The sequence below is a fragment of the Heterocephalus glaber genome, unplaced genomic scaffold, assembly GCF_053883595.1.
Source record: "Heterocephalus glaber isolate CG9 unplaced genomic scaffold, H.glaber_assembly_v1.0 deba00001752, whole genome shotgun sequence".
Lineage (NCBI taxonomy): Eukaryota > Metazoa > Chordata > Mammalia > Rodentia > Bathyergidae > Heterocephalus > Heterocephalus glaber.
In genome coordinates this window covers 1-54,668 of record NW_028258452.1, presented here as the reverse complement: position 1 = coordinate 54,668, position 54,668 = coordinate 1, and the positions used below count along the sequence as shown (strand labels likewise).

Sequence of the window (54,668 nt, the reverse complement as noted above, 5' to 3'; positions counted from 1 at the left end):
GAACATCCTTGTTCTATGCACCTGGTGATTCCCCTAGATTTAAATTCCTGAAACGGACTTACTGGTTAAATAGGCAGATCCTTAAGGCTTTAGACACATGTCAAATTGCCTTTCAGGGAAGTTGTACCAAGGTTGTACCTTCTACCAGCGGTTAACCAAAACCAAGTATTTGGTGATCAATTACCATTTAAAAAATGTGTGTGTGTGTGTGTGTGTGTGTGTGTGTGTGTTTAATGCTATCTAGTTTCTATTGTCATCACTTGATTGACTTTGAACATGATTCAGCATAAGACTGCTTGTGTGCAGTCTGGGTGGTAAGCAAGGTGAATCCTACACCCCAGCCTCCTTTAGTGTGAAGACATGAGTGTAAACATCTCCCACACTGGCCACTCAGTGGGGAGGCTGGCAGGAAGGAGGAAAGCAGGTTCTAAAAGAGTTTCTTGGTGGAGGAGATCTTTGTCCATCTCAATAGATGGTGTGGTTCCCACAAAGCCTCCTCCCTCCCTGCTGATTTCCTGTGGGCCAGCCTGGGAAAGGGTGTGGTCACTGAGAGGCAGCAGTGTCTCTCCTCAGCGCAGCCGCAGCCGCAAGAGCCAAGATGTGGTGGGTGGTGGAGTCTCTGTAATGCTGTGAAAACAGCCAATGCCCAAGCCCCAACACATCCAGGGACACCCATGCAGACTGTCCCACATACTGTGACCTTTCCTGACTGGGTGGAGCGTTCTCAGCTGAGAGCCAGGGCTCTGTGTGGAAACTTTCAGAATCTTCTGCAGAGCCTTCCTGGGCATCTGCCCAGCAGCAGCAGAGACCCTGTGTATTAGGAAAACTGCAGCACGGTCTAGCGTCTTTCTGTTGGTCGGTGGCTTTCAAAGGACAATTGCATCATGCTGCGAGGCTACAGATGTAGAAATCACAGGTACCTAGGTGAAAGGAATCTTAAGAATGTGTGAGACTCAAGATAGGCCAACAATGGGGATTGAGGCAATTTGGTTATTATTTCATAACCACACCAATTGAAAAAAAACCCTAAAAAAAATGCAACCCACAGGAAAAAAGAAAGCACCATTATCTTTTGCTTTCTGGACAGCATAGACCTCTGTCACATTTTCTATAGTAGCCAAGTAAGAATTTCTGAGATGGTGCAATTAGACTAGGCCCCAGGCCCAAATCCAAAGGGAACCATTCCGTGAGAAGTTAAAGATGAAATTAGAAAAATTTCAATAGAAATTACAAAGAAGTGATATTGTTATTCAATGTCATTTAGATGTTTCTCTTTTTGTAATTATAAAATAATACATTTCCATTATCAATCATTCAATTTATGGACAACTACATAAAGTAAAAGCTTGTCTTCTCTTACTCCTTCAAACATTACTTCTACTTTCTAAAAGTTTGGTATATTTTCCAGAGCTTTGATAATGCAATTATTAATATTTATATAAGACTACAGTACATGACCCATGTATATGTTTATTAAGCTGCTAGCCTATAGGAAGTGTTCGATGATATTTATCCAAATACACAGTTTTTTTTGTTTGTTTGTTTGAAAACAGGAGAATGTTTATTCCAAAAACACATAAGGAAATAAAGGAAAACACAGGAAAATCATCTACCTACAACAGACGACTTATGTAACTGACTTCATGATCTTATTCCCAGAATCCCAAGGCTTGATATCTGTAAGACATTATCTGTCCTTCAGAGACTCCATTCTGCTCAGAAATAAATTACATCCATCTGTAAAAACGTTCTGCCTGCTGAAGCAAAAAGAGAGATAGACAGGAAGGAGAAAGGAATATCAGTTTACAATAACCTGATCCAAAAACAGCTGGGGACAGCACAGGGACATTCTGGACTGGAAGGACACATGGGCCCTTCTGGTGCTCTCCTGTAGGCAGAATCCATAAAAAATGGACAGGCCCTGGGAATCTGCAGTCATTCTGCGTTCAGTGACAGCTTCATTATTTTTTTTTTTTTTTTTTGGAGAAGGAAATATAAAGATCAGAGCAGGAATTAATGAAATTGAGACATACAAAAGGAAAAACAATAAAAAGGACCAATGAATCACAGCTGATTCTTTGAAATGATAAACACAATTGGTAAATACTTAGCCTAACTTACCAAAAGTGGAAAGAAAATATTTACATCAATGGAATTAAAAATGAAAAAGATAAAATTACCATAGTCACTGCAGAAATCTAGAGGATTACAAGAAACTTTTTGAAATCAAATATTCCAATATATTGGAGAATCTAGAAGAATTGGATAAATTAATGCACACATAAGAATTACAAAAAATTAACCAAGAAGATAGAAAAATCCTGAACAAACAATTAAAAGGTGATAAAATCGAGGCAGTAATAAAATCCATCCCACTTAACAAAAACCCAGCATTTTATCTCGACTTCCAGGAAGATCTACTGCCAATATTCAAACTCTTCCATGAGATTGAAAGGAAGAGAACATTGCCAATATCATTTCTTAAATCTAACATTTCTATGACATCAAAACAGACAAAATTACAGGCTAATATCCTTAATGAATGTAGTTGTGAAAATCATCACAAAGATACTTGTAGCTACTTTTTTTTTTTTTTTTGGTACCGGGGATCGAACTCAGGACCTTGCACTTGGGAGGCAGGCACAGTGCCACTGAGCTAAATCCTCAGCCTCACAAAGACACTTGCAAACAAAATACAACAAATCATTAAAAAGATCACTCAACATATGTAAATCAACAAATGTAAAATACCACGTAAACAGAAGGGCAAAAGTCACATAATCACTTCAATAGGAGCAGAAAAGGCCTCTGACAAAATCCAAACATCGCTTTGTGATAAAAAAAAAAAAAACCTTGATGAAAATATGTATACAAAGATCTTTACCTCGAACTGATAGAAGCCATTTATGACAAACCTACTGTCAATATTTTAGCACTTTAGTTTTCAGAGCTCTGAATTTTTCATATTTATTTCTTTACATTGCCTTATCATCCCTGTCTTGGAATTCTTGTTTACTGACTGTAACTGCCAAAGTTTTATTCATCTTTTGTCTTCTTGGTTTTTTGAGACAGGGTCACATTTTGTAGTTCAGGCTGTCAATGTACTGACCGTTGTCCAGGCTGGCCTCAAACTCTCAACCATCCTCCTGCCTCGGCCTCCTGAGTCTTGGGGTTACAGGCATGAACCACCATGCCCGGATGTTGTCGAGGTTTTTATAGCATTAAATAGTCTTGTGTAATTGTTTTGTCCCTTGGTTAATGTTTAATTTCAAAGTGAAGTTTTTATTTCATTCTACTTTGTTTAATTCAATATGTTTCATAGTAGCTGTGACATTTTTCCTTTTTTATTCACCTTTTGCTTTCTATTCTTATACTACTGTATTTTACTATAGAATCTGTGATTCTCTCTGACTTTATCTGGGTAGGCTAGGCCAGAAATGCACCCTTTCTTTCCATCACTCCACAAAATGTCAATCTCCTACTTGCAGAAACATGGATATGCTACTTTGTATATTAACCAAAGAAGGTGTGAAAGCGAAAGATTATCCTGGGCTCTCTGGGTGACAGACTGGAGATGTGACAGTATAAGCAGAGGTTAGAGTGATGCTCCTTGAAGAAAGGGAAGAATACATGAGGACTGCATGCAGCTGCTGAAACCTAGAAACCTCTGCCCCTGGAAAATGATAACCACAGAGAGAACTGATAGAGTAAAGGAGGCTGCAGGAGGATAAGCCACTGCCTGGGACTCATGGTAATTACTAGAGAAAACAGAAAACTTTGACCTTAAAAGATGCCGTATGTTCTACACACAATGGAAGGTAAAATAATGCTGTCTCAGAGTTCAAACTCTACAGGACACAGATGTTCCAAAAGACAGACTGGGGGCTGGCACAGAATCATGGAGAATGAGACAGTCAGCCACAAGAACAGAATTCCTGATGAAGACCAGGTTTGGTGTAGTCAAAACTGAGTCTCTCCCAGCTATCAGGGAAGTGAAGAAGAAGAGCGGCAAAGGAGACAGGTTGGATTGGGAAGACACATGAGAATGTACACAGCAGCAGCAGAAATTTAATAAGTGCTGGAACTGTTTGGATTTATGAGGTGCTCTCAAATATGCACCTCTATTATAATATGTATCTGACATGTATTTCCAAATAACTTCAATAGTAATACTATGATGTAGTATTTACTAATTTCCACAATAGAAGCATGGTTCTAAGCCTAATCCTCTCTGGTCCTGCCATATCCTTGGGGTTGGGAAGATTCAGAAGGACAGTATCCCTAGACACATCAAAGGATTTCCTTTGTTGAATCAATATCATCTCTTACACTTTGGGTATGAAAGTTCAAGTCAGTGACAGATGAATGAAGGCAATAGATTAAGCAATCCTGCAGTGCTGTGAATACTGGTGGGGTCCTGGAACACCATGGATGTCATCAATAGGTCGTAGAACCCTGCGGAGTGATAACTGGTATGATACCAACCAGGGTATCACACTGAGTGTTACGAAGGACAGTGATCTGGTGAACAGATAGTGTCTTATTTGCTTTTTTAGGGGGTGTATACATTTAATTTCTTATCTTTACTAATAATTCTCTGAGAACAGTCTCAGACTCTTACCTGATATCAGCAATTCTGCAAAGAGTTGAACCATGAAACTTAAAGAGAAGAAAAAACACCAGAAGAAGAAACCCTTAAAACGACCTGTGAAAACGTCAAGGATTACAAGAGGTATGTATTAGCATATTCTCGAGGAATAGGGAACCAGGAATTGCCTTCTAAAAACAGGGAAAAGAGTGGACTTCTAATTTGTGGTGGAGGAGCAGAGGAGAGAAAGATGAAGAAAAGAAGTGACCAAAACAGGGAAGGAGGGAGATATGTATGCCTTCACAAAGGCTCATGTAGTCTGAGAGTAAAGAGAAGGTTAGATGATCCAGGTCTTGTCACTGTGCCTTAGGCTTGGGGCTGCCGATTCAATCACTCTGGGTCACTCTCATCCTTCATCCAGACTATTTTTTTTTCTTTAAAAAATGCGTTTTCTGCCATTTGACTTCTTCCTAAGGGCACTGGGAGAGTAAACGAAATTTAAGTTTTCGTAGTACTTTTTCCTACTTTTTTCCTTTTGATGAAGAAACTGGTTCATAGAACTGAAGAAAACAGTTTTTAAAATAAGTTGAAATGGTGTGCAAAAATGACTATAAAGTCACAAATAATTATTTACTCAGGAGTAAAAAGCTAGTTTTGTTTCAGACTATGAAGATATGTCTCCAGAACTTTAAAATTAATTTTACTGGTATAGTGTAGGTATACATAATGATCATATTCATCATAGGACATTTGTACCTGTACATAATATATCTTGATTTTTTTTCCCCATTCCCCTCCCCTGCCTTCAACCCTTCTTCCCCTCCTTACTTACAAAGCTTTATTACCATTTTATCTTTCTTTTCTCGTATTTTTTCTTTTCCCTTTCTTCCTTTCCTCCTTCCACCTCACTAGTTTCTCTTTTGTGCAATTTCTTCCTATTTCACAATATTTATAATACATTTTGGTCCTTATTTACACTTTCAGTTTCTCACACTAGAGAGACAATGTGATATTTATACCTTTGTGTCCATTTCACTTAAGAGTATGCTCTCAAGGTGCATCCATTTACCTAGAAATGTTTTGAGTTTAACCTGCTTTATGGCTGAGTAGTATCCCATTATATAAAAATGCCCCATCTTTTTTATTCATTCATCAGTTGATGGGCATTTTGGTTGTTTCCAAAATTTAGGTATTACAAACTATAGCGCCACAAACATAGGTGCACATATATATGGCTGTGGTATGATACTTTTAGTTCTTTTGCAAAGATACCCAGAAAGGGAATAGCTGGGTCAAATGAGACCTCTAATCCTAGTTTTGTTTTATTTTTCTAATCCTAGTTGTTTGAGGAATCTCCACACCGATTTCCACAGTGGTTGCCAGTCTACATGCCCACTAACAGAGGAAAAGGGTTCCTTTTTCCCCACAGCCCTACCAACATTTGTTGTTGGTTCATTCCTTAATAATAGCCATTCTTCCAGGACTTCTTTGTGAAATGTAAGAAATACACATGCACACACATAAACATGCATGTACCGTTTAACCATGAATTATGAAATACGAGATAATATTTGGCTATTTATGGAAAAATTAGAAACTAACAGTTGTGTTACCTTGGAGATTAACAGTAAACAAATACCTATTATGAGGGAGGACCCTCATTCAGTGGTGGGAGGGGACAGATTGGAGCCACACCTAACATTCCAAAGAGTGGCTCACATTTTTGAGAACAGTCTGATACTTCAATAGATTTTCAGATTTCTTTATTTTCTGTTGGTCCTTTGTACAGAGGGGCCTGAAGAGTGTTCTTGTCTTTATTTCACTTTCAGTTACATGAGTATATATTCAAACATGTCAAGTGTAAGCCATGAAATATGCAAAGCACATACCCATACTTACTCATACACACACAAAATACAAAAATAAACCAAAGCATGATAAATACTATCATCTAACATAATTGTCCACTTACTGTATACCAAGTCTGATTATTTGCCTCTCAAAAACACCTTACAACCTGACTTCACTAGAAGATTCCAAGCTCTAATAACTACTACACATAGAATCAACTGCTAGCATGTTGATGAGCAAGTCAACAGGACAATTGCCCTCAATTGACTAATTCATAGGCTGAGAAAAATACCGTCATCATTAACACATCTTTCACAGAGACCCAGGGCTATCAACATCCTAGTCGACTGGAAAAGCAGAGTACATGGAGAGAGACAGAGGCTTCTATGGCCACAGAAATAGGATTTGTCACTTTTCATTTTCTTTGGTAGGAAATACAATCACAAGATCAAAGCTAACTACAAGGTAGCTCAATAACTAGAATACAGTGGTCTGTCCAACTTGAAAGGTTGAAGCAAGCAGTTTCTGCACCAATGAAACTTTGTGCAAATGTAATGATCTGTAACAAGTACTGACAAAATAAATACTGCTCTACATTTAAAATTTTACCAATAGGAGCCGTATTGTTTACCCTTGAGGATGGAGGTAAAGTGTATTCAGTGAACATGTAAATAGTAGACTCATTATATGTTTTACAATAGATACACATAAACACCAAACTAGAACTGTATCGTTTTTATTTCATTTCTCAGGAAAGTTGGATTCACAAGATGTTCTGCAGGTTAGAGCCAAGGTACTGGCCCATACTCAAGGCCACAAAGTGGTGGATAGTTCTTCCTCAACCTCAGGGGACTTCTCCTATGAAGACAAATTCTTGGATGCAGGTATGGAAGCGGGGAGTACAGAAGGGGAGCTAGGGTCTAGGAATATCTCAGAATTGAGTTGAATAGTTCTGAACATCAGTTGATTCAAGGGTTCTCAGCCAGAAAGAAACTGAAAATAATCAGCAGTGGCAGCAATAAATGTCAAAGGGAAAACACATGAGAGGACTTCAGGAAGGCCAGGATCATTGGAGAACTGGGCTCTGCTCAGGAAATAGTAGGAGAGTGCCCGGGAGGATAAGACCATGATCAGAGTCACATAGGAACAGTATGTCAGTAGGAACTAGGGAAAAGCACGGTAGACTGTCAGGAAAGAAGAAGCCCAGAATAATAGGATCCTCAAAAGATCTTACTTAAAACACATTAAAAAGATAGCCAGTCCAAGAACACAGCACATCCACTTATTGTCCTAGCCAGTATTCACACATGTGTTCCTACACAAACCCATCTGCATTGCTTCTTATTTTTCTCATTTTCTTATAATCTTTCACATGCACATGAATTCAAGACTTTCACTTTTTGACCCTACCATGCAAATAGTAATAATTACTCTGATTTCTAGATGACCTTAGAAGCCAGGAGCCAGTCAGGAGATAAATTTGTGTAAATAGAAATGCAAAATATATACGTTTTGTCTGGATCATTTTTGCTCATCCTTATATTTATGAATGTTATCCATGTGGCATATGATTACAGTGTATATTGTCATTACTCCCTATATTCCATTACATGGAGAAAAAATTTATTCATTGATTATACTTTGTTGGGCCTTATGAACAGGAACAGGAACATAAGAAGATCATGAATATTTAATTTCTTCAAACACAAAAATTTACCAAATCATTTGTTTGAGATTAAGAATCTCTAGGAAGTAAGATGTAGACAAAGTATGAAATATGTAGAAGGTGGCAAGCAATATGAAACAGTACCAAGTTCGAGGGGCATCAGGCACCTTGAGGGCAGGATCCCTGTAGAAACACAGAGGACTGAAGTGCAGCAGTTCCTGCCCAAGTAAGACATCACTGTTCAAGACGCAGTAAGTATTCCTGGGAGAGGATGCTGGACAAGATGGCTTTGGAGAATAGCAGAGGGTAAGCAGAATGGAATCAGCTATTTCAGGTATAATCTCTTGATTACCCTGCTCCCATTTTACAGACAAGTTCATTCTCAAAGGTCTGAGGTGGAACAGAGGTGGAGCAGACCCTGTTTGTTCAACAACTGAATAAATGACCCCTTTTCTCCAAAACTGCCCAGGTTCTGTTTCCAAAACTCACCATGTTCATTTTTCTATCTCCCAAAAATTTATTTGAAAAATGAAGGGTGAAGGGGTAAGGGAAAAACTAGCTCTGTAGAGCAAACTTGAGCCAAAAAAAGAAAAGGTAAAAAGAGCAAAAATTAAAAATACACCCTGGGTTTGGGAAACCCAGGGTGGGCTACTGTGAAGAGTAAAGATAGCGAGCTCCTCCCGGTTTCTGGTCTTCCTCATGATGTCCATATCTTGTGGAGCTCATAGGAAGTTCTACATATGGGGTCCAGGAATCATCTGGCACTGCCCTGGAGTCTTGTGATTTACAGGTCCCTCCCACTTCTCTAGTCAGTTTGCCACATTCTACCTCCTATATCAGAAGGTTAAAGATCCAATAGAAATGTGGAAGCACATTTCTGAAAGACGAATTGGGATCAAGTCTGTAAAGTCTTCATTTGAATGCTTAGCTGTGCCATGCCCAGTTCCTAGAGAACCATCTAACAGTTTGTATCTTTGCATGCAGGTCCATCTTTTATTCATATTCACATCAACCCTTCCATGTATATGACTCTACATTCACCAAAATAAATGAGTCAACATTCACAATTCCTCATGAAACTTATACTCCACAGCTTTCACTGGCACAATTTATTACCAGGAAATTGAGCCAATAAAAATAGCAATAGTAATAATATCTAACCACTAGTGAATGTATATCATATTTTAAACATATTTGAGTTCCCAATATTCTGTATACATCTCTAAAAATATATAGAAGATACCCAATCCCAGTGATACCCACCACATACATAATTTTAATAAGTTCTCTTTAATTTTGTGTGAGGAATTACCATGGGTGGTAACAATGGCAGAAACAAAATATCTACTCCATATATGTTTTAAAATGACACAGACCCAGACTATGCTATGTATCAATAATTTTGTTGCTGCTGTTTTCTTCCACTTCAGAACTGCACAACTCTCCAGAGGATACCACTGAGACACATGAGATGGTCCCAAGTTCAAATCTGGATGCAGGAGAGAATTTCTCAGTCTCAGAACATTTGTCGTGCGTCTCTTCTTCAAGTGAGTGCATTCCTATGGACAAGGATGGTAAGGCAGATGCAAAGGTGACCTGAGCTTGGACAAGAGGTGCAGCTGAGCAGCCTCCCAACCCCATTCATTTCCTTTACATACACGAAAGGTCTTCAGGGAAGAGGGATGAACACTGACTCCTCTGAGGAGGGGCAGATAGGAAATCTGCCTTCTAGAGGAGGACAGAGTTCCTCAGCACACATTTTCATGTGAACACTGCGGCCACTGTGGGTGAGGCAGTGGCCTATGTGATGTGCAGGAGGTGGAAGCAGAGTCTTCCCCCTCAGATCACTGTATAAACTCACCTCACACTCACATGTCACACTCCTTTGTACTAAATACAGACCATTTCTCCTCCTTTTTATCTTTCTCATAAATATCTCCTCTCTCCCTATTTTCCCAGTATCAGTGTTACATAGGTACAGCCTTATGCTCACATTCCAGAAGTCATTCTCAGACTCACCCACCATTTTACACCTTAATCCTGTAAATAACTTCATATCACCTCACACAGATAAACTATTACCTCACATGGATAACCTGTTTTAATTTCATAATGCTACTAGTAGACAAAATACTAGAAAACTCTTGTGCCCTTCTAATATGTATATGTTCTCACACAAAAGTCACTTCTTCACCTCGCCTTCAGCCCTTCACAGAGCTGCATGTGCTGAGGTCATAAACACTTCCTCCAACATGTAAGGCTATTGTCACACCATCTACCAATATTCACAGTGAAATCACATGTGCTATCTCACACAGTATCAGACACACACACACACACACACACACACACACACACACAGACACATCACTATCTGCTTTTGCCAGTACCAGACAGTCACCAAAGGTATACCAGAATATATGTACGTATACATACATGCACAGATTCCGCCCCAAAAATGTATACACACTTCGGGAAAAGAAAAACTTGTATAAATATTTTAATACTGCATTTATTGAGATATAATGAGATTAATGCAAGTTATCTTTGGGCACTACAATTACAAGAGGTGCTCAAAGTTGAGCCCATTAGCGGTGAACTGCTGCTTGGGTGACCTTGGTCATTGAGATTGCTACATACTTGTTTTCAATTTCTTCCCTAAGAGCTGACAATGTAGTGGATTTCCTGAAATCTACAGCATCCTCAATGGTGCCCCATATTTGGGTACTTGAAAAACATACTATTTTTCTTTTCCTGAAGTGTGTATACATTTTTTGGCAGACTCTGTATATGTATACACACATACACATACATGTCTATATACAGGTGTGTATGTACATATATAATTTATAGTAGTTGCCTTACACAACTCATTTTTCACATAGGATTACAAAGTATGTACATTACATGACACAAACCACACACAAAATATGACCCCACCCCAGGACATTTTCATGGCCATCTTATCTCATTATTTTTGATAAGCTTTCTTTTCCAAATACCAACATACTACCTCAATATGTTCCAGGTCCTGAATCCTGCAAGAGGCTTTTAAATCAAGATTTGATGGAGAAGGAGACTTTCTCCTCCATGGCACATTCTCATTTACCTTCCTCCTTGGCCAATAACCCCTTAGAGTCTGCAACATCTACTGAAAAGAAAAGAGTCCTGAATGTCTACTATAAGCCTGTCCCAATGAAAAGGGGTACGGCTTCCTTGGGGGATACAGAAGATGATTTGGAGCCCCCCGCAAAGATGACAAGAATAGCAAGAATGACCTTTCCTGAGAAGATCCCTTCAAAAGCCAGCCTCTCTTCTGTGTGCCTAAGAGACGTCCTAACTGACAGTGAAAATGGCCTGCACGGGGAAGGCCAAGAGGAAAGGGAAGAGGCTGAGAATCTGGCCTGGGATTCAGGGCTGGAGGACCTGTACAGTGGCTTTAGGTGCATGGGCTGCGACCAGGTCTTCCCCAATATGCGGATGCTTAAGAAACACCTGGAGGATGGAGTTGAGGGTGGTGCTTCATGCCTTAGTCTTGCATTTGCCAAACTAAGCAACAAAACAAAGCAAAGCAAGAGAATCACAGAGGGGGAGGATGGGAATATGACAACACCTGGAGGTGATATGGAGACACTTTTGACATTCTTGTTACTTTTGGCTTTTTGTGGCTTTATGTTTTACTATTATAATAAATAAAAATTAAATCATATGTTTCTGGAAGTAATCAATTAGAGACAATAACTCAAGAGGGCACCAGAAAACTTTTCCATCCACAAAATAGCAGAAAAAATAAGCATCTTCACAATCTAAGCCTTTGGTTAGTTTTTTTTCTTTCCATCTCTGTTCTCTCACCCACATCAGCCTGCTCTTTCCAGAATGGGTCTCAAGGTTTGTATTTACCTTTGGTTTATTATTTATTTTCATTAGTACATGTTGGTAATACATAAAGTTTACAGACCTGGGGAGCAATTGGTACGGGTACATAACACATCTTACACTTCCTTTGTATCATCCCCTTTCCCTCTCCTCCCACCCCCACCCTCTCCACCTTTTGATCTTTTCCCTGTTTAGAAAGATTTATCCCTCTTCTTCCTATCATCTATCTTTATTTTGCTCTTTATCTATACTTTGGGTTTCTCATACAAAAAAAACCTCCATGTGATATTTAAGCTTATGTGTCTGATTTATTTCACTGAACATTATGGTCTCAAGATGCTTTAATTTCTTTTTACAAATGACTCAAGTTTATCATTCCTTATGGTAGAGTAGTACTCAATTGTGTTTAAAAACCACACTTAATTTATCTATTCTTCTGTTGATGGACATATGGGCTGCTTCCAATGTTTAGCTATTATGAATTGTGTTGCTATATACATGGGTCTGCATGGATCACTGTAATGTCTTTAACTCTTTTGTGAAGATATTTGGAAGGGGAATAGCTGGATCAAGTAGAATTTCTAGTTTCAGTTTTGTGAGGAATCTCCATACTAGTTTTCAGCCCACTTGTCTCTGCCAGGTATAGGCCACAGGCCAGGGGTTCATGTGGGCTGTTAGATTTAATGTCCTTTGTCAGAGAATCTGGTGGTTCCCTTCTCTCTCTGGTATTGTGCTGTCCAGGATCAGGTTGGTTGGTTGTTCCTTGCCTCCTGATTCCTTGTGACATGCTCCCCCAGGGAGGGGTGCTGCTTGACCAATACAGGACTTCTTGCTCCCCTGCTGGTGAGAGCCACTCCTCTGGAGCAGGTGTGCTTGCTCATGTAGGGTCAGACACTGCTCCTCTGGCACAGGTCTGCTCTCAGGTGAGGCAGGGATGGTGCTCTTCTGGCACATGTCTCCTTGCTCACCTAAAGGTGAGTGCTGCTCCTCTAGGGTGGGTCTGCTACATAGTAAATATTTTAAATTTAAAATTCACATTGTTTTTTGATCACACCATATATAGGGGAAAGGGTATTAAGACAGTTAAATTTGCAAATGACAAGTGACGTTCACCATAAATTGCATCTTCTAACATTTTACCATTATTAATGGTTGAAACTCCAGAAGGTATTTGGGATTCCTCTTTATATCCACATTTAGTTATCTTACAAAACACTCAGTTATTAGTCTGTCCTTCTCCATAGATGTATTTGTGTGAGAAGTGCCTATGCTCCTTTGTGTGCACATGCAAACAGGAATCAAAATATCACTTCTCTTATCCCTGGAAAGAGTTTTTTTCTCACTGTCTCAGCTTCCTAACCTCCCACGAATTCCTTATATCATAAAATCTGATTGCTTCCTTGTCTCATACCACATGCCCTTTTCAGTGTCCTTGCTTTAACCCCCCACCCTTTCCTTCCAGTCCTACTTAGTATTCTGTGCTCTGAATTTCACATCTCATTTCTTTCAGCCTGTATACTCTGACCTTGTCCACCCAGGTAGCTCATCTACCATGTATGAGAATCCCTCAACTCCTAAGTCCAGCCATGATATTCTTTCCACAGGAACAGACCTTCTTCCTACTACACTGTGAGTGTTCACCTGCACATTGCAAGCACTTCAAGCTCAACATGTCCAAGGACCAACAAGCTCAACATGTTGGTCCAACATGTTCAAGGCCTGTATCTTCATGTTTTTACAGCCCTGCTTCTGGCTCGTGGCAGCAGCATTCCCAGGAATTTTGATCACACCTCGTAAAGACAGTCTTGAGAGAGGAGTTACAGAACTCCTTCAGAAAGTGACACGAATGATGGGATAAGTGTGTTCAAAGTGAAAATATTTTGAGGGCGAATAATGGTAATGTGTCTTTTAGTGCAATAAATTTTTAAAATTTAAACATTCACTGTATTTTCAGTCACCCCTTGCACATGAACTTTTTCGTTGTTTTGTTTTTGAAGTGCTGAGAATCAAACCCAAGCCTCCCACACACTAGGCAAGTGCTCCACCACTGAGCTACATCCCCAGAGCCAAACATTTTAAGTAAAAATGTTTAAATAACTTGAATTTTGGGGTAAAATAGTATTCTATCATAATTTGCTTGTTTCTATTGTTGGCCATTCAAGTAATTTTCATTCGTTATAACCAAAGTTGTGTGGTTCAATATTAGAGTAGTAAAAAAAAAATGATGATTTTTATCATCATGAAATTCTTTTATCTTTAAAAAATACAGTGATAAGTCATGGGAGTGTACCTCAGCAGTCGGGCGCTTGCCCAGTGTGTGTGAGGGCTGGGTCCTATCCCCAGCATCGCAAAAACAAAACAAAAAAAATGGATGAAGAGTTATATTTTCTACTGGGAATGTGGACTGGTGGTTGGAAAGAAGTAAAACTGAAGCCCAAACTGGAATCTACTGAAAAAGAAGCATACAAGAAAAATTTCACGACTGGTGATAAAGTATAATGCAATAAATTTGAAAGAAAAAGTGGCATTATTTAGTGAAGTTAAATATTTGCACACCTTATATACTAGGGAATCCTAAAATTACTGAAAAGAATATTGAATATAGGGTTTACGAACTTTGTTTTATAATTCCGGGGAATATGGCTGTGTTTGTGTTCATGTGGAGAAGACGGCTTTGGTATTGTTTGCCACGTGATGTGCAGTTTGCTTAGGGAAGCAAAATTGTGCCCAACGCTTTTGTTTGCCAACCGAACTGTGTGCAAACAAAAGCGGTCCTGAACCGAGGTATTACTCTACAGTAAAAAGAATAACAAACATGCGTCAGGAGTCACACAATACTAGTTCAAAGATGTGAAAGAAACAGACCTGATCGTCCCAGAGCTCCGCCTCCTCCCAGCCTGGTAGCTCAGGTGAACCCGTGCTGTGCCCTGCACCACCCTAGCTGAGGCGCCACCAAACCAGTACCACAAGGTCACCGAGCTGGGAGAAGAAAACCCCTGCGCCCAACCGCTCAGCTGAGCAGTGACTTTGTACCCCACGCCTCAAGCTCTGGCTGCTAGGAAGGGGAAAAGAACTGTACTACTTACTTACTTCTCTCTGCTGAAGCCCAGTAGGCAGCGGTTCAAAGGAGCCACCCCGGAATCATCTCTGTCTTCCGGGCCTCAGCCACGCACTGGTGTAACTCCCCGGCGGCCCCGCGGCCCGGCCCCTCAGCCACGCGGGACTGCAACTCCAGGCGGCGCCGCAGCCGCGCCTCTGACCAGAGCAGGGGCGTCAGCGTCTGTCGCTGACTGACTGACGGAGGGGGAGCTCCCTCCCGCTGTCCATCGTGACCCCTGTCCCTGGAAAACCAATGCCTGGAAGTTTTATGGCAGGAAATAAGTGAAGAAAATCTGTATTCCCCAAGGAATAGGTGTGGCACTCTAAACTAGAAGACTCAAAAGAAAATTACTCTTTGTAACATAATGGACCACAGGGCGGCCTCAGCAGAGAAGCTCGTCTTCTCTTCAGTCTCCTCTTCCTCTCCCTTCTCCTTCGCCCGGATTAATAGGTCTGTTTCCCATTCTCCAAAGGCATTCCTCACCTCTCCACTGCACACCCAAGGGTTAAGCCTTTATATTCTGTTTCCACCGTTATGCCTTTTCACTCCAATTTTTGGAGAAAATGCTGTGCCTCCTTGAGCAATATGCAAGTGAGAGGGACCATACTTTGACCAGGGGATTTCTTCTGATTTTACAATAAGATTGACTTCAATTCAGACTTGTTCTCCACATTTTAGGTCCAGGAGTGAAGTGGAGGTAAGGGATGTATAGAGCGCCTGGATTGTGCTGTCAGCCCTGCCTGTTTTAAACTAATCTACTAAGACCTTAAGACCTCCAGGCTTTAGAGCTCTGCTTCACTTTTCTACAAGAATGTCCTTACCTTTCCCATAGTCAGTCTCCCCTGCTGTTGCCAAATGAGATCCTAAGACGTTCCGTGTGTTGAGTGGGAATGATTATGCAATACCATATGTTATTGCTACAAGAATAATGTGCTCAAATCAGAACACCAGGATCGGAACACAGTACTGACCCTTCTAGTTGTTAATTATGTGTACAGTCTCTGAATATTTTCCTCTTCAGGATAACAATTGCTACAGAGTGCTATGTACACACATGTTATTAACATAGCACTGTCAGGGAATACCATCGATGCCAATTATAGATGCTGTAGAAATCAAATGAGATGAGAAAAATGAAGTGTGGTTGGCTGAATAAAAGAAATAATACATCAGAAAATTGCTTGCAGGGTACACCTAATTGTGAACCTTGTAACAATTGAGTATTGTATTAAATATGTGCTAGGTTAAGTCTGTTGTTACTTTAACACAATTAAAACGTTGGATCTATACAGGGCCATTTATTCACAATCAAAATAAAACAAAAAAATATACCCCAGTACCCTTCTCCCCAGGAAGAGGGGAAATAGTATTTCTGCTGTACTTCATGTTAGAGTCTCCTGAGTTGGCCATCTTCCCATTTGGACTTTCTGTTTTACTCTGAGCTACTCACACACCTTCCAGCTCTATAGATTCATGAATTTTACCTGATTGCTTGGGGACCAGGCCTGGGTGAAGGGAAGATGGGCCTGTCTGAGATGGAGAGTGATCTGACTGAACTGGAGGGGAGCTGACAGATACCACCTCCGATTGGCAGGTAGTCATTCACTCATGGGGGAGAGGCGTGCACAGCCAATTGGGGGATGGGCAAGGAGATGAGCAAGAAGGGAGATCGTGCACCCAAAATGATCAGCGACAGGAAGAGGCACTTGTGGAATGAGAGGAAGCTGTGGGGTTGCTGATGAAGGGGCACCAAAACTCCAAAGGTCAGAGGCCATGAAAAAGGGATCCTCCAAAAAAGCCACAAAGAAACGGCTGGCTTAGCGGGCATTTCCATCAACCCGGGTCTCTGGAGATTGCCCTTCAGAGAGCTCCCACCACTCTTACAGGCTGAATCTTTATAGCAAGAGTCTCCTTGGGACCCTTAGAGCTGAGAAAAGGAAACCAGGTTGGATGGAACTCTCTGCCAGGCCCAAGGGCAAAGTTCAAGGAGAAGCCATGACTGTACTTTTGAAGTCAAAATCACAAATTATACAAGATATCTCCCAAATTACCAAGTCTGAGTCAAATCCATTATGGTCCTAACAATGTCAGTGTTAGACGTGTGGGTTGATCAGAGAGGCTGGATACGAAGACCTGAGGCAGTGTCTTGAGGGGAGTGTAATTACATGCTTGCTGGCTATCAATTTTAGGGCTCTAGAACAATAGGCTTAGGAGAAATATGGTCCCCCATATCCAACAGGAGAATAGAGGTCGCAGGGTAAAGACAAAGCTAGCGTGAGAGCTCACCTCATCGATTCCCTACTCCACCCCACTTCCCCACACACTAATATGCCCTGCCACTGCAGGGATGCAGTGCACCCCTGTGTTCTGTCAAAGCACAGTGTCAGCAGTTTCCTATTGCCCTTTGGCAAAATCCAAACCCTTTCCATGGCCTACAAGGACAAGAAACCCTCATTTTGTCCTGCTACTCCTTGCTCGACCTGGACCCCACCACTCTGAGCTGCATTCTGCTCACTTTTCTGCCTCTGCACCTCTGGAAGTCTGTTTCCTCTCACTGGACCTTGGAGCAGCCTCTTGTCTGGACAGGCTCCTTCTCCTCCCCAGCAAGTTTCATACACCTCCCAAGGCTTTGCATTTCACAGTCAGCCAGCAAGTGCCTCTGGAGAGATGCTGCTATGGAAGCTGCAGAGAGCCCAGCACAGCTGTGAACACCCCAGCCCTGCACTGCGGAGCTTCTTTTGAGTTGGGGGAGACTGACAGTGAGCAAAGAGACCAGGAAACAGTACACATGCTCTGTCAAACACTGCTAAGAACTGTGGAGGGAAAAGCACAGTGAGCGGTAAAGGGAGTAAGAGAGGGTAAGAGGGGGTGAGATCTTTCCCAGTGTTTCTCTCTCTGCCTGCATCTACTTCTTCCATAATGCTTGATGTTTTAACTTATGGGTGTGCTTATTGGTTTCCATCTGTATCCCCCACCGAGATGTAAGGTTCATGGAGGCAAGAACTGACCTTTTTTGTTGTTGTTCCAGGGATTGAGCTTGGGAGCTTGCGCTTTCGAGGCAGGCAGTGGAACCACTGAGCTAAATCCCCGGCCCAAGAACTGCCTTATTAACCATGCTTATTAGCTATTAGGTGCTGTCTAACACCATTGAATAAATGGATGAATGGAGGAAGGATAGAAAGGACAAAGGAAGAAAATGAAGTATAAGAGAAATGGAAGGAAATAAGGGAAGGAGCGAAGGAGGGAGGGGAAGAAAGGAAAACTGTGAAGTATAAGGAAAAGCAAAGGCACCAAAGAGCCAGGCAAAAGAGCAGGTGAGCGAGAAGACAGTCTTGGGTGGACAGTGCCCTCACAGGGTGTGGCTGAGCACGTACACACAGGCGTGCCTACCTGGTCAGTCCAGCTGCAGGAAAAGGGAGAGCGGCTTGTCCTGCTCCACTTAAAGGATCTGAGATAGAATCAACACAACAACTGTAGCATGATGTCTCTCCCCTATGAGGAGGAAACAGATGCTCAGAGTGATTAAACACCCTGTGCAAGGTTGAACAGTCTTCTGGGGTGAGAACTGGGGAAATTTGCTCTTGGCCTTGGAAGGGAGTGTGGACAGGGACAAGTGCTGGCCTTGGGTGCGTGGTGCTGCCACCTCTGGGAGGTCCCTGTTCTTTGCAGGGTTTTAGCAACCGAGACAAAAGTGTCCTTGATGAGGGGGAGTGAAATGAAAGCTCACATGTATTGCTGGTGGCAATAGATAAATAACACTTTAGGAAGGCAATTAGGCACCATGGATCATGAAATGTCTTGAAATTTTATTTTGAATATTTTAAGGAGATAGACACCTGGAGACATTAATCAGAAAATAAATTGGAAGAAACAAAACCATCAAGAACCTCCAAATCTCCAAAAAAGGAAAGCTAAGTAAACTAGAGTGCATCCAGTTGGTGGAATAGTATGCAGTCATTACAAATAAAGTCTATAACGATGAGGTAAAGTGGCAAATGCTTCATATAATGTTAAATAAAAGCTTAAGTAAGATTAAATTTTTATCTATGATCTATGACATATGAGCTATACAAGATTAATTATATCTACATAAAATGGAAAATAGTATGATTAAAGCAAAGTTTAAGAGGAAATGTAAAATGTAAATAATGATTCAATCTAATTGACTTTGTCAAATATCTATTGAGCTGCAAGACATGAACCAGACTTGGCTGAGGACTCAGGACAGAGATGCACTGTCAGAGAATCACTGACATGCTGTATGATGAGTCATAGGATGTGAGAAATCCACGGGTTTTCCAAGTGCACGGGAGGACAGCCAAACTCAGATTTGGTGGAGAAAGGGACAGGCAGAGAAGGCTTTAGAGTGGAAGTAGTATCTAACTGCTGAAGCAGAGAGGAAGAAAATGGAAAAATAGATAACACAGACCAGGAAACAGAGTTAAAAACAGAGAAAGACTAAACCAAGAAAGGTGGAGAGAGTTCCAAGTGGGTGAACTTGAGAAGGTGCTGCTTGGGTGAAGAAGTGAAGGAAATTCCATTTGGCACCTTCACTGGGACAAGGGCTCAGAAGGAGAGGAAGCTGAAGAGACAGCACGGCCAACCCTGGCAAGTACAGCAGAGTGGGCAGTGATGGCAACAGGAAGCCTTGAAAGAGGTTTAAGATCTGCCTTCCAGAACTATCTCTCCAGCCCTGTGACCACGTTAGCAGCAGCATGGGGGCAGGTTTACAAGCTGTTTGATAATTCGGGGGAAAGAGAAGGATGGATTTGTTTCTGGGGAAAGAGATTTTGGGTAATTTTCCTGTCTTCATATGTCTCCAGTGTTTGCAATCTTTATGTAACAAGCATCTGTTATTTTCATAATCAGAAAAAATAACCTACTTTATGGAAGATGAGCTTCGTAGAGTTCTGCCTGAGAGTCCCTCTGAGCCTCTGGGACTAAGTGCTAAGCCAGGCCCTCTGTGTCTGTGCAAAAATACACACCCACACGCTGACCTACAGTGCCAGAGAGCCACCCACAGGCCCCGAACCAAGAAGATGCATTTCCCATGGGCCAGGAACTTAAGGCAGACTTGGCAGAAGTAACAGTGATGGGGAAGGGAGAGAGATGGTTGATGTCTCCTACATTCATTCATCAATATCAAATACCTGCTATGGGCTGAGCACTGTCCTAGTCACTTAGGATACAGAAGTAGCCAAAATGACAAAGCCCCAGTACACATTTTGGAGCACAACACAGGTCATCTGCAAATAATAATCCAGGTGCGTTCCCCATTCAATGTGGAGGAGCCGCATGCCACACTGCTGTTTACTGAAGAGAGTAACTGGGAAACTATTTGCTGACTAACATCCATGTTAACTATGGCACCCGTTCACAGAGACCTGGGGATGCCACAGTGCTTGAGTCTGGGCTGGGTGGCACTGTTTCCTATAACAGGGCCATCAATATCCATTTCATATGTATGCATGTGTGCTTGTTTACAAATGTAACTCAAGCTTCCTAAAATTCCTATTTTATTAATGTGTTCTCCCAACCAGATAAGGAGGGACCTCAGAAATGTTTTTTCCCCGCCCGTCCGCACATCCAGGTGCATCGCATGCATTCACAACAGATTTCTTATGTTCTTGCCTCCCAGCCTCATCAGGGATGTTGCCACACTACGTAACTGTTCCATGAGAATTCCACTTCCCTGCCTGGGGAGCAGTTTATAGAGATCCCAGAACTGCGGGAATTGAGGTAGCAAACTCTTCCATGGGGAAAATAGAGCCAATTCAGATAAAGTAGTCAGGATTCTAGAAGCACTGCTGTAGAAGTGATTGACATTGTCAGGGTTCATGCCAAGTAGCATTTCTTCACCTGAGCCCTGAAGCAGCATTGGTTGTGGGTCTTTGTCTTAGAGAGTTCCTTGTGAAAACAAAAACAGACCCTTGGGCTTTGGTCTGGACAGTGTTCTCACTGAGCCTAGAAAGATTCCACAGCCTCTTGACACCTCCTCCACATCTTTCTATTAGCTCCAGGGCCCTACTACAAATCTTCCCTGGGGCTAAGCAACTCCACCATGGCCCTTTGAGATCACCAGTGGCCCAGACACACCTTATTTCAACTTGGGGCAGGTCGGGTGGAGGAAAAGGACTTCAAAAAGGTGGATTAGAAGAGTATTAAGATGGCAAAGCCCACTCCACATCTTTAGGTAAGAAGGAATTAACAGAAAAGATAGCAGGCCAGACATAGTAGCATGCTCCGCAGAACACCATGAGTCAGGATGCATGACCAGGAGGTACATCCCTTCATTCCCACCCCCTTGCTTCAGAGCCTACTACCTCTCTTGCATGCCCTTTATTCTAGAATCCCTGCTATGGAGGACAGGCCTCAGAAAATTGAGAAGGAGAGGCAGAAGAGAGATTGCCCAGATACTTTCAGACAGCACCTGCTCAGTTCCAGGACAGTTCAGCAACCTACTGGCAGCTTCCATGCCTATGATTGAAGTTAGTTATTTGCACAAATACACCCAAATTATCCCTACCCCCAAAATCTCCCCTGAAGCTACCACTCCGAGACAGAACATTCATCTCCAAGGCCAACTCAGATTTTGCTTCCTCCATGAAGCCCTTCCAGAGCACCTATCCCCAAATCCAAACTCCTTATCATCTTTTTCTCCTTCCTAGAGTCTACAAGACTCAATTTTTGCCACCCTTCTTTACCCTGTGGTGTGGTGATTTGTGTACCAGTGTCCTGTGCCAGAGGCTAAACTCTCTGATGACAGGTGCCAGACTTCATCTCAGGAGCTGCTCTTAGCAGGCAATTGCTAAACTGAGTAATTTCTCAGGAAACCCCTTATAAAGGTAAACACAGCAAAAATGGTTGAGGATTTTCTGGTTCTATCTTTTCTCAGAGTGGCTGCTGGCATGAAACATGGTCATTGTCAGGATGTTTCCCAAAAAAGGGTAATGGCACTCAGGGTTGATACCTAGCCAGTGCAAATTTCTCACATAAAGGTCACAACCACATATTCTGAAGATCCAGATTCTCTGGCCTCCCCTTACATTCTCAACTGCCTTTGAAAATCCTGCTCCCTTTCCTCCATCAGGCAGATCCAGAGTCTGCCTTTGAAGGCCAGATTAGTCACCTCCTGTGTGGCATCCCTCTGGCCCCTCCTCACAGCAGAACAAACCCCCCAGCACTCTGCATGTTCTCTCACACTGCACTGACTCGACTCTATGCTGAAATTGGTTTTTGTTTCCATCCCCCCAACCTATGCAAGCTTACATTTCACTCATCTTGGCAGATCTGGCAAAGCACATTGCCTGGCAGAAGCAGGAGCTCAGCAAATATTTCTTGAATGAATGAACAGGCACCACCCTTGCAAATGGGATCTAAGAAAAGGAAGGAAATCCCCTGAGGCGCTAGAAATTAAAGTTTTTATTACTTTGTTATACACAGGTTCATGTCTTGCTTTTTAATTTAAAAATAAAAAGGGCTAAAATTGAGCACTTGCTGGGATGCTGAGTGTTTTACATGCATTATTGTGCTAAAATCCAAAACCTCCATCTGAGGAAGAGATTACTACCTTGTTTTACAGTTGAATAAACAGAAACTGAGAAAGGTTAAGAAATGTGCCCAGATTCACGTATGTGGTAAGTAGGAGTCTGTTTGGTTTGAAAATCTGCTCTCTCCACTACCTCAGTTTCCATATGTGAAGTATAGTCTCAGCAGTTTGCTATATTATTAACCTGTTTTTAATGATTTTCTTGCATAAGGGAGAACCTTCTACACATGATATAGGAACTGTTATTTTGTAGATGCACAGACAGGCACACTCACATTGCTGGGAGTATGTTCAAAATCCCTGACTCCTCCCCAAATGCCGTGAACCAGACTCTACCTCTCAACAAGACCTTTAGTGGAGTGTGTTCCTCAAGGTTTAAGAAGCACTGAGTTAGACTAGGACTCACGAACCATAGCTCACAAGCTAAACCCAGGCCACTACATCTTTTTATGGATCAAAAGCTAAGAATGGTTTTTATATTTTTAAGCTGTTATAATTTTTTTTAAAAAAGAGAATACTATTTGGTGACATATGAAATTCACATTTTTGTCCATAAATAAAGTTTTATTGAAACGTGTTCATTTGTTTATATACTATCTGTGATGGTAGACTTGAGTAGTTATGATAGATTGTATGGCCCACAGAAATATTTACTATCTGCTCCTCTATACAAAAATGTTGCCATCGCCTTCCTAACTCTGTCTGTGGTAATAATGGAATCGCGGCCCAGAAGGCCAAGGAGATGAGCCTCTCCAGCCGCAGTACCACCACCCAAGAGCACTGTGGAGATGAGCTGCATAGGCACCAGCACCACCACCCCCAGCTGTTCCGAGCCATTACCTGGATCCACACTGCAGAGTTGCAGGGGTCATAAAAGACATTGTTCTGAGCTTGAGAAGATAGAGTAGAAGTAAACCACAGAAAGAGGGCCTCTCTGAGGCCCCTTGATGAAAATTAAAGCCTACCAGAAAAGTGAAAAAAATCTCTGCAATAAAGGCACACCAGACCACCTTAGTTGGGGGAGCAGCGGTGTGGACCAGAGCAGTACGGCTGCAAGCAGATCCCAGCCAGGGTTTCACCCTGACCCCAGAGGCTGGGGCACACCAGCCCAAGCCAAGGGCCTGCCTGGAAAAGAGCTGCACAGGCACACAAGCAATAGCCAGAGGTTCGCCCCAATACCATCAGTTAGTGCATGAGACCTTAGCCAGGAACTTGCTCACACAACAGGAAGTAGGGTGCACGACTCCCAGCCAAAGGCCCTCCCAGACAAAAGCTACATAGGTGCCCCAGCCAGTGGCACACATAGATATCATCCCAAGTGTGCACAGACCACAGCCAGAAGCCCATGCAGACAACAGGTCAGCTCAGGGATCCAGAACCACCTTTCTGAACCCAGGAATTAGTGTACTGGTGAGTAGCAGAGAAAAGGCAGCTCTGTGACTTGCTGAGAATTGAAGACCACTCAGTGAGCAAAAAGTTGCCTCAACAAAGGCACAGCAGGCTGCATCTGTTGAAATGAGAAGGTGAACAAGTCTCAAAACTGACTTCCAGATCACCTAAGGCAACCCCAAAGGGAAATGAGATGAAACAATCTGATATTCAACCATCTGGACTCCCTGAACTAGCAACAAAAGAGGATCTGGAAAAAATGCAATCAGAAATAATTTCCCAGATAACAGCAGAGATTGTGCCCATAATGCAAGGCATGATTAATAAATCTAGACCAGACACAGATTTAAAAAAATAGAGGAGCTGAGGAACATGATGGAATCCCAACATATGAAACAAAGTGAATCCATAAAACAGATGCAAACAGATTTCTAGGAGATTAAAAACTCCATTGAAAGTTTATGCAGCAGAATGAGCCAATGTGAGGAGAGAATCTCAGATATAGATGATAACATTGCAATTAGTGACCAGGAAAAGAAAAATTTCTTTAAAATTGTAAGGGACCATGAAAAATCAATCCAGCAGCTACTAGATGATGCAAAGAAGAATAACATAAGACTTATCAGAGTCAATGAAGTAACAGTAGAGAGTGCAGAGGACATAAAAGAACTGTTCACAGAAGTGATGGCAGAAAAGTTGACCAAGCAGGGGAAAAGAACTTGACATACAGATAAGTGAGGCACATAGGACTCCAACTAGCCTTGATCAAAAAAATCTACACATAGACATATAATAGTTAAGATTCCAGAAACTCATCAGAAGAACAAAATTCTACAAGCAGTTAGAGAAAAGAAACAAACCACATACAAAGGAAAGCCCATCAGAATCACAGCAGACTTCTCAACACAAACCCTCAAGGCAAGAAGAGCTTGGAGTGCTGTATTTCAAGCCCTAAAGGAAAACAGCCTCCAACCCAGATTGATGTATCCTGCAAAACTATCTTTCAAAATTGATGGAGAAATAAGATACTTTCATGACAAAGAGCACCTTAGGAACTTCATGAATACCAAAGCAGCACTCCAAAAAGTTTTAGACAATATCCTAGGAAAAGACAATGCAGATCACAACCCCAGGAAGCCCAGCAGAATGAATCCATTGGGCACAACAAGAAATTTTAATGCAAAGGGAGAGAATCCAACAAAAAGGAAAAGTCATGACAATGATAAGTCAATATGCATCAGTTATAACCATCAAGGTTAATGGTCTCAATTCACCAATCAAAAGAAATAGACTGGGAGAATGGGTTGAGAAACAAGATCCAACAATATGTTGCATACAAGAAACACACTTCATTTAAAAAGAAACTCATAGACTGAAAGTTAAGGGTGGAAAACAATGCTCCATGGGTCAGGAACCCCAAAAAAGCAGGAGTAGCTAGCCTCTTTGCAGATCAAGTGGATTTCAAACAAAAATCTGAAGCACTTCTGGTCCCAAGAATTTCAGATAAGGGATAGTCAACTTGTATGTACAAATCTATTGTGAACATGTTTTCATTTCTCTTAAGTAAAGACTTAAGAACGGAACTGTTGGTTCTTAACAGTAACACAAGAAATTTCTATATTGTTTTCCAAAATGGATTTATCATTTTACATTCACATTAGCAATATTAGAAAGTTTTAACTGGTTCACACCTAAGCTGACATTTGTTCTTTTAAAACTTTTAACTTAATCTCCCTAATGAATATATAATACAATTTGCTATTGTACTGATCAGTATTTTTCTGATTCTAGTGTTGCACACCTTTCCTTGTGCTGTACTGGCTATTTATCGTCTTCTTGTGTCTGCTTTTTAATTGAGTTGTCTATTAATGAGCTGTAAGAGTGCTTTATATATTCTGATCATAGGTTACATGTATTTTATTTTATTTTTGGTACCGGGGATCGAACTCAGGTCCTTGCACTTGCAAGGCAGGGGGCAGAAACACTGATCTAAATCCCTGGCCCTGTTATATGTATTTTAAATATGTTCTGCTTAAGGACTACTTTTCATTTTCTTGACAATGTCTTTTAAAGTTCTAAATTTTGATGGAATCTCATTTATCAATTTTTTTCTTTTGTGCATCATGTTTTTTGTATCCTAGAAAATTCTTGCCTACCCTAAATTCATGAACATTTTCCCTTATAATTTCTTCTTAAAGTTTTATAGTTTTAGTCTTTCATATTTAGTTTCATAGATCCTTTCAAGTTATTTTTACATATGGAAATAAAGAATTGAGGTTAATTTTTTATATACAGATACCAAGTGTTTGAGTACCATTTGTTGAAAACATTATCTTTTCCTCTGCTCTTGAGTTGAGTTTATGTTCTATAAAATGTTAATGTTAAATAATCTTTCAAAAATCAGTGGACCACAGGTACAAGCACCCAATGATAAATGTAAACATATTGTATACCTAAAATGTACCGATAAAAGAATTTAACCCCCCCAAAAAATCAGTGGACCATATATGTGTGGTTCTATTTCTAGATTCTCTGTTTTATTCCATTGATCTATATGTCTTTCCTTATTCCAACATTGCCTTGACTACTGAAGCTTTAGAAGTCTTAAAATTAGATACTAAATGTCTTCCAACACTGTTATTTTTTTTCTTTTTACTTTTCTAGGTCCTTTGTATTCCTACATAACTTTTAAATTTCAATATCCAATTTTTCATTTATAGCAAGTACACATAGACCTGAAGTTTTATATATACCTTTTGTTTTCTAATCCTGCTAAATTCAAGTACAAGTTCTAGGGGCTCCCAGAGATTTCTTAGTATTTTCTCTGTAGTTGATCATTTCATCTACATTTAAAGATTCTACTTCTACCTTGCCAATCCTATGCTATTTGTTTATTTATTTATTTGGTACTGGGGATCAAACTCAGGACCTTGCGCTTGCAAGGCAGGCACTGGAAGCACTGAGCTAAATCCCCAGCCCCTATTCATTTATTTTTATTGCCAGACTATTTTGGTTTGGGCCTATATTTCAAAGTTTAATGCACAGATGAAGAGTAAGCATATCGCCCCTGTTCCCCACCTTAGGGAGAAAGCATTGTATGTTTTCCATTCATATAAAGTGTTTTTGTTGGAAGAATGGAGTACATGTCTTTTGTCTGTTGAGAAGGTTCTGTTCTACTTCTTGTCTCCTGATAGCTTTTACCACGAGCAGTTGTAGAATTTAGTCCAATACTTTTCCTGCAACTACTCTCAGGATCATATGACTTTTTCCTTTCATTTGTTAAAATGATGACTTACAGAGGTGGACCTTCCAATACTGAACCAACACTGCCATCCCTTTAATAAAACCACTTTCTACACACTGCCAGATCTGATTTCTAATAGTTTGTTTTGTTAAACAAATTTTTATCTATGTTCATACTTTTCTATTATCTTTATCCGGTTTTATTATTAGCACAATGTTGATTTCCTAAAATGAGGGAAGAAGTGTCCCTTCTTTTTTCTGCTTTAAATTTTTGATATAATTTATCAGTTAAAATATATATGAGCCTGTTGTTGTCATATAGGTAGGTTTTCAAGCTAGGAATATACTTTCTTTAATAGGTGCTATTCAAATTTTATATTTCTTCTAGAGTCAGTTTCATTGTCTTCAAAGGTAATTCATAGAAGTTGTCAAATTTATTTCAAAATGGATTTTTGTAATATGCTTTCTATATCCTTTTAAATTCTGCAAAATCTGTGCTAATGTCCTCTAAATCTTGATACTGTAATTTTTAAAAAATGTATAATTGATATTGTGTAATAGGAAGAAAAGGTCTAAGGAAGTAGGGGAAGTGGGAGAGGTAGGGGAAAGGAAAGAAGGGAATAGAAAAAATATGAGAAAAGGAAAAAAATGGAAACAAAGTCTTTGTAAATAGGGAAGGGTGGAGGGGGTGAAGGGAGGGCAGGGGAATGGGGAAAAATAAGAATCAAGATGCATCATGTAAAGGTACAAGATCCCAATGATGAATGTAACTGTATTGTATACCTAAAGTGTACCAATAAACTTAATGAAAAAAAAGAAAGTATTAAAAAAATAATGGAATTGTGGAAAGAAGCAACAGCATTGGGAGGAACTGAGGGAGAAGAGCAACCCCAGGAGACCCTGCACACAGCCATAGGGGATCCATCGAGCAGAAGTCCAAATGGCAGGGGGAATGTGGGCAAGTAGGTGGTGCAGCAAGGGGTAGAAGAGAAAGCACCATCCAGAGAAAACACGCACATACCGCTTGAGCATGCAGCAGGTGAGTGCGGAAGGCTGCCCAGGCCAAGTGGCCCAGGGTTCTTCTCACCTGGAGCACCGCTGGATTTGTTTTAAGACTACTACAAGTTGAAGGGTCAAGTAGTGTTCCTGTAGTTGGATTGGCAGACCTTCTCAAAGGTTTCCACACAGTGAAGGTAGAAAGGTGTTCCAGTCCCAAAGACGAAATCCTAACCTTGATGTGCGGAGGGATGAAGTTAATCAGCTTTCTACCCCGTGACCTTGAGAAGGAAGCAGTAGCTGCCTGGGCTGAACTTGTTCCACAGGCAGTCGCCCAGCCCCACCCTGACAGTCTGATTCCCTGGGGATCTGTGTTTTAACAAGTATCCCAGGTGATTCCCCTGCTTTGTGAAACACTGCCCCCTTGAATGTAAGAATTCAGGCTTCTGCCAGGAGCTAGCACAGCTTGAGTAGGTCAGGCTTCCAAGTAATCATGTATCCAGGTGGAGGGTTTCTGGTTTCTGGTGGTGTGCAGGATTTCAGGAAGAGGTACCAGCATTAGAGAAGAGTTGATGGCCTCTATCTGCTAATACCAAGGGAGGAGGAGGTACAGAAATGCAGAAGCAGAAAGGCATTAGTGAAGAGCCTGGGACTGAAGCTAAGGGTCTGAACTCAAAGGATATCCCTCTGGAGCATATGACAGCCAAAGAAGAAAAATACCTTCTTCTCCCTAATGATGTGAGGATCTCGAGTGACACTTGATACATTAGGGTCCTCAAGACTCAGGGTCAATATAGACAGAGCTCATATGTATTTGCTGCTTTCAGAACCTTGTTAAATTTTATCCCACTCCCACCAACCCACAGTAAAAGTATCAAGAAGCATGAATACAAGGCATTGTCTCATGCATCAATAATTCAGTTTCCTTAAAAATGGTTAGATAGAAGGACAGGATAGGACAGTAGTGCTTGTTTTAATCTGCTTTAGAGCTGCTATGAAAAACCAGTTGTTTTGCTGTATTTCCTATTCATTTAAGGAAATCATGCTGGAGGCAACCTCATTTGAACCTCAGCAAGTGACATCTGCCCTGCTTTGGCTTCTCAATGAGAGGTTGATTCTGCTTTTGCATGCAGCACCTTACTGCATTGAGACAAAAAAAAAAACAAAAAACAAAACTTCCCAGGCTCTGTAAGCTATTATGCAAAGTTGCTATTAGAAATTAGTACACTTAAATAGATTCCCAGCCCGCCCAGAAATACAGGCCTGACCCTTAAGGTTAGTAAATCAGGGAGGCAGATCCAAGGAAGGGTGACACTCCCTGCCCAGTTATTTTCAAACCCCAGAGGCTGCTTCGGCATATAATATCACTCATGTGACTTCTCCGCACAAGGACCTTTTGTGCCCTAACCCAGCCTCCACATTCATCCCTCCCCGTCTCACCAGCACTCGCGCTGCTCCACCCACTGTAAACTTGCCAACTCTTTAAGGATGTGGACACTGAGTAAATAAGCACTCAAAAATGCAATTTGCTTTTGTGGAACCAGGGTTCAGGAGTTGCAATTCTGTTCTTTCAGGTTTAAAATTTCACTGCAATGGGAGAAGAAACTGTATTGCAAAGCTGCTTAGGAATTTCCATCACTAGAAAGAGTATTATGTTACTTTGGAATAAAAGATGCCTAATTTATATTATAGTTTTCATGTAAGAATATCAATATTAATCTAGAACAACCTTGCTGGGATTCTAAATGCTAGATTTATAAATAAATTTATGACTGAAACCTTATATTAAAACCTTTAAATAAATTCCAGCAATAATGAGTGACCATCAACTCTTCTACAAAATAGGAACTAACTAATGGTATTTTGCTTCAAAGAATCTGGCCTATAAAACATATCATTAAATATTCATCTATTTTAAAAGCTGCAAATGTCAGTGAAAGAACAAAGCTGCCAAATGCTAGGAGCATTTCATTAAATAAACAGCCTCAAACACTGAAGAGAGTTTGATGAAGTTGGGGTGTCACAAATTTTACCTACTGGTGATAGCTACCAATAGTATCCTTGCGGTTAGCAAAATAACAAATGAGCAGAAAAATATGGTGACCTGAATTTCCATTCCTCATTTTCTACATTTCTATTAGCTGGGTTGTATTATAAATAAAACCTTTATATGACTAAATAGAAATCAACTTCAGCAGGAAATTGTGATGTCAGTACTATGGTGAATTTTATTAGCACAACCAGGCTAGGAGTATACTCTGCACATACATTTCATATGGGCTATTTTAGCAATACCTTTTTATCTTCTCTGCTAAGTGTTCCGGATCTGGATGCTTTTGGCTGCAAGTAACAAAGCATCCAATTAACAGTGGCAAATTATAGTGTTCAGGTTTTCTATTGTCATATAACAAACCACGCCAAAACTTAGCAGCTTGAAATAGTTTATTTTTCTCATGAACCTACAATTTTGTAATAGCTTGGTTGGGGCAGCTTATTGGGTGCACTTGGCATCAGCAAGGGCAATTTGAAGGCTGAGGGCTGGAGTCATCCGAAGACTGGCTCACTCACATGCTTGGCAGTCTGGCTGGGAAGGTGCACAGAGCTACAGGCTGGTACAGCTAGGGCTCCTCAGCCATCTCCACCTGTGTGTGGTCTCCTACTGGTTTCCTCCAGCTTGGCAACTTCCATGTAACTTTTAGAATATTGGCTCAAGGCTCCCACGGCATATGTCAGAGAAAAGAACAAGGCAGAAACAATATCACCTTTTGTCCTGGGTGGGGTGTCAGGCCCTACCACTTCTACTGAATTCTATTTGTTGAATCAAGTCACTAATGCTGGGCTACGATCAAAGGGAGGTGAATTGGACTACATTCTTTGATGGGAGGAATGTCAAAGAATTTGTAGCCATGAATTAAAGAACCCTGTAAGGATTTGTTTTTCATATATAACATGTAGGGGGAAAGAGTCTTATACAATGTGGGGACTCGTGATACAATATAAACCAAGCCTTCTTCTATAATTCTGTTCTATCATTTGTAAATGGTTACTTGTCTCAAAGCTGCAAGATGATTGCTGTAGATCCAGACATTGTAATCATGCTCAAGACCAGAAGGACCAAAAGGAATAGTGCCAGCAGCTTCTGGTCCCTTTGATCAGGAATTTAAAAACACATCCCAGGCCCTCCTCAGCAGAATTCAGCTTAAGCCTATTGGCCACAGCTCTGCCAGAAGCCATCATTTGCTTCAGGGGAGGCTACAGAAATGAATACTTAGCTTCCTTCTTCTCCATTGTAGAGGTTGGCAAGGATGGAGAGAGGCAGAAGGGGACATTGGTTCAGTCAAGGCCCGCTTCTGCCCTACTAAGGCTCCACATCAGACCCATATGATCACAAGTAAGAGGAGCTTCAAGGCTGGGGATTTAGCTCAGTGGTTCTGCCACCTGCCTCGAAAGCACAAGGTCCGGAGTTCAATCCCGGGTACCAAAAAAGAGGAGCTTCAAAGAGCTGCCTCTTTCCTTCAGCCAAAGTTCACAATAAAATGACCCAGATATGGTTAGAAGGTGAAAAGTGTCAGCTAACAAATGGAATTATTTACAACTCTCTATTTGCAAATAGGATCAAGAGGTAGACATTGGATTGACTGACTCATTCACACAGTTTAAACAGGAAGCAGGATTGGCTTACCACACAGACATTTGCCAACAAGATAGGGAGGACACAGAAGAAAGAAGGCCCCTGACTTCTGAGAAAATATTTAAATTGCCCTGCAAATGACCTCGGATTCAGACCCCCCAGGGCCTAAAAATAATCTTGGGTAAGCAAAAAGGAAGCAGTAACTTGTATCCCTAACCCCAATTTTATATATAATTTTTAGAGAACATTCCCTCTTTTTGGCTTCTGTTGTTTACTAGTGAATGGCAACAGGAAAAACATTGTGAGTTGATGGATTTGGTGTAACCCATCTGCAATGGACATTCAAATTTAAGATTTAAAGTTATCTAGTACTAGGCTAAAGAAAAAGCAAAACTTCTTTTTTTTTCCCTCCTGGTAAGCAGGGAGCTCCCCAGTCTACTGGCTCACATCTCACACAAGAATAAAGAAGTCACGCTGCAGCAGGAATTTTTATAAATACTTTATTCAAACATTAGCATTAGCATATTGCCCTACAAGGGCTGAAGTGACAACTGGACTTACTGACTCCGGAGTGTCCACATCTGTTTCCCAGGTATACTGACACATGTTCATGAAAACACAGGGTCAAACGTGAAGAAAGAATGTGACCAGAGGAAGAACCCTAGACATCCCAGGCTACAACTTATAAGGAATATAAGGAAATAAAATAAGTGAAGAATAGAAATTTTTTCCTTTAAAATGAAAGAACTCTGACATAAGTAAATTAGATAATTAACTCAAAGCAATGTAACTCATATTAAACAGGAAAAAAGCACCAAGGCAACTGCAAGCATTCTCATTTACAGAGTTTAATTTAGAAGAGAAAGTAATGCAGGTTTTTATTCTAAACAGTGGCTAACTTAATCTAATACAAAACATTCTTTTTAAATGAAAACCATAAAACATATATTATGGGAGTTACCAACCATTTTTATCATTTATAAGTTAATGCTCTGTTTTCAATGTTTCCTATCATCTGAAAATTTTAATTAAGAAGCAAATACTAGGTTTACAGAGATCACGACCTTGAATATGTCTTATTCATGTTTCAAATAATAATCATGTCATGATGACTTTTGATCTGCATGGAATGTAACAAACTAAAATATTTAAATTTTTTATTTTAAAAAAATGCCAGTTTACATCTGGAAATGTAGCTCAGTGGTAGAGCACTTGCTTAGCATGTGCAGGGCCCTGGGTTCAATCCTAAGCACCTCAAAATATAAAAAGTAAAATTAAAATACCAATTTAGAAACATACTAGAAGATAATTCAGATGCTCCCAAGCCACCTAGCAAAATCCTGAAGTGCAAAAAAATGGAAACAAAGTTTTTATCAATAAGGAGGGGAAGAGGGGTTGAAGGGAGGGGAGGGGAATGGGGGAAAAAAGAAGCAAGACATATCATGTACAGGTACAAATTCCCTATGATGAATTTATCATTATGTATATCTAAAATGCACCAATAAAAAAAATTTAAAATCCTGAAAGGCAGAAACCATCATAAGCTTATTCTATAATTCTCAAAAGCAAGTCTCAGTTCTAGGCCCAGTACAAGCAGTCAACATGCTAGATTTCACTACACTCTTAACATTGCTCACAAAGTCATGTATATTCTTCACATATGAAAATATTTTTGAAATGGAATATTCCTGGTACCAAAAAAAAAGAAGTAGAATATTCCTCACACTCATTTTCAACTAGAAATTCCCACTGGGTTTTGAACGAAATGATTTATTAGATGCTTCTCAATTAGGTGACAAGACTAATAGTCCCCATTAAACACTAATTTGTTTTTTACTCTGCAAAGACTAACACAGATGTAAAACAGAGGTTGTCCACTCCTGGAACATATGTCTAAGACAATAAGGCACTGACAGTGATTTGGTACACAGGCCAATTGCCTTTTCAGTGCCTCCCTTGCCACTACCAGTTTCACCAGACACGAGATTTAACTACGAATGCTTCTCTTTGCCAGCTCATGTTTAGCTTCCTGAGTTCTGGTAGTTCTTGGATGTACGGGAGACACACACACATTAAGCATTTATTGAGTTCCATTACCCGTACCATGTTGATGGTAGAAGTGTGGCTGCAGCCTCCATCTGAATTCACACCCTAAACCCTCACTCAGTAGCCATACCATCCCAGGCAGGTGCCTCAGCCTCTCTCAGCCCTGCCTCCTTCATCTGCAATAAACTTAGTCATCGCCACCACCGCCACCCTCACCACAACCACCACCATCATCACCATCAACGTCACCACCGTAACATGGTCTCTCAATCTTTTTCCCCAGGGAAACTAAGATGAAAAGACACAGATACACAGATTGTTCATATTTCGGTGCTGTGGTAAGTGGAGCACAGAAGAGAGTATTTAGCTCAAGGAATTCAGGAAGGAACTTGAGGCAAGATTTGAAAACTGAGTCCAGGTAGCCAGAGGAAGATAGTGCTCCAGAGAAAAGTGGTTGCATGAAACCACCAGGGGGTGCATGTTGTGGTTTGCTAATGATAAGACACGATGGGGAGAGGTCTAAGAGGAGGCTTATGAGGAAGGTGAAGATGAGGTCATGGGAGATGTTTTAGGTCACACTGAAGTGACTGAGTTTCTTTCTGTAGATGAAATTTCATAAGCCAGGTTTATATAAAAAAAACTAGTGTTTATAAGAGGTATTCATGAGATGTTCTTTAGTATTCCTCAAAATAATAACTTCACTGTGACTTATGTTTAGAACTATCCTAAATTTCACTCCTCAGTGGCTCACAATGCACACATTCACATATTGAAGGCTCTAGAGTCTTACATAAAGGGAACTGTTTCACTGGGCGTGGTGGTGCACACCTGTAATCCCAGACTCTGGGAGGGTGAGGCAGGCAAGTTAGAGCCCAACCTGGGCACATTAGCAATTTAGCAAGACCCTGTCTCAAAATAAAAACTTTAAAAAGGACTGGGCATGTAGCTCAGTATGAAGGTCGGGGCTTAATCCCCAGTACCACAAGAAAGAGACTTTTTAAAAATCTCAGTTTAGCCTAAGATTATTGAAACAGACTAGACTGGAGGACACCATTTTTGCAGAGAAATTTGGTCAGGTTTTTATCACAATATTGCAGTTTACCTTAGTAAAGTTACTTGCTGTAGCTACAGAGGTGAATTTGTTTAAGGGGCTTGCCTAGCAAGGAGGAATGAAATGGTGATGATCCAGGACAGATGAGGTAGAAAAGATCAAGAAATGCTCAGGAGGTAAAAAATGTCTAAATTTTCCCAGCAAGAGTGGAGTGAAGGAGACAGAAGACACTAGGGTGATACTTTGAGTTTTTAAATAAATCAAAAGACAAGTAGGAGAGAAGCATGAAGCAAGGGAAAGGATTAGGAGTGGGCAAAATAAAGCACTTGGTTTGGAATATAATGAGTTTGAGGCATCCTTGAGACTTCCGAGTGAAATTACAGGCAGCCATGGAGTTCATCAATCATTATTTGGCCCTAATCTAAACCAGAGTCATCTGACAAGTAATTCCTAGCTCTTCCTACTCAAAATCTCAAACTTAAGATTCCATAGTGCATTGTGTTAACAGCAAATTTACTAATAATAAGGATATCAATTTTTTTTAATTTGGACTTTAAAAAAGTATTGCCAAATTAAAATATGCAAATATACATATGTAGACAAGTGAGCCTCACATTACTCACAGTGAATTACTTAAGCTGCCATTTAGAAAGTGAGTCTGCAGTGGAACCACTGCCATAACTCAGATGTACTGCAACAAACCTATTTGAATGAATTAATTTTTAATACATGCTGTACTAAATCATTTAAAAACTAATTTGTGTTCTTTCTGTTCTATCTCTAAACTTCTTGAAAGAAAGAGATACATTATTTTTGTGTCCTGAGCATCCGAAACAGTTTCTGACACATGGAAAGTAGGCATTAAAGTGTCATTGAGTTGAGGAAATTAATTAAGGCAAGTCTCAGTGATAAACACAAAATCGACAAATTTCCAACTGTACTCTCTCCCTAATTGATCTTATGTTCCCATCTGCAAACTGTTGTTATCAGCTCTGCTCTCCCTCTGAACCTGAGGCTGGTTTTCCAGCCGTACTCGACTTTTCCATCTGAATATTCACCACTGAATTTAACGTGTCCCTGGTGACACGGCCAGTTGCTTGCCTCCATGATGTCCATTCATCCCCCAACCCTTATAAAAAATGCCCCAGTTTTTTTTTCAGAGAGCCACTGTGCCCACTTAAAAAGCTTATGCTCCCTTGTAGCTTTAACTGGGACCATGATATAATTTTGGTCGACAAGATAAAAGTGGGGGTCTGATGGGAATTCCTGAAGAAGGTTTTGCTTTCCCTACATAGACATTACCCCTACTTCCTTCCAGCTTTCTCTTCTATCTTGAAGGCAGACTCTGCCTAGAGCTGCAGCACTCCTATCACACGAAGAGAATGAGCGATGTGGGAAGGATGGCCAAGGAGAAGAGAGCATGTGCTGTTCTCTCCATTTCAAACACTCCTCCACCCGGTTCTTCTTATTTTGGTTCTTTCTCATCATTCAGATACCAGCTCCAATGTCAAAGAGGCCTTTTCGGACACCTCAACCCACCTGTGATTCATTATCTCACACACTGTGTTATTCTTTCACATGCTAATCTATCCAAAATGATATTGTTTATTTTCTTGTTTGCTTGGGATATTTAGTTTTTTAGGTTTTCTTTCTTCCCTCTGTAGATGATAAGCTTCCTGAGTGCAGAGACTGTGTTGATTTTATTCACTGCTCCATCCCCAGATCTAGAAAAATATAAATATTATTTTTAACAAACAGATGAATTTTTGAAGAAAAAAACCAACATATAGTCTTGGATTCTTAGAAGCCTGCCAAACTTTATGGTTCTGAAATATATAATTTTTTGTCTAATATCTGTATGGGCAAAACAAGATTTCTGATTTAAATAAAAGTTTATTCTACCATATTTAACTCAGAACTCACTGAGCATGCTTAATCCTATTAATTATCCCCTATCACAGGTAAGTATCTTTCCTTACCACATATACTCCTTAACACAGAGTAACATAATAAGGGATTAGACCCTTAATACAGGCTGCCAAGTGGCATGTTTTTATAGAAAACAAGCCCTCAGGAATTTGGAAGGGAGCCCAATAGATTCACAGTTAAAAGCCTTCAGATCCCTTTACATACCATACTGGTGCTAAGGAAAGACTCTCTGAAGGCTGTTCTTATAGCCAAGCTAGAAAGCCAGGAACTTTCCCCAGATTCTTCAGTTACAATCCAGGGAAAATAAACTGTGTAGGAAAATTTTTCAAGGTAATAAATACAGCTGCTTTCGGGGAAATATGCTTTCAAACCACAAGGAAAAGGGTATGTACTTCTGGTCAGTTCTATTTCTCGAGGGTTTATTCGGCAATTTTAAGATTTTATAGAGTTAAATCAGTATTTTCATGACTAAATTCTCAGCCACAAGAAAAGGAAACATAACACCATCCGCCTTTCCTAGCACTGCTAGAGAGGCTAGTAGCAGAGCAAGTCAAACAGCTCAGTGCTCAGGGCTCCCAAAGACTCTGTTGTGTTGCATCATGGACAGCCTGGGGCAGGAGAGGGGGGAGCTGGCAGGCGCCAGGATAGGTCAGGGCACATGCAGGACACGAGATCCTAGGCAACAACATGTTCAGAAGTGAGGAAATCTCTCTGCCCTAGAGCCTTCCACTTCCCCTGGCTTCACCTTCTCAAAGGTGGCCTGCAATGTCCTGGGTACCCTTTCAGGGGACCTGCAAGAGCAAAATTACTTTCATAATAATACTAAAAACATAATTTGTCTTTTTCACTACTGATAGTACTGATAGTACAAAATAATACTGGGTCAAACTGTCAACCCTTTAATACAACTCAAAGCAGTGGCACCAAACTACACCTAGTCATCACCATCTTCTTTACTGCTGCACTAACATTCAAAAGAAAGAAAAGAGGGAAGGGAAAGATGGAAGGGAGGCAGTGAGGGAGGAAGGAAGGAAAGAAAAAGAAAGTTGGCTTTACTTAAGAATGTCCTTAATGAAGCATTAAAAATCATAAGTTTCATTAAATCACAGCACTGTAACATTTCGTGTGACTAGGAAGTCCACATAAAGCACTTTTCCTTCATGTCAAAGTAACACAGTTGTCTCTAGAAAAAAAATATTTGTGTTACTGTGTGAGTTGCAAGCTGAACTAGCTACTTTTTTCATGCAAGGTCATTTTTACATGAAAGAACAACTGATTCGGATTTAGCAGACAAATTTTCTTGAAAAGGATCAATGTGAGCCTGGCACTTCAAAGAAAACATGTAACAATATTTGTTGCTCAATAGCCATTAAGAAATTACTCCTACCTGAGATTTGGGTAGTAGCTACAACTATCCAGAAAAGCTATTAAAATGTGTTTCCAAACACAAATCCTTGTGACACCAGATTTTCTTCGTATACTTTGACGAAAACAACATATCACACTAGATTGAAAACAGAAGCTGATATAAAACTCCAGCTATCTTCTATTAAATCAGACATTAATAAGATTTGAAAAAAACAAGGTAATCTCTAATTTTTTTGTTTTGAAAAATAAATATATTTGAATAAAAATATATATAATGGGTTTATTTTTTCAAATGAATTGGTAATTATTTTTAAATGATTCTAATGTGACTAATATCCATAGATACAATCCAAATAAAAGATTTTTGAGGTTCTTAATATTTTTTGAAAGTATAAGGGATCCTAAAATCAAAACCTGGTACATAATGGAAATGTACAATAGGAATAGAAAAAAATGTATAATAGAAGTACATACTGAAAGTATAAACCTACATTTCTAATAACATAGATAATTTTCATTCTACCACAAAATATAATTTCTTTATGCAGTTAAAGAAAACTCAGTCAGGAGAGTCCAGTTGCTGACTAGCATGTCACCACAACGACTTTCAGGAGTTACCAAGTTTCTGTCAAGGGACAGAGGCGGGTGCCACAGTCCCTGGGATAAGAAAAGGTCCAGTGGGGAGAAAACGCTCAAGTGCTGTACATTGTGCACCTATGCTGGTGCAGCACTCTGAGCAATGAGAAGTGAAGTGAACTCTAACACAAGATCATTTTAAAAACTTAACTTCATACTTCCCTCTGTTTTCCCCCTTGAAATCTGTGCCCTTTGCCTCAGGGAAAGTTTGAGGTTAGAATTCTTGATTTTTGTTTTTAAAAACCTGAGGGCACTAAAAAGGATCCAGTTAAATCTGGGGGAGAAATGTTCCTTGGCTAAAATAAAATTTTCTCCAGTTTGATGGAGGAGTCAAAGTCTAAGTGCTCCTCAGTCTCCAGTACAGAGAGAAGGGAGGAGAGAGAGAGAGAGAATATTATTTGGCATTGAAAAGGAATGAATACATACTGATACATGCTACAACATGGATGAACCTTAAAATCACTATACCAAATGCAGGAAATCAGTTACAAACGTTTATATAATGCATGATTCCATTTATAGGAAATATTCTGGGATAAGAAAATCTACAGATAGAAAATAGATTAGTGGGTGCATAGGGATAGGGGAAATAAGGAGCAACTGCTAAAGAGTAGAGGTTTGGAGGCAGAGTATAAAAATGTCCTAGAGTTAGCCTTGGTGGCTCACAACTCTCCTAAACATACAAAAAATATTGAATTTTACACTTCACGTAGGTGGATTGTATGACATGTGAATTACATCACAATAAAGCTAAAAGATATAAAGAAACGCATCTCTTGCCCACCCGAGGTGTACTGACATTCACATTCACTCTACATATCTAATGCTTTATAAAGTTACTTTATGAGGTTATAGCAAGGTGGTAACTACTAAAACATACATTGTGCCAACTCAGAACCCAGTAAACAAGGCCAGTCCATGACCAATGGAAAAGGCGCAGAAGAGGGCAGATACGGGCTTCATGGAACATGAAGCCATGTGACAGCTGGCCAAGGTGGCACAGAGCACCCACACCACTGGCAGAGCACCATCTTGGGCAGTAGTGGAGCAAGCAGCATTCAGAGTTGTGGGAAGGGGCCAACATCAAGCAGGCCCTTAGCAGACTGCAAGGCCCCACTTCGGGGAAGAGTTTCAATGGCAGGGTTCATGTCAAGTGCACGATTGCAATGAAGGCTGCAGCCTCAGAGAAACTGAGCAACCAACCCTCTAAAAAGGACCTGAGGCAACCACACAGGGACCTAATTAGTGTTAATCACAAATATATGTCACTTAGAAATGATAATACAGCATACAACTCAGGTAAGTTCTACAATAAAAATAACAGATACTACTGGTCAGGCACTGTTACTCTGTACTTTATATTTTTAATTTATTGTACCTATAGGCCAACCCTCAGAAATAGCTATTCTTATTCTCTTACAGATGCGGAAACTGAGTCACAGAAAGGCAAATAACTTGTCCAAGTCACTAGTAAGGACAAAGCTAAGAGTAAATCCCAGGCCTCATGGTCCCAGGGTCTGTCTTAACAACTTTACCATGCTACCCTTAGGGGAGCAGCCCACTTTCTGCAACTGAGTGATCAGGATCAGCAGGAACCATGGTTGATGTTGAATCCCCTTCAGCATTGAACTGCAGGGTGGGTCTATAAAGCGCTTCCCACAGAGGAGACTTAGTCATGGAGCCCAGCTGGAGCTGAGCCTGCAAGCAGTGGTTAAATGATGGCCGCACAGAGAGAACCAGGGTAGGCAACCAGGCAGCATACAGCTAACTTCTTTCTTTTACTGCACCACTATGAAGCCGTGCCTTAGACTGTTTAGGCTGCTATAACAACATACATGGAGGGGATGACTTCTAAACAACAGAAATTTGTTTTGCACAGTTTTTTAGGCTGGCAAGTCCAAGATCAAGGCACAGGTAGATGCTGTGTCTGGTGAGGACCCAGGACCTCAAAGGCAGCTGTCTGTTTAATCTAGCCTTGCATGGTGGAAGGATGAGGGAGTCTCTTGCAGGCCTCCTCTATAATGGTGTAAATCCCATTCATGAGGGCTGAGGCCCCCACCCCTTAATACCATCATGTTGAGTGTAAGGATTTCAACACATGAATTTGGGAGGAATATAAACATTCAGCCTATAACACATAGGTGTTCTCTTTTTTTTAACAGATGAGAAAGCTGAGATTACACATAATTTGGCTAAAGACTCAGTTAACCACAAACCAAGACTAGATACCAGACTTTCTGATTCCAAGATGGCAGCTACGAAGTGGCCTTTGGAGGTTGGCAGGCAGTGTCAAACAGCAAGTGAACTGACAACCAGGGTAGCATAATGGTTAAGAACTGTGATTGGTGGCCAAAGTCCAGATACAACAGCTACCCTATAATCTTGAGAGAGCTACTTAACTTTTCTAAGTCTTAGCTTTCACCCGTAAAACAAGTTTAGAACTACTACTATTAATAAGGTCTAACTCCTAGGCTTGCTATGGGAACTCAATGAAATACTATGTGTAACTGGTAGAGTGTCCAACATCTAGTAGGTGCTCAGTAAGTAGCAGCCATTTTGCGTAGGCATTCCTTTTATTGTACTACTGAGCAAAGACCATCTATGAGGCCATTCAGCTCTTTCTCCTGAGCCATTTTACCACTTGATTCAGAGGATATGAGTGCTAAAAGGAACATTTGAATTTATTTAATCAAATTCTCTTTTCTAACAAATGAGAAAATTGAGAGTTAGTACGTATGTTGCCCGAGGCTTTTTAGCTAGTTGCAGTCAGAGGAAAACCAGATCTTTTATTTTTAACTTAAAATAAAAAAGATGTTGGTATGAGATAGAAAAATACTTAAGAAGAAGTAAAATCAAGACAGCCCCAAGAAGGCCTTGGAACAGAGGCAGAACTTAGTGAGAAAGGCAATCGTGCCACACTGGAGCAGAGCAGGAGAGCTGCTGGCATGCTGGCAGAACCTTGCTCCGCCATCAGCATCAGTGTGCATGAGTAAGGGACACTTTCCAGGAAGCAGGAAGTGTTGCTTTCAGATATTCATTCCCTATCACCCCATCCCTGACCCGCGGCACCAAACAAAGGAAACTGGAGCTTGGTTGATATACAAGAGAAGTTAACAAAAGGACAGAAACCAGTATCTTGGAAAGCATATGGTAGACATGTGATTAGTGGTAGTAAAATGATCAGAGAAGAAAAAAACGAAAAGTCTTTTATATCCCTGGAGAAGGTTGTCTTCACTTGCTAAAAGACTAGCAAAATATTGACTAAAATTAACAAGCAGCTGTTAGATGAGGGTGAGGACTATGAGGAAAGGTGTATTGAGCTAAAGAGGTAATAAAGATCTGTGAGAATGAGACTTGAGGAAAACAAATGTGTGTGTTTTCACATATCCACAGATATATATTTAGCTGCTGAGAGGGCCTGTCTTTTGCCTTTGCAACAAATTTAAGAGCTTCCCTCAAAGGCAAATTAAATTGTGTCCACTGTGCTATTCACAAGGGTCAGGGAAGGCGATGGGAGAGGTAGTGGGAGTATGATAGGGCAGGCAGCCAAAAACTAAGGAGCAGGGATTCCCAAATGAGGTTGCTGCCCCACCTGCTACACGTTAATGGTGCACCCATCCCTGACAATTTGGTGTCCCTGTTGCATCTTTTAAAAGAAAGAAGTACATTTGGGAAATATTTGACAAAGCTCACTTAAAGAAAGAAAACTTAGAATTTTGTGTGTTTTTAAGCCATATATATTATTCAAAGAAACTAAGTTAACCCCATTTTATACAAAGACTGAATGATTATTAGGTAAAGAAATCATTCCAGACTCCAAAGCTTTTCCACTGGCTAGATAGAGCCAGCATTCTGGTCCTGTTTGCTATTTTCAAGCACCCAAGTAATGTTAACCGGCACACTACTTTGCTTAGATTTGCATTTTGAGTTAAAGAGGCACTGGGTTCAAATATTGTGCTCATCACCTCTCCATTGCTATAACAAATATATGAGACAATCAACTTATAAACACAAAAGATTCATTTTGGCTCATAGTTTTGAGTTCTAGTTTGTGATCAATTTGCCCTATTGCTTATAACACTGTGGCAAGACAGCACCACATAACAGGAGCACATGGCAGAGCAAAACTGCTCACCTCATCAACAGGAAACAGAAGAGAAGGGGAGGGGAACAAGGTCCCACAACCCCTTCAAAGACACATCCTCAATGAGCTGAAGACCACTCACCTTTTATAGTTCCTGTCATCTCCCAGAAGCACCCAGCTGGGGACTGAACTCCTAACACACAGGCCTTTGGCGAACCACAGCAAACATGTAAAGGAAAAAATGTAGTTACTACTGTGAACTATCCACTAACACCATCGGCTGTGACATGATATGCTAAAAAGATCAGTCTCAGACATCATAAGTCTTCTAGAGACTTTCCCAAAGAGAGAACCACAAGTGTTATAGGAAAAAGAATTGCCTTGAAACTTAGGACAGAAAGTTAAGGCAATTTACAGACAGTACTACATTCCAGTTGAAATATGTACTTCCTCTACTGCATGACACACATGACCACATGTGACTCCCCCTCCAGATGTTACTTTCATTGACTGCGTGCTAGGGCCGCCAGGTCTCATACTGACAGTGATAAATGTAAGGGACCTGTTCAACTGGCTACTTTCTGTTCTCATGGAATATCCTTGGGAAAGACCAGGGTTGTTTTTTTTTTTCTATGTTCTCATATCTTCTAGTTTTCAAATTTTGATGGCACTTGTACATTTGTCTACATTGAACGTAAACTTTCCAACCTTTATTTTCCTCCTTTTTTCACAGATACAATTTTAAGTTGGTGGGCAACTATTAATGTTAGTCCAGGAGCTGCTGAGTTTGCAGGTTTTGCCAAGATTTACCAATTTTGTATCATATGTGTATTTTAGGGAACTTAAACACACAACCACAAGTAGATTCACAAACACCACTTCCTTTCTTTCTTTCTCTCTTTCCTTTCTTTTCTTTTCTTTTTGCAGTACTGAGAATTGAATCCAGGACCTTCACATCGAGTTACATCCCAGCTCTTTTTTAGTCTTTATTTTGAGACAGTGAGTTAGTTACTAAGTTAGCCACGCTGGGCTTGAACTTGAAATCTTCCTGCCTCAGCCTGCCAGAGTGCTGGGTTACAGGCCACCATGCCCAGATACAAGCACCATTTTCATAAGCACCATTTTTCTTTAGTGTCTTCTATATTTTAAAGTCCGTTGGCCACCACTGATAAGATATATACACATAGAAGTAACTAGAATATAACTTCAACATACCTTTGGTAGCTATCTTTGGCTAACACCTTTGTTGGTCTACAGAGGAAGCATTGTCAATGGTCTCTTGCTATTTAAATAAATTAGGGAGAAAACCAGTAGCAGGTCTCACTATGGGAAGATTAGAATTGGAGATTTCATTAAAAATATTACAGGGGCCGGGGATTTAGCTCAGTGGCACAGTGCCTACCTTGCAAGTGCAAGGTCCTGAGTTCAAATTCCAGTACTGCAAAAAAATTATTACAGGTGCGCCGCTGGGAGCCGGGCTTCGTGGAGACCCCGTGGACCGGGCCCTCGCTCAGCCTCTTGACTGTGCCTTGGGTCGCACGCGGCAGTTCCATGACCGCAGCATGGCCGCCGCGGGGGGCTCCCGGCTCCTGCTCGCCTCCTCCTCGGCTTTCAGCTTCCCAGGCCGCCGGTGGCTGCTCCTGGCCGGACCCGGTATGGGAGCCGGCGGCCTACCGGGCAGCAGGGCGCGGGGCCTAGGCGTCGATGCGGCCCCCAGCCTGCCTCTGAGCTTGTCGGCTGGGAACAGCTCAGAAGATAAGATAACAATCCACTTTATAAACCGAGATGGTGAAAAATTAACAACCAAAGGAAAAATTGGTGACTCTCTGCTAGATGTTGTGGTTGAAAATAATCTAGATATTGATGGTTTTGCTGCCTGTGAGGGAACCTTGGCTTGCCCTACTTGCCACCTCATCTTTGAAGATCACATATATGAGAAGTTAGATCCGATCACTGATGAGGAGAATGATATGCTTGATCTGGCTTACGGACTAACAGACAGGTCACGCTTGGGCTGCCAAATCTATTTGACCAAATCGATGGACAATATGACTGTTCGAGTACCTGAGGCAGTGGCTAATGCTAGACAATCTGTTGACATGGGCAAGAGTTCCTAAGTTACAATAAAAAGAAATACGTTCAAATATTAAATGTTAACAAAAATTTAGTTATTTTTTATAATTATCTTTTAATGTAATGAGCACATGGGTGAATGCATTTATTATTATGACGAGCTTTGCTATTTTAATTCAGCTTATGTAACAATTTTGTAGTATGAATGTGTATGATCTTTTGGTTAAATTATAAAAATATGTCAAATATTAGAAAATAGTTGATATGATAATAAATCCTCATGTATTTTATCTTATGTGTATTTAGCAGCTTTAGAAAAATATTACCACATAATCTTATGTCTGCCTATTTAGAAAGTAGGTTAAAAAAAGGTAATATTACCCCTGTTTGATTTGTGGCAGAGATCTAAAGAGGCTTGCCTAAGGCCATATAACCAGAAAATCTGTACTAGAACTTACATCTTGTTACTGTAAATTTTCTGTTTAGACTGAAGTCAGAAAAATTAAGAGTATCTTAATTTATGTAAATGTGTATTGAAAAATCACTTAATTGAATATTAGTTCCTTAATTTCAGACAATATTAAACTTATAAACAAATTTTCTTAAGTTTTTGATTTAGTGAGAAGTGTAAGTCTGAACATAGGCATTATAAAGAAGTTTGACGTCTTTTCTGACTAAGCTAGAGGAATAAACTAAACTTAAATATCTTGTTTTTTTTCTATTCTCAGCAAAATAGTCTCTCTTTGTAATCTTTTGAAATAATGTTGATTTACAAATTGCTGCCTTGTAATAGAATAGAAATCTTAAGAATTAGGTCCCTGTATCTTGAGCCAGAGGACATGAACTAGGTGTTTCGTCATATAGCCCAGGGAGTACTGTTCTTTCTCATGAAGTGTGTGCAGCCTGCATAGCAGTGTGTCAGAATCCCAACATGAGAGAGTGGGTTTAGCATCACAGAGTATTAGTTATGTATGGAAGACATTTGTATCCTTGTCTTTGTTGAAAATAAATTTGTAAAACAATAGAATATATAGTGTGCTCTTTGGAGCATACCAACTAACCTGGATGAATTGTGAGGGAGAGAAAATTAGAAAAAGCATAATTATAAGACAGTTGGGTTAGCTTCAAGTACTTTATTGCAGTTTGATCATTTATATAAATATTGGTCAATTATAATACTTGACATACAACATTGTGTTAAGCCCATTAGAGGTACAAAGATGAACAAGACAAGAAATGTCCTCAGAGACTCATGGGAAAACATATATACTGGTATGCACACATAATTTGCTTAAACCAAACCAACCAATTTGCCAAATAAGAATTTAAGCTAATCAGTATGTAAAAAGTGACTAGGCAGAACTTGAGGTGCCTTATGTTCATTTAATACTTAATAGCTATTGAACGCTTTTCATATAGTGTGTTACATACTTTTTAAGTACTTTATAACAATTCATTTTCTTAATGAGCTCCAATATTGTTTTCTTATACAGATCACTTAAACTCCTTTCTAGAGCTACAGTACTTTGATAAAAACGCTCTAAAATTTAGAGCCAAAACCTGCTAAACTTTAGAATGTAAATTATCTCAGATTTCAGATTTTTTAAATCTCAAATTAAAGACATTGTATTACTTAAATAAAACCTTTTAAACTTAAAAAGAACAAAATTATTACAGCACACCTCCTGCTCCTCCTCCCTTCTGGGACCAAAATTGCCTTCAAGGTCCTGGAGTTTGTAAGACACAATAAATAACCAGGGGGTTAAAATGCATCTTGTGAGAAAGCATAGAAAATCCAACACAAGAAGACATAGGCATTATTTATAGACCTTGGAATGGTGCTATAGTAAAATGAGACTGAGGAGAGAAGGAACACCTTGCTAAATACCATCAGGGGAAAATGTGACTTTAAATTTCTACCACCTCTATTCCCCCTACACTGTATTGTTCTTTTGGAAATGTATCAGTTCTTATGCCTAAGTCTCAGACCAGAAAGGAACAATCTGCAGATGGTGCTGAAAAGGAGCAGCTTTGCTCCGGTGCCACTGCCTCCCCCCCACCAAAGAGACGACTAGAGCAGCACCTCCATCGTTCCAGGTGAACAGGCGCAGTTAATTAAGCACTTTAGCAGCCAAACAAGTTTGGGATGCCTTTGTGTCTCCGTTTCCAGCATCCTCAGGAAGCAAACATGCTGATTCTGAGAATTTCAAATTTTCTGAGGTTCCTAGAAGCCCTTGGAGAAAGGAGATTTGCTTACCTACTGTGGTTTCTTGAGCTGTAGAATTTGTTTGTCCAGATTTTCTTTCAAATTTGAGGAAATGAGACAAAATGAAAATAAAAGAATGACTTCAGGACACTTGGGTTACATAATTAACCCTCCATTAGTTAGCTCTCCATTACTATAAACAAAATCTGAGAAAACCAACTTGAAGGAGGAAAGATTTATCTTGACTCACAGTTTCCGCAGTTTTAGACCATGGTCAGCTGGCCTGTCCCCTCTGGGGCTGTGGTGAGGCAGCACACTCATGGCAGGGGTGTGTGGTAGAGCAGGGCTCCTCACCTCATGGTAGTCAGGAAACAGAGAGAGAAGAGAAGGGGCTGCATACAAAATTACCCTTCAAGAGCATGCCACCAGTTAACTTCCTCCAGGTAGGCCTACTTCCTAAAGTTTCCACTATCTCCCCAAAATCCCATTAGGCTACAAATTCATCAGTGGATTAATCCCTCATGATAGAATCACCTTCCAAAACTCCACCTCTGGACACTGCTCCACTGGGGACCAAGTCTTCAAGACGCAAGCTTTTGGGGGACATTGCACATTTCAGATCTAAACCATAAGACACACATGCATGGGAGGTCTTTAATGGATGTAGGATAACATGCATGGGGCAGGATATTGGTTCTCACATTTTAATGTGTCTGAAATCATTCGTTGGACTCGTGAAGAATAAAGGTAACAAGGTACCATCCACAGAAATTCTAGAGTGGAGCTCTCCAAATGACATTTCTAATGAGAACCACAGGTGAGCTCATCATAGGTAGTTCAGGCAACCAATTGTTAGAAGATAACTCTGACTCCCAAGAGCCTCAGTTCTCACCTTCCCCAATTGCTTTTTTTCATTCTCCAACTCCACTGAAACAGCTTCCATTCATCAAGGCCACCAGTGGCCTCCTTGTTCTCAGATCCATGACCAATTTTCAATCCTCATAGGTCTTGCTTAACCAGTTGTCAGTATTTGACACAGTTGACCACTCACTCCTCCTTGAAACACAACCGGCTTGCAGGGCAATAATCTCTTGGTTATCCTTCTCCCTTTCTGGTTTCTTCTCAGTCTCCCTTCCTGGTCTGATTTGCCTGATTTCTAAATCTTGCAGTGCCCTGGGTTTCAATCCTTGAATCTTTCCTCTTCTCAATCTATTCTCACTTCTTCAGTTTTGCCATACATTCCATTGGTTTTAAATTCCTATTAACTCTAGAAATTTATAAATTTGTATTTATGGTCCATCCTACATTCCAGAGCTCCAGACTAATACACCCTATTGACAATTAAACATCTCCAGTTTGAAGTCTACTAGGTGTACATTAATATGTACAAATCCCCTGGTTTCTACTCCCCCCCCCTTCAAAACGTGCTCATGTATCAGTATTTCCCAGATTAATAATGGGTAACTATTTTTCCAGTTGCTAAATCCAAAAAGCCACTTGCCATTACTGACTCCTTACTTTCTTTACAATCTACATCTGAACCATCAACAGAAGCCAGGTGTGGTGGCGAGCACCAGTAGTCTCAGCACTCGGGAGGCTAAGGTATGAAGATCACTGAGAATTCAAGGCCAACCTGGGCCACACAGCCCTGCTCAAGGCCAGCCTGAATTACACAGTGAGACCCTTTCTCTCTCTCAAAAAAAATCAGCAAATCCTGTCAGTTTTACTAGGCAATAATTCCAAAATTCCATTTCTCCTCCCCATTTCCACTTCTATCACCATAGTCTAAGCCATGATCATCACTCAGCTGGATTAGTGCAATAGCATTCTAACTTCTTTCTGTTCCATTGTTCCTGTTAATATTCACTTTCCCAACCTATTCTCCACAGCACAATCAGAGTAATTTTCTTAAAACATAAGTCATGATACCCTTCTGCCCAAGAGCCTTCCCATCTTACTGAAATTAAAATCCAAATTCCTTACCACAGCCCACATAAAACTCTGTTTTATTTAACCCAGGGCTACCTCTCTGACCTCATCTTGGATTAGACTCTTCTCACCTTTTGCACTAGCTATTTCCTCCACCTAAAGTGCTCTTCTCCCTCTCTCCCTTTAGGTTTCTGTTCAGGTGTCATCTCTAAACAGGCTTACTGACTCTGGTAGTACAACATCCAATAACCTCTGCCTCCTGGGACCCACACCTTTGTATAATCTCCAACTCTAGAGTATGAGATTTAATGACTCAATTCTAGCAAATAAAACCAGTCAGCCACAATGAACTGTCCTTTTGGAGATCAGATTACAAAAAGTCTGTGGCTTCCATCTTCAGCATACTCCTTCTTCTACTTGCTTGCTCACTCTGAGGGATACCAACTGCCATATTATGAGTGGCCACATGGAGAGGTTCATGAGCTAAGGGACTGAGGAGGGTGCCTAGCCTCCAGCCATCAAAGAACTGAGTTCTCTTGGTCCAGGAGCCTGCCCTTAACTTGAGCTTGCCAACTATTCCACACTGAATCCAACTTCTTGAGAGACCTGAAGCAGAGACGTGAGTTAATCATACCCAGATTCCTGACCCATAGAAACTGTGGGATAATTAAAAGTCTGTTGTTTTTAACCCATTAAGTTTTGGAGTAATTTGTGTTATTCAGCAATCAATAGCTCATGCACTGATTGTTCTGTGTAAATTCACAAAATTTCTCTAGCTCTGCCAGTCTACCACTTCTAGTTCTCTTACCCCAGTTATCTTTTCTATAGCACTAATTTCCAAAGCCTCATCTACTATGTTTGGTTAGTTCTCTCTCTACCCACAAAAACAAAAGCTCTATGGGGCAAGGATGTTTGTAGGTTTGTTCACTGTTATAACCCAGCACCTAGCACAGAGTGGGATCTTTAAAAAAAATGTGTTGAATGAATCAATGCATCTGAGTAAGAGAAAGAGCTTTGTAAAATGGTGAAAACACACCTCAGAAGGTTACAGTGAGTGTTAAATGGATGAAATACTCAATGCATCTGGTCCACAATTGGTGCTTAAGACAATGTGATTTCCCTCTCAAGAGAAATTTTCATCAAATGGCATTGGTGTGGGTAAATAAAACTGTAGAATTTTTGCAGACTGGGACCCTTGTTTGCACAATACTTAGCAAAGAAAAGAGATGTAGCACCTTTAAAGTAAGATGCGAAACAACATTTCAGTGGCCATTTTAATGATTAGTCTCACCCAACCCATCTCCTGAAAGTGCACAACACTCCATTTTCATGGGGATCCTCACCTTTAGCTTTCTGTATTGTTCTATAACTCAGTTCCACAGAAGTTCTTTCAGATCTTTCTGAGGTCTGAATTAGATGCTCACTTTGAGAGTCATTTAGAGAAAAATAAAAATTAGTTCTTTGTGTCAGTCTTACTAATTGGCCTCTTAAAACCCTACTGTCTTTATAACCATTGCCAGACGATAAGATAATCCCGAGAGCAATAGGCAATTATTACCATTTCGAAACCACTCTGCAGCTGCATATGAAATGAGATCATTGGGTATATAATCTTCAGTTATTATGGACATAAGCCATTCTCTGGCAAGAAGCAGTGTAAGCAGATCATTTCCAAGGAACAATAATGTTTAAAACCTTAATAGTAGCCAAGCAATAGGAGCAATTTTCCTACCAGGATTGAACTGAAAATAAAAGAGCTGTCTGACAAGCTACTCTGCCACACTGATATTTCCTGAACCCTCCGGGGACTTTATTTTAGTTATGGTTTTCTTCCAAATCTAGCACAGTTTCTGTTACATGAGAGGTGCTCAGTAAATGTGTGCGGATTAGATGGATGAATAGACAAATGAAAGAATTCTTATAAGCCCCTGGAAGAGTGTCTCCTTGTCCTATGAGGTCGTCTACCTGCTACAGCATCATGAGTGGCCACTTCTTTTCTGCCTGAATCACCTGATGGCCTTACCTTCCTTGGTGGGTAAACAGACCTGACCTTCCAATCCTGGCCTGCCACTTTCTAAATGTGACATTGGTCCAGTCACTCATCCACTCTCAGGCTCACTTTCCTCATCTGTAAAACTAGCATAATAATATTTAATAGTGTTATTAAAAGCTAACATAAAATAACAGTAATAAACACACCTAGATAATCAATATGCAATTGTTCATTAAACCTAGTGTGATCCTGTAACGATAAACAGAAAACATCTCACTTGGTCTGTTCTTTCTCAGTCAGTCTCATTTCACAAGTCCCGGGAAGGGTGACTTTAGCAGGGAGAAACATGTGCACCAGCAAAGTATTTCCACTCTTATGTCAACTAACCCCTTTTAGTGAAAATTTATCTTTTACTTTCAAAGTGCTTTCAAATACATCACTTCTTTGAGACTCACAACAGCTGTAAACATTGGTAGAATCAGAGTCAAGGCCCTATTGTATGGATGAGGAAACTGAAGCAAAAAGAAATTACACAAGATCACATTTAGTGAAGGACAAAGTGAGGTCTTAGGCTTCGCTTCATCCTAGAATCTTTGTCTTGTGTTATAGATTGTTGGGCAAGGGAATAGAGGCAGGAAAGCCAAGAACCTGACCCAAACACATCTCCCAACCTCCATCCTGTTGGAAGCAGCAGGGTAATATAAGATAACTGAGCAGCAGCCCCTTCTGAGCTCTCAAACCTGGCTCCTTAAAAAATGCAGAGACTATGGGCCAGGGATTTAGCTCAGAGGTGCCGCCACACGTCTCACAAGCAAAAGGTCCTGAGTTTGATCCCCGATACCTACAATAAAAAAAAAAAATGCAGAGACCAGCGAACACCTGTGATTGAGGAAGCAAGTCTTTGAAAGGGTGGTACCGACCCTCTTTATTCATTCTCCTGGGAACTAAGTATGAGGAACCATGTGTGAGGCGGTGCCCTCCATGGGCCACTCCCATCCATAATTGCTATGGGTGACAGAAGTCTTGAAACTGAGAGATGACATCACAATCCTGTCCTTCTGGTCCTGCAGATAGAGTCTTAAAACACCAAAAGGAGAAAGCATCTCCAATCCCATGCCACTTTACAGCACAGCTAGCTAGATCTAGGGAGGGAGAGAAGATTAATAATTATTGACCGCCTACTGTGGGTCAGCATTGTGCTAGCCCCTGTATATATGTTATCTCACTCCATTCAATCCTTAAGCCAACCACTTGGCGTACTCCTCTAACATCGATTCCAACTCTTATGTTGTATAGAACTGACCTGTACTTGTGCTAGGAATAGGACAAGTGGCTTGGGTATAAAGTGACTAGCATAAGTCTATTTTTGGGTCACAGTTCAGGGAAAGGATGTAACCAAGATTGGACAAACAAGAAGTTTTCTGGGGGTGTTGGAAAGAAGCATATTTGTGCAATCTCTCCTTCCTCTCCCTCCTTCTCTCTTCCTGTCTCTGCCCTGGAAGGTGTCCTGGAAGGTGACCCTGGATTTGCCATAACCACTTTGCCACCTTTAGGGCAAACAGCCTTAGGGTCATCTGACTTCACAAAAAGCTGAGCAAAATGATAAGAAGAAATCAATTATTTGGTGATGTCATTAGATACTGACTTAGGCAACCCTAGTTTTCTCTAATCCTTAAAATTCCCCTTATATGACAGCCAAATAATACCATTTATTAATTTAACTAGTCTGAGGTGGGTATTTGTATTAAGTCCACTTCGTGTTACTGCGATGAAATACATCACAGGTAACTTACAAGGCTGGGTAACTTACAAGGAACAAAGGTTTACTTAGATAATAGTGTTGGAGGCTCAAAGCAATGATGATATCATTAGTTCAGCTCTGCCAAGGACCTCATGGTAGATGACATCACAATGGCAAGAGCCTGAGAGAGAGATCACACATTAGGACAGAAATTCAGAGAGACACTGGGTCCAATGAGAACTATGTTAATCCCATCTAAGTGTATACTCTCCAGTGACCCAACAATTTCCCACTTGCCTCCACCTCTCAGGGTTCCACCACTTCCCTCATTTCCACAATGTGGACAAAGCTTCCATCACAGAAACAAGCCACATCTAAATCACAGGATTCTACAACTTGCAACATAAAGAGGCTTAACTGTCTTGGTTATGATAAAGCAAGGCCATCATAACAAGGATACTCAACAGCAATGGAGTATTCTGTTTTGTTTTGTTTTGTTTTTGGTACCGGGGATCGAACTCGGGTCCTCGCACTTTCGCAGCAGGTGTTGAAAGCACTGAGCTAAATCCCCAGCCCAGTAATGGAGTATTTTAAAGATCAGAGTTCATTTCCCTCTCCTGTAGCACCAGGTGGGTGTCCAAGGTGGACACACTTTACCTTGTGTTCATTCCTCCCAAATCATTCCACCGCCACCCCTATGATCTTGCCTTCATCTCAGTGGTCAAGATTGTGTTGTTCTGGATCCTACATTGTAGAAGAGTATGGAACAGTCTTATATCCCACAGCCAAATGTGACACAAAACTACTATTCACCTTCCACTAGCAAGAAATCGGTCATTTGGCCACATCTACTGGTAACAGCAAGAGAGGCTTAGAAATGTTAGTAACCAGATGCCCAGGTACATATCCATTACCACAAAAGAAAACAAGAATAGATTTTGGTAGACTGCTAGCAGTCATAGCCACACCAATCATTATAGATCCCATTTTCTTGAGGAGATACATTAGCCTAAGGAAACTTGTCTAAAATCTCATAACTAGTAAATGGCAAAGATTAGAATCCAAACCTCCAATTCTCACCATCACACTCGCCACAGGGTGTTCTCTTCTTGCTACTCTATGTATGCAGTCATCCTTCCCCACAAATCCAGCTCCTAAAATAACCGCATCCAGCACTAGCAACATAAATGCCATCAGTTGCTAACCCCAGCTCTGGCAGTTACCTGGTTCCCTGCCAAGATAACTAGCTTCCTGCTAAACTCCCAACTCTGACATACAATTATCTTCCTCTCATAGGGGAAGAAGTGTTGGATCAAGAATTGAAGTGAGTTGTCAGAAAAAGGAAAGAAAAGGCCCAAATCCATGCAATTAGGAATGAAAAGGGTGAAATTACAACAGACCCAGCAGAAATACAGAGGCTCATCAATACCTACTTCCAGAACCTATACGCCAATAAGATGGACAACACAGAAGAAATGGACAGATTCCTAGATACATAAGAATTACCAAAGTTGAACAAAGAAGACCTAAAAATTCTGAACAACCCAATATCAACCAATGAAATTGAAAATGTAATTAAAAACTTATCAACTAAGAAAATCCCGGGCCCTGATGGCTTCACTGCTGAATTCTACAAGACATTTAGAGAGGAACTACTGCCACTACTGTTTAAACACTTCAATGAAATTGAAAGGGAAGCAATACTCCCAAATTCATTCCTGGA

General features: G+C 40.6%; 1 protein-coding gene, 2 long non-coding RNA genes and 1 pseudogene across 4 annotated transcripts; 2 read left to right on the top strand and 2 right to left on the bottom strand.

Annotated features, from left to right (window-relative positions):
- Positions 1-3,789: 3,789 nt before the first annotated feature.
- On the top strand, positions 3,790-11,814 carry LOC147821277 (protein FAM170A-like). The gene is made up of 4 exons (XM_087201096.1): positions 3,790-4,732; positions 7,192-7,323; positions 9,536-9,652; positions 11,134-11,814. Exons 1-4 carry the CDS (start codon positions 4,654-4,656, stop codon positions 11,799-11,801), a joined length of 996 nt encoding a protein of 331 aa, XP_087057222.1. The 5' UTR covers positions 3,790-4,653; the 3' UTR covers positions 11,802-11,814.
- On the bottom strand, positions 10,590-16,415 carry LOC147821276 (uncharacterized). Its single transcript, XR_015447359.1, has 2 exons — positions 15,072-16,415; positions 10,590-12,984 (listed from the first exon to the last, which is right to left on the bottom strand). It is a non-coding gene; the product is annotated as an uncharacterized LOC147821276 (long non-coding RNA).
- Positions 16,416-32,372: 15,957 nt separating this feature from the next.
- On the bottom strand, positions 32,373-54,657 carry LOC147821274 (uncharacterized). Its single transcript, XR_015447358.1, has 3 exons — positions 47,334-54,657; positions 43,146-43,209; positions 32,373-36,710 (listed from the first exon to the last, which is right to left on the bottom strand). It is a non-coding gene; the product is annotated as an uncharacterized LOC147821274 (long non-coding RNA).
- LOC147821275 (adrenodoxin pseudogene) lies at positions 43,586-47,611 on the top strand (annotated as a pseudogene). The gene has a single exon (XR_015447357.1). The product of XR_015447357.1 is annotated as an adrenodoxin pseudogene (transcript).
- Positions 54,658-54,668: the final 11 nt, after the last annotated feature.

What these genes read in the sequence shown, in the direction of transcription:
- LOC147821277 (XM_087201096.1), top strand. Translation starts at nt 4,654, where the DNA reads ATGAAACTTAAAGAGAAGAAAAAACACCAGAAGAAGAAACCCTTAAAA. An exon ending in AACGTCAAGGATTACAAGAG is followed by an intron (nt 4,733 to 7,191) that starts GTATGTATTAGC and finishes TTCATTTCTCAG; the next exon opens with GAAAGTTGGATTCACAAGAT. An exon ending in AGACAAATTCTTGGATGCAG is followed by an intron (nt 7,324 to 9,535) that starts GTATGGAAGCGG and finishes CTTCCACTTCAG; the next exon opens with AACTGCACAACTCTCCAGAG.